Consider the following 68,338-nt stretch of genomic DNA (forward strand, 5'->3'; position numbering starts at 1 on the left):
GAATCTTAAGATAATTGACTGCACTTTAACTGACTCTTTTCAAACATGCACACATAAATGCATCAAGAGTTGTCTCCCCCTTGTGGTTGAAGTCAAGCCTTAGAGTTTTTTTCTTCCATATGTTATGTTTAAGAAAACCAATCTGTAAGTGATGACAGAATGTGATGTATTGAAGTACTTGTCATCCACTTACTGTTTGTCTGTGCATTTTTTTAACCCTTTAAAATAAAACAATTCTCCGTGCACAAGTATCTATGTTTCTGGATTTCATTTGTCAGAATCTACTTCAAGGCAGGTCCTGCAAAAAAGATTAAGCTATGATTAAATATACACAGCCTTATGGTGCCTTATAATCAGCATCAGTATGGTGCAGCCACTCAAAACTAAACCCTTAAAGGATTTAAATATGTAAAGATGATCAAAATTATTATTATTTTTTTTACATTTTAACCGATCCTACAAGTTTCTACATTTAAGGACATTGTTAAGGTATTTGTCTGATTAACCAATTGATCACAAATGAAACATCAGTGTGTTTCAGGTCAGAGACAGTTTTACAGTGAGCTGACCTTTGACCTCTTCATTTGCATGCAGCTATGAATAAGAAGAGGAGGCCTGCAGGTGCATCCTGAGGAGGAGGAGAGGGAGGAGCAGAGAGGTGATGCTTCACTGATGGAGGATGAAATCTCAGTTTCATTTGTTCATTTTATCTGATTATTCTAATAACACTTCCTATGCAAGAAACTAAAACTAGGCAAATATACAATAAACTGAAAAAGCTCTTTGTTGAGGCACAGGTTGACCTATTTAAAATAGAAGAATCTTCAAATACTGTTTTTTTATTTAAAGTAGACTGAATCAATGAAAATGTTTTTGTGTTGATTAATAACCTGTTGGTAAGACAAACATCAGTAATGAGGAAATAAACAGTTCAATCATTTTTTTTTGTTATTTTTATTCATGAGTTCAATTAAAGAAAATTCTTCATTAATCACATTTTATATTGCATAATTAATGAATTTGTAGCAAGTTGCAAAGCTGATCCATCACCTCCACCTAGAGGTCACAACATGTATTACAAGCATGCAGACATATACTGTAAGATGTGAACCTTGTAATGAGCAAACAGCACAAAGAGTCAAGAAGCAGATTAGAAATGGTCCCTCTGCTCCTCTACTGGTCTTCAGTGGAACAGTGGGACTTGTTGATGGTTTTCTCTGAAGTCTGGGAGCCCAAAGACACTCGACATGTGTAGACCTTGTCCATGTTCCAGTCTGACGTCTGGATGGACAGATAGCTGCTGATTTGGAAAGTCTGGTCTGGTTGCTGAACGGCCGTGCTGGTAGAGATCCCACTGCTCACTGGACTCCCAGCAGCAGACCAGCTCACATCTGCAAAAGGCACAGACTGAGTGGACAGACAGACCAGAGAGGCTTTGTTGGACTGGAGCTCAGCACTGGACGGAGGGAAGACTGTGAGGACAGGAGGAGAGAGGCTGGAGCCTGAAACACACACACACACACACACACACACACACACACACACACACACACACACACACACACACACACACACACAGGACATTGAACACATGAGTACAAGTGAAGTCATTCAATACAAAGTATGACAGAGACCATCAACTCATTTTTTATGACAGTAACAATATCATAAAGACACTTTGTGAAATATGAAACAACTGTCCTGAAATAACAATTCAATTCTTTTTTCTAACCAACTATCTAACACTTAGAAATGAGGAAATAATCCAGAGCATGTTTTTCATTTAAAAAACTAACTCATCAAAAACTTTAAACATTTGAAACATGAGAAGTTTAGAAGTTTGAATTCTTCATATCACATTGTAAGAAACATTTTAGAGATGATTCAACAAAGGTTTAGAAAGGATCAAACATGCCGTTTATATTTGGACATGAATTGTCACATTTTGTAATTTGATCTTAACTGTTCAACATTCCTCAAACATCAACATACTTCAGAATTGACAGAAACTATTTCATACAAATGTTGAAACCTTTTTGAAAGCTTTCCGTTTCATTCCAAGACATAGTCTGGTGTCAGAAAGAGAACTAAATATAAATGTCTGTTGTTGACACACAAATCTATCTGAACAATGAGTTAAATAACAAATGATGATTACTGATCAGTTTGAATAAGAATGATCAAATCTCTCTCATTTCATGATGAGTTTCAAAGTACTTACTCGTCACAATCAGCTTGGTGCCTTGTCCGAATACCACAGTGATTCAGTTTGTATACATGGCTGTACAAAAACCTCCTGACTCTCACTAATGAGGGGAGTGGAACTGAAACATCCTGTTGAGACCAACTTTCACTGTCAACATGTCATTCTTTCATCAGTCTGCTCACATTACAACAACACTGATGGACTTTTATCAAACTCTTTTCACCCTGAAGAACACTTTGTTTAGTATCCTTTCTTGTTTTGTTCAAGTTTCTTCATGATTGTACCAAAAAGAAACCTTTATAACACGATGTAAATGTGAATAGAGATCTATGAAGAGGTGCTCATTGATAATGAATCAATTTTGTTGCTGTGAAATTCACAACCTACAAACAGAAGCTTTTCAAGTCTGAATTGTATGTTGGACAGGGCCTCTCTGTTTGGAGATCTCTCCCGTGCATGTGTGGGCTCTCTCCAGGTACTCTGGATTCCTCCCACAGTCCAGACATGCTCGTTAGGTCAATTGGTGACTCTACATTGCCAGTAGTTTCCATCTGTCTTCATGGATAAAGGTAAAGTGCATTTTCATAAAATGGTATGTTGAGTACAAAAACGGGTTACTTTTCTTAAACACAACAAATCAAACAAGAGAAATGTATAAATAAATTCTTGTAAAGGTGGTTTATCGACTTACTTTCTACATGTGTTGGTGTCTCATATTCTGTGAAGTGTAAAATCTTCTCTGCATGAACACAAGACATAACGAAGAGACTGCTGCTACAGAAAATACAACACCATAGTAAAGAACACACAAACACACACAATGACAAGGTGAGAATGTGTGTGTGTTTGTGTGTATTAAATCAATTGTTTCCTAATCAATGTGAAACACTGTCACTAACCCAGTGATTGTATGCCTGTGAATTAGACAGAACATACAGAGAGAACATGTCAGTATCACAATTCCTCTCTTTGGACAGACAGTGACTGAAGACTGCAGCACATGTGAAGGTGGTAAAAATAAAAGCAAACTGTCTGCTGCTCCAGATCTCCTCTACTATAATACTTCAAATGAAACCTGGTATGTGATCCTGTGGTCCCAGCCTGACTCACACAGACCCTGTGTCAGGAGAACTGGTAGATGTCTAGACTCTGTGCAACATGCAACAAGCTGCAGTCTATACTGAGCAGTAAGCTGGATGTGAAGTATATTTTTTTCAAATAAATATACTGGACAAACTCCAGTCAGGTTGATGGACTGAAACTCCCCCTGATCTTATAAGACAGCAGACAGGACGGGTAAAAGGAAGAGATGACACCTCTTTAAAACAACATGTTCAGAAGGTGTTTGGTTCTCTTCATCAGTCTGCTCAGGCTCAATCTAAGATCACTAAATGGTATTACATTTTAATCAAGGCATATCATGCAACTGAAACTCTTTTCTTTGTGTTTCTGTTTCATGTAGATCTTCTCTGTGAGGTCAGCTGGTGGGGGGGGGGGGGGGGGGGCAGACAAGGTTACAGACAGTTTGTTTGTCAGATAAGAGAAGCACATTTGAGAAGTTCAGAAAAACACAGCAAGTGTTCCTTTGAATCTATCTGCTCAGGGAATGTAGACATGTTGTGTTTTTGCATCAGTTCTGGACCTGTTGATGAACGTGAGACAAGTAAGAGCTGACTCAAAGAACAGGAGACACAACATGATAATTCTTTTACCAGAGAATATTTAACCAACATTGAAAACAATCACACAAGATTAATAATAGTGTATTGAAATGTAGGCATTGTAATTGGTATTTTTGTGGCATCATTGTGGTCAAAGTTAAGTGCAGTGACAAAAAGCAGAAGTGTTCAGTGAGGAGGTTTTTGTCACGGTGTAAATCATTGTGATACGTACTCATTGACAGAGCTGTCCCATGTCTGACAGTAATAAACTGCTGAGTCTCTCTCCTCCACAGTGCTGATGATCAAACGATAATCTGATCGTGACTGATGAGTGGATGTGAACTTTGGAGAGGAGAAACCAGAGCCATAGCTTGGAGAGCTCCAGCTGTGATAGTTGCTCAGAATATACTGAGGAACTCCTCCTGGAATCTGTTTGTACCAACGAGCAGCACTACCAGTCACAGTCCCCAGGTTACAGTCCATGGTGGCTGTCTCTCCTCTCCTCAGAGTCACAACAGGAGGCTTCTGTGTCACCAGCGTCACAGCACTCACACCTGGAAACAACAAGATGACATGGAGTCAAGAGAAACACACAGACTGATGAATCCAACATGAGCTCAAAGCTGCAGTAAGTCAGCCTCCTTACATGTTAGAGCAGTGATGAGAGTGCACAGGGTCCCCAGCATGTTGTCAGTGTGTGCTGTAAACGTCCCTTACTGTCCAGCTGAGAGGTGAGCAGGGTTGGAGTGAGAGGAGAAGAGACACTGAAGCTTATAAAGACACTGAGGAGAGGAGAAGAGGAGGAGGAGGAGGAGGAGGAGGAGGAAGAGGAGGAGGAGGAGGAGGAGGAGGAGTTTACACACTCAGCACTGTTTTCATTCATTAATAACAGACAGGATTTATGTCTGTTTGTTCATGTTTGTCATGTTGTTGTTTTCTTTGGAGTTCTGATGATCTTCTTTGAATCTAGTAAATAACCTGAGGGTCCAACAAAAGTTTATGTATAAAACATAAAGTCCATCTCTGTTAGTTGAGCTGATTAAAAATGTTTCATAATCTTTTTTATGAGCTGTAAATCTGTCCTGTTATTTCTGTTATTAGTTATAAAAATCAACAGAAACTCATAATGAGACACAAACATGATCTTCTTCTACATCGTATTAAAGTTCCTTTAACTCTGTACACACTAATATCATATTCATGTCACATTCATTTGGAGGTGATAGTGTTTGTCATGATTTTAAAACACAAACATCACAAGATGGTTTGTTTTTCTTTTCTCTTCACTTGTGTGATTTATATTCTAAATACAAGCTCCTCTTGGTTTTCAATGTTTCCAGAGATAAAGAATGAATCTGTGTGTTTCTCTTTATTTATCAATCAGTGGGGTATTTCTGCACTGAGCTCAGTCCAACTGTTTATATCAACATGCAGAAAAGATGAACATAGACACTGACTAAAGTTTTTTCTTCTTATGTGTAGTAATAAATGAGATGAGGTTTCTGTCCTTTAAGAATACATTTAGGACACTTGTTGGATGTCATTACAAATTCTTGAGTAGAGCAGTTACAAGGAGCGTTAGACGTGAAAGAGAGTCAAAAAGCAGAAGTGTTCAGTGAGGAGGTTTTTGTCACGGTGTAAATCACTGTGATACGATCTCACTGACAGAGCTGTCATATGTCTGACAGTAATAAACTGCTGAGTCTCTCTCCTCCACAGTGCTGATGATCAAACGATAATCTGATTGTGACTGATGAGTGGATGTGAACTTTGGAGAGGAGAAACCAGAGCCATACTCTGGAGAGCTCCAGCTGTGATAGTTCCTGAGAATATACTGAGGAACTCCTCCTGGAATCTGTTTGTACCAACAAGCAGCACTACCAGTCACAGTCCCCAGGTTACAGTCCATGGTGGCTGTCTCTCCTCTCCTCAGAGTCACAACAGGAGGCTTCTGTGTCACCAGCGTCACAGCACTCACACCTGGAAACAACAAGATGACATGGAGTCAAGAGAAACACACAGACTGATGAATCCAACATGAGCTCAAAGCTGCAGTAAGTCAGCCTCCTTACATGTTAGAGCAGTGATGAGAGTGCACAGGGTCCCCAGCATGTTGTCAGTGTGTGCTGAGAATGGCCTTGGAACTTGAAAAGTGAGCTCACTGCTGACAGATCAGAGGCTTTGGAGGATGAGGAGAGGAGGTGCTGGAGGAGCCATTTAATACAGCACAGAGACTGAGAGTGAGTGACAGGAGGAGGAGCTTTGATTCAATCTAACTGTTTTTTTGTTCTGTCTCACTACAAAACTCAAATATATACAGTGTATTACTGCCAAGTTTACAATGAGAGTGAATCTGTATTGTCTCTTATAAATGTATATGTTCTATATTTAAAGGTAGTTTACCAATATATCTCTGAATCACTTGTGACATGTTAACATGCGGCCTGTAAATATGTACAATATTAAAAACCCAAACTTTTGAATTATTATTCATTAAAACATCAGCATGTTTCCAGTCAAGCATAAAGTAACAGAAAGGTCCTCAACCCCTAATTTACATGAGGTCAAATGAGGACACAAGGCTTGCAGGTGCATCCTGCAGATGAGAGAGGGAGACGTTACAGAATGAATACTCACTTCTGCTGAAGTCAAGACTTGCAAATCATGTGTGTGTGTGTGTGTGTGTGTGTGTGTGTGTGTCTGTGTGTGTGTGGGTGTGTGTCTATAAGAATAATCCACTGCTCACTCTGTCTTCCTATTATTAATCAAGTGCTACCCTCTAGTGTACTGTAGGCTATAAAGATAAAGATAAACTTTATTGATCCCCGTGGGGGAAATTTGTGCATTACAGCAGCTCCAGAAAACAGGGGACAGGAATATAATTATTAAAAATAAAAATAGAAGTTAAAATCAAATCAAACATATTTACATTCAGTTAAATAAAAAAAATACAATAATGTATAATTACACAGTAACTACACAGGAAAAGGGTTTTGTTCTGAAAAAAACACACACAGTGTGTAGCATGAGGTGGTGATGCTGTTAAAGAGTCTGATTAAACAGTCTGACTGCAGATGGGATGAACGACCTGCGGTAGCGCTCTGTCTTGCAGGGTGGGTGTCTCAGTCTGCTGCTGAAGGAGCTGCTCAGGGCCCCCACAGTGTCATGTAGGGGGTGAGAGGGGTTGTCCATGATGGATGTCAGCTTCACTAGCATCCTCCTCTCACCCACCTCCTCTACAGAGTCCAGAGGACAGTCCAAGACAGAACTGGCCCTCCTGACCAGTCTGTTCAGTCTCTTCCTGTCTCTCTCTGTGCTCCCTCCTCCCCAGCAGACCACTGCATAGAAAAGTGCAGACGCCACCACAGTGTCATAAAAAGTCCGTAGCAGAGTCCTGCACACTCCAAAGGACCTCAGTCGTCTCAGCAGGTGAAGTCGACATTGGCCCTTCTTGTACAGGACGTTGGTGTTGTGTATATTTCCCCATAGGGATTGTCATGAAGTTGTGCAGATTGACCACATAAAGACAATGTGTGCTGAGGATGACGTGGGAAAAGTTAAAGGAAAAAAATAATGGTAACTTGAGGGTTGGCCCGGTTCAAGTCCCTGTTGGATCAAAGGAATAGAGTTTGGTTGTTTTACTTTCCTCGACCAAAAAGGCACTGGACCCCAAAAACTGCTCAGTTGTGCTTTTGTTCAAACACTTCACTCTGGTATCTCTCCATCAGTGCATGTCGAGAGGTTCATGTTTGTGCATGTGTGTGTGTGTGTGTGTGTGTGTGTGTGTAATCCTGGTTTATGTATGTTCACCTTTAGTCTATCTACTTCTTCTAATTTATAATAAACTACTTTTGTCTTCAATGTGTGTGTATAAATCTTTGTTTTGACAATGTGTTAAAACGTTGGTTTTAATGCCATGGCATTGTTACTACCAGCTACCCACTTACATTTAATCAACCAACCAGTATGCTTAGTGACCTGTTATTAATTACATGTCAGTTCTCAGTCCACGGACTTTATCATGTCCTGAATAAGATCAAACAGAGAATATTGTATAAATTGTTTTCCACATGAACCAAAGTGTTTTGTTTTATTCTGACTGTGTCATGATTTGGTCTGGTTTAGTTTTGTATTTTGTGTATTTCAGAGTTTAGATTTATTTTTCTTGCTTTAGTTCTCATTCTTCTGGTGTTGCTTGTTTCCCTTGTGTGTTATCTTTATGTTTCCTACTTTAGTCTGTAGGTGTTTTTATTTTGTAATTTCTTATCCTTGTGTTTCTCTGTACTAGTATTGTTAAATTATAATCCTTCCTGACCGCCAGAGGCGGTGCTTTAAGCACTGAATGATACCATATCGCGCATGCGCAGGTCGAGTAGCTATACCAATAAAGTCTCATGTGACCCCTGATGACCCCGACAGGTCTATATCTTCCGGTGTCATCAGAGGATCTGTTCCTTTACATCTTCTCGCTCGCAGGTGGTCGGTAGCACTTTAGCTTGTCGCTTGTAGCCCTGTCGGAGTTGCGGTGCTTCAGTCGCCCTCCAAGGGCTGTGACGAGCTTGGCCTTTCGGCGTTTTTTCCTTGGATAGTGATCCCTAAGGTTTGTCGCCGACATAATTGTGAGTATCACAGATTTTTGTTGTTGCTGAAGTTCATGTGTTTTCGCCACATCCAGCGTACTTTAGTTTCTGTTTGTTACGGTTAGCAACGTTGTGTCCGACGGAGCTAACCGCTAACGGCGTGGGGTAGCAACTCGGTTGTGCCTGTGTTGTTTTGTTGACAGCACTTATTGTTTAACGATCACGTTTTCGCTTGTGTTAAATGTTAGTACCGGCAGCACCTGTTGTTGGTGCCTGCCCTTTTTTTTTGGTGTGGAGGTGGCGTTTGCACTCCTACCCCCCATTAAGTTTTGCCTCGTTGTTTAGTTGAAGCGCTTCTGCTTATAGACAACTAGTGGTGGCCACTGTGTTTCTCCCTGTTTATTCTGTCATATACCTTTTGTCAGTGAAGGCAGTGTGTTCGCTCCCTCTCCCGACATAGGTGTGTCCTGTTTGGTTGGCTGTTCATCAGATCACTTTGTTGGGGAGGCTGTGTTTCCGCGCTCACTCCAGCATAGGTGTAGTAACTTCTTCAGGCATAGTGTTCCTGCTAGTGCCTGCTCTCTGTATATCAACTGTTGGTTGGTGAAGGCAGTGTTTACTCTTCCCCGCTCCCAGCTCGTTGTTGTGTCCTCAGTCAGTGCTGGCTATGTTGGGCAATCACTGCTGTACTGCCTGTATGGCTACTATGCAGCCTGAGGACGGTCATGATCTCTGTCCCTCCTGCCTGGGCCTCGAACACCTGAGAGAGGGTCTGTCTGAGGATCCCTGCATAAACTGCAGCTACATGCCTCGGACCATGAGGGCTGTTCGACTGTCAGAGGTGGAGGAACTTCAAGAGGGTGCACCCTTTCAAGAGGGGGCTTCTCAGGCCTCAGTGGCTGTCTCCCGTTCCTCTGCCCTCAGCTCCGGACGGTGCTCGGTGGATGACTCCATGGGGGCCCTCATTCGTAGGGCCCTGGCTCGTCTGCAGCTGGACCCTCTTCAGCCAGAGCTTCCCCCGGTGAGTGCCTTTTTTAGGCGCAGTACAGCCCCAGCTACCTTCACGGTGCCACCCTCGGAGGAGTACCTGAGAGAGTTGCACGCGTACTGAAGAGATTCGAAAGCCCTCTCCCACGTTACCTCAGATGGCAGGGCTCTTGCAGCTGTGCAGGATGTGGCCAAGTTCGGGTTGGGCCACATGCCGGCAGTAGAGCCAGCCATTGTTTCTCCCGATGAGGCCCTTAGGCGGGATGCGCGGTGTCCCCGACCTCAATGCAGGGTGACAGATGACCTCCTGTCTAGGGCTTATGAGGCAGGAGCCCGTATGGGGAGGATAGGGAACTCGATGTCCCACCTTCTGCTTGCCCTGTCAGCCTCCCTACCGGAGATGGTACCTGATTCATCGGTGCATAGTCTTAGTGATGCGTCCCTTCAGGCATTCGCGTTGATGTCTAGGGAGTTGGGATGGGTGATGTCCACACTCATCCAGGCTCGCCGCCAGGTTTAGTTGGCGCAGTCGCCCCTCACTGATGCAAGCAGGAGGATCCTGCACAGTGTTCCAGTGGAGCCTGGGGAGCTGTTCGGATCAGCAGCTCTAGAGGCTCTTGAACGGTCTATTCAGGCTAGACAGACCAGGCAGCAGCTCTCTGGTCTCAGCAGGAGCTTGCCTCCCCATGATAGGCTTAGGAGTACTGTGGTCCCTCCTCAGCACCGGTTTCAGTCCCCAGCTGGTGCCAGTGGTCACCAGCAGCCTCAGCGCCCAGCACAGCATCCTGGCCGTCGTGCAGCCCAGGACTTTCGGGTCCCCGATCGCCTTCCCTCAAGCTTTGTCTGTTGATCCTGCGTGTCTGAGGCGGAGTCCAGATGACTCAGGGGTCACCTTGCGGCTGAGGGCCACGTTTATACCTAAGGTTCTTTCAAGATCAAGACAAGATCAGCCGATACTGCTGGCACGGTTCAACCCCCCACCAGGGGAAGATGACAGCAGGTCAGCGCTGCTCTGCCCAGTGCGGGCCTTACGAGCATATGTCAACTGTACTGCCGGTATGCGAAGATCAGACCAGTTATTTGTGTGTCATGGTGGTCCTTAGACAGGCTGTGTGAACAGTGGTTGTCCCATTGGATTGTGGATGTGATCAACCGGGCATATCAGGCAGCTGGTCGGCCTTTGCCCCATGGAGTGCGGTGCCATTCCAGGAGGGGTGTCTCCACATCGTGGGCAGCCCTGAGCCCACATTTGTGCCGCGACCTCTTGGGCATCGCCGAGCACCTTCACGAGGTTCTACAGAGTGAACATCCCTGACCCCCATCCACTGGGTGTGGTCCTGTTACGAGATTCATCAGCTTCAATGCAATGAGGTTGGTATGTGGGGATTCCTCGTGACTATGTTGGTATGAGTCATCCAGTGCTTAAAGCACCACCTCTGGCGGTCAGGAAGGCTGAAATAGAACAAAAGTTACGTATGTAACTACGGTTCTATGAATCCTGGATGACCGCCAGAGCTTCTGGTCACTCGGAATCATCGTGTCTCGCGAGAAGATTCTGAAGGAACAGATCCTGGGAACATGACACCGGAAGATATAGACCTGTCGGGGTCATCAGGGGTCACATGTGACTTTGTTGGTATAGCTAATCGACCTACGCATGCGCCATATGGTATCATTCAGTGCTTAAAGCACCGCCTCTGGCGGTCATCCAGGATTCATAGGACCGTAGTTACATATGTAACTTTCGTTTTCTGTGTCTTTAGTGTTTCCTGTTTTATTTTGTAGTTCTTGTCCCCAGTGGTTCTTGTCTTGTATTTCTTCTTGCCTCTGTGTGTGTTTCCCTCCAGTGCTGATTGCCCTCATTGTCTTCACCTGTGTGCTTTGTCTCACCTGTGTTTGATTACCCCTGTGTATTTAGTCTCAGTTTTCCTTCCTTCTTGTTGTCACTTCAATGTCAGATTTTCCCCTTGTCAGTGTACCAGATGTCTACGTGGCTTATTTTCTTCATTTAGATTTTTTTGTTAAGAAAATACGTTTTTGGTTTTTGGTTTTGGGAGTTTGATCTTTTGTTAATAAATATTGTTTTGGTTTTCTTCAATTGGGTTCCAGTTCCTTGTTTTTCATACGTGACAGACTGGCTGGAACAAGAAAAGGGAAATGGCAGAAACAGGGTTTCCTTAAATCTTTTATTTTCCTTAATCAATTTTGAAATTGAACCTATAAATAAGTAGAACTATGAGAATATAATTATTGATAAATTGGATTTTGTTTTCCAGCATTGCTGGTTTGACTCCCGTGTTGTCCTGTTCACATGTTGGACTGTGATTTTAACATTCTTTACACTCTTCAGCTCAAATGATTCCCACTGGTTGCCCACATGTGGTGCTTTACCTTAAATAACAGTGAGAGGTGTAGTTCATTATAGTGCACCATATACTTATTCATATGATTTGTTCATTAATCTGTTCAGAATGAAGTTGGGGAAACTCCCGTAAAACACCTGTCATAGTGTGATAAATGTATATATTGTAATAAAGCAGAGTTCTAGACCAGCTTTATAACCATTATGTTCCTTTATGTTTCTCACAACTCACAACAGCAGGATGAAGATTCAGGTGGTTTGATAAATGCTGCCACCTTGTGGCTAAAATTAACTTTGTATAAAAAGATAAATATTTGAAAGCTTTAAAACCATCATATTCATACACCATGCATATAGTACAAATAATATAAGCCAACATTTTCTGTAAAATATACAATCATATCATCTCATATTTTGATACATCAGCATTTCTGGACAAGAAGACTAAGGTGTCTGTGGCCCTCTCCTCCTCGGCCCCTTAATAATCCCCCGTACAGGAACTCTCATCTGTGCTCGCAGTGGAGCCCTGAGTCCAACGCTGGGGGGAAGCCTCTGCACCGGCCGCCGAGGCAGAGTGAATCTGTCGCTCCTTAGATCGTCCACAAAACCCTCCACACTGTCAAACTTTGCAGAGAGCCTCGCCAGCTCATCTTTTAGAGCGTTGAACTGCTTGTAGAGATCTCCCAGAGCATCTGACAGGGGCTGGATCCTTCACACAAGTAGAGATATGAAGGAAAGTACAAATGAGTAAATTATTTTAAATGACTGCATGACCTGTCAAAGAGCTTTGGTACTTTGATTTTCCATAAGCTCACATTAAATTGGAACATTGTTTACTGGCAGAAGACAAGGAGAGCCAAGTCAAGTTGGCAACTTGAAAGTCACGCCATGCTGTTAAGGAGGAACAGCCCCATCATCTGCAGGAAACATCAGGACAACAGACATAAAGCATGGTAGTCCCTTAAGAGAAGATGAAAGTTTATAAAGAGCACATTTTTGACCAAAATCTCAGAAAAGACACCTACGAGTGAGCCAAAAAGTGAAATATTTACTGACATAAACATTTGGCGCAGAGTTTTTTTGGTTTTTTTTAAAGATAGGTTCAATGACTTTGTGTTATGACGAGTTATATTTGCCAAAAACACTCATCAGAACACAAGGCTGAAACATTTTCCCGTAATTTACTGGCTCTGTCTCCTCAGTGAGGTCATTCACAAAGCAGAGTCGGCATTGCGCGGACCAGTGCAATCACTGATCACATTACTGGCTCTGACAGGTCACTGGTCATGTGCAGAGCAGCAGAGGTTACATAATCCCTCATTTCCCATGAGTGTGAGGATAGCAATAAAATGTTCACTGACATCACCGACTGTTGTTATTCACAGACTTTTCGCTCGTCTGTTGCACAACATGTTAACTTTCTTTTTATCCCCTTCTTGTTCTCACTTTAATAACCATCAGAGACAAGAGTAACACACACCTGTTGTATTCAGGGAGGACAGATGCGTGGTCATTAATCAGCAGGTCTTTCACTTGGGTTATAATGGCGAATTTCCAGTTGTCCAGGACCTGGGTCATGTTCGAACAAGTCTTGCCGTTGTTGTTTTCTGCTGGCATTAGATAATTGCATTAGAACAATACAGTATTTACCTTAAATTGTACAATTTAGGTTTTTTAAATGAAACGTATAGGACTGTGGTCGGCAACTAGTGACACATGTGACCCCCAGTTCTATCTCAATGTGGCCCGTGAGTCAGTCAAATTGTTGTAAACATGAAGAAAATGTGAATAGAATCTGCCATTAAAGGTCACACATTATTCAAAATACACTTGTTTTTCTAACATTATGTGTCCCTATCTTTCTTCAAACCCCCCTAATTATGTGAAAAGTCCATCCTCTCTGTCTTTTGCCTGCTCCAATTTTCAGAAAATGTGTCCTCATTTGGAGATTTTCCCTTTGTGACATCACTAAGGGCAATAACCCCTCCCCCATTGTGAGTGACACTCCCACAGCTAGGTGTTTGTTCTGCCCTCTGAGTCTGCCTTCTCACCGTAAAAAACTGAGCATGGCGCAAGAAAGCCAGAGCCACCCAAGCCCTTCAAGAGAGGGGGTGTGGTCAGACAACTCATTTGCATTTGAAGGTACAGACACAGAAACAGCCTGTTCTGAGCAGGGCTGAAATAGAGGGGTTTATAGACATGATCAAATACAGGATCAGAGTGGATTTATAGCAAGAAACTTCACAGACATGTTTTGGGGAACCCTTAGTCTTATTTACACTGGTTGAAAATTATAATAATATGTCACCTTTAAGTATTTCCACATTAGTTTCCAAATAACCCCATGCTCAAAGACCAAATGCATTAGTACATGAAAGATGGAAATATTTCAGGTATTTCTATCATTTCCATAATTGACTGTAATTGTTTCTGTATAGCTCTTTTATGAAGCAGTACTAAATGCATTTGAAATAAAGATATATGTAAATAAATTACCCATATATATCCTGTTCATTTGATTAAAAGGAGCTTAGATTGGCTTTAATTCTTCGTTTAGCTCATTCAATTAAGTCTTACTATTTAAATTTGAGTTTCAACATATTCAAGAAATCTGATATTTGTTCATTTTGTTGAATTATAAGTTATCCTAATTATCTAAATGAGGGGTTTACAGTTGGTAACAAGTTGGCACTGAGAATAACATTCATTTGGCCCTCAGTTGGCCCTCTTTGTTAACCAAAGTTGCTCATCCCTTGAACAGGATAACCATTGACAGATTGCAGGAAGTCAAGCATGACGACATATCATTCCTGACCTTTAGGGTCCCAACGTGATGTTTCCTGTTTCCATTTCTGAGCTCCACATGTGAGAATCATGGAGAGCAGAACCAGACAAATCTCCATTCTCATCTCCCTCTTCTTAAAAAAACAAAAAAACAAAACAGAAATAGAATATGCTGGTGCTGAGAGACACGTTAATAGATTAGTGAAGTCAGACAAATTTCTGTATTACAAGGTCAACAAAAGTATTAAGCTTTTACATGAAAATAGACTCTGAAGACATGATTTAGTCTTAATGTTAGAGAAAAAAAATAGTGTTTTTCCTTCCTTAGTAGCTAAATGGGGTCTTCTTTTTTTCTACCTTCAAACAAAACTATCCATGATCATATTTTTTCCTTTACTGTACCTGTAAGTGGAGTAGTGCCAGGGTTCTTTCGGTGTTACAGCAGCAGGACACGCTCTGCGGTACAATCGGTCAACAGTCACACACTAAGAAAACACACCGCTCTTATAACTGCCTCCTTTTTTTTTCTCCCCCACCTGCTCCCACCCATCTCAGTGATGCAGGCCTGTGTCACACTCTCCTCCTTCACAGCATCTGTGCGCACTTGCTGCCTGCAGGGTCACATAACGTGGCACAAAATGAGTCAAAGTTCCTCAAACACACGCACATACACACACGTTCTCCACGTCTGTCTCTTCTCAGATATGTCTTCCAGACTGCTGCATCTTCTGCAACAATAAATAACCCACACAACCTGAATGGGAGGTCCTGATAATCCTCTATCTAAAGCCCATCTATCTCCCACATGTTTTTTAGCTGCTGTGAGATGTGTAAGTGGACTGCACACTCCATGGGCCGTAATCCAGAGGAGGTGTTTGATGTAGCCGTATGGCTGCAGCGTAACATTCTTACTGCCTACTGTAATACAATCTGCTCAGCATCTGGGCTGCAACCCCATCCATCCAGAAATGGTCCCTTTAACTGGCAGAGGTGATCAACACTTCAACACAGCAGCCTGATGAAGCTACAAAATAAAGGGGATTAAGTCACACATTATTTACGTTTAGCGATTAACCAATTCTCCTAATATTTGTATTAACAACAGCCGGTAAATGGTGATGGGAAAAATATACATCCCCAAGAGAATCCCTCTCCCATAAACTGCTGAAATCCCTAACTCAAATAAGATGCTGCTGTCTGATTTATTCCACTATTCCCCATAGCTTCGACTTTAATCCACCTTTGATGACTGTAGATAATTTATAATTAATATGATTTATCATATCAGTGCTGATGGACGATGAAGAAACTAGTTTTCTTGAGGTTCAATGCTTAAACAGATTTCCTCAATGCATTATCTAGACAGTTTTGGGCAGGCGAATTCAGCTGGAAAATATATATATTTTACCAAATTACTTTTTCCCTCAAAGCTAAATACCAGGCAAAAGAAGCATTTTTCCTTGTCAGCTCTGAAAATGAAATGGCTTTTGTCACTGGAAATTCCAGGTCTGATCTATCCCAGATCAAGATGTCGTCTTCCATTTGAAAGATCACCAATTCTCCTGATCTGATGTCTGCCGACAGTACTGGAATCTGGCTCCAGCTTTTTTATCACAGCAGAAAAGGAATCTGTCCGGGCTATGGTCCATGCCATCTGCACCAAGTTTAAACCCAAAGACAACACACTGCATTGCACGTGTAAGTGGGGATGTACATTATGCAATCAGTAACCATATATCATCAGCGCTGACAAGCAAGACAGAGTGAGTTGGACTCCGTTCACAAAGTAGGAAGTAAATTATCTAAGGTAGCAAGAAAAGTGTAGTCAAGGAAACAGTGTGATGTGTGAGATTTGTTGAAAACCTGACACTCAGCTGGTAATTCAGTCATCTGCAACCAGTCAGTAAAGTATCTTTGGAAAGCAGGTATGATTCTAACCTCAGTTCCAGAGATTTAAAGTTAGACTTTGAGTAAAATGATTTCATCATATACAATCAATTACATACGGAAATGTGCAGTAGCAGTAAGAGAGGTTAGGTTTCTCATGTGCAGTATTAAAATTATAATAAAAAAACACATCAGGGTGGAAAAACTGAAGTTCAAGTCATCCCTTTTCAAAGTAAATTGAGTTCAAACTGAAAAAAATCAACAGGCAGGAAAGAGGACTATATGTAAAAGAATTCATTATTGGAAACAGCTTTTTTTTTATTTCGGTAATTGTTGCTGTTTATTCGCTGCATTTGATGCCCAAGCTGGCCATATAAAGGCTAAATGTATTTATTTTTTATATTATTGGTATTCTATCTATTAAGTGCATCTTAGTCTTGTCACTTGTTTTGCATTTTAATGCTTAATGCTCCAGGGTGGAGTGTTAAAACGCTCTATATATTTTCCACAACAAAGATTGATAAGTTTGACCATTGAAAGGAAGCAGGTTGAGATTTTTTTTTACAGGATTTGTCCATACAGGACAGAGAGCAGCAGAGATGTGATGCACTGCTTTGCCCACAAGGGGGCGCCAAAATTGACATGCACAAACTGACAGTTCCTAACAGGAGCTTTAAACTCCTCAATAGTGGATTACTATATTTTCATTTGAAATGACTTGGGGGGGCTGCAGTGGCACAGTCTGTAGGGACTTGTGTTGGGAACAGGAGGGTCACCAGTTCAAGTCCCGGTGCGGACCAAAAGTTGGTCTGATAGCTGGAGCGGTGCCAGGTCACTTCCTGAACACTGCCGAGGTGCTGATGAGCAATGGCACCCCGTTCATGTGCAGCCCCTTACTCTGACATCTCTCCATTAGTGTATGTCCATAGGGTCCTAAATTACAGTAATAAGAGGCATAAAGGATCATAACATAGAAATATTCAGGTGAAACATTATTGCTTATGTATGTAATTGTTTCATCATCTGAAGCTTAGTATGTAGCAGTAAGTATCTGATTAGTCTATACAACAACACAATCTTTAATCTGTCATGTCAGGAGTCTGAAAATGATTATGTAAATCAACAAAAAGGTCACTTAATTACACTCTTGTTGACTGTAAATTAACATAATTGAAACAGATGTATGGCAGCACTATTTAGACCTTATATAGCGTCATCTGAAGTCCACCGCCAGCAAGTGAACTGACTTCCTCCATCGAGCACAGATGCAGCACAGCCAGAGGAAAAAATGACAGCAGCACATGAGAGGAGCCAAAGAGTGGGATAGCCAGGCCTCTCTCTCTCTCTCTGTGTCTGTTACTTAACTCACATTTGTTCACTCACATGTTGCTTGTTATTGACTCCCTGCTCTTCATCACCTCATAATGGCTTTATCAGAGCAATTTAAATGGGACGGTTAAACTGAAATATATCTGCTCTTGTGTTTAAGCACTGATACCAAACAGAAGGAGCACCATGAGGATTCTCACTGACTCATATTACAGTCAGTGTTTATACGAGACAGAGGACTTAGAGGAAGCTGTCATCAGTTTTTATACTTTATCTACCGTCTAACAATTTTCCTACAAAAGTCTGGAACGAGAAATCATGATCAATAGAGTCAGAACTGACCGGAACAAAAGACCTACATGATCCATCAAGGTAAACATGTTGACTTGGACTGAACATACAGTACTGCAGAAGTACATACTGTGTGTGTGTGTGTGTGTGTGTGTGTGTGTGTGTGTGTGTGTGTGTGTGTGTGTGTGTGTGTGTGTGTGTGTGTGTGTGTGTGTGTGTGTGTGTACATGTCATGCTTGCACAATGATGTAACAAAATGTCAAAAAACATGCTGGGGCACCATTATATTTGTGGAAATGCAAAGGCGTAATGACGTCTGAATTCTGTTTCCACACTGTTGTGGGCACACAATGTAAGAATAATGTTAACATGCCGACTTCACCTCATAGCACTGCTATGCCTCAACACAGCCCCCCTGATAACGTGGCTTTTTCTCTGCTTTGCTGTTGATCGTCTTGATCTTAAAGATGTATCCTCACACCTAATGTGGTAACCTAAAACAAACTCAACAAGCTTAAATAAAAGCTGAAGGAACTCATTCATGAACTAAAAATGTGAACATGTGAACCGAATGAATCTTTTCTTTCACCCTTATGTTGTTTCATTATTTGATTCAGCTACAATCAGTCAGGCATCACATTCCTCTTTAACTATCCAATTTCTTTATTCGAGGGTATACAAATGGTTGCATACACTGACATTCAAGTGGTTTATTCGAGTTAACCTCACATCCAAACTTTCTTGTTCCAGACAGAGCCCCGCTCTGGTGTATCTGAGCCTCTCTTACATGCTCTGATAACCGTAATCTCCTCACTGTGACTCTCACATGATGAAGAAATCCCACGGCTCCCAGCAGCCACAGGCTAAACACTGCATTGTATCTCCACCTCAGCTCACATGCTCCTCTGTTCCCCCTGTAGTGAATGTTCCTCCTATGTTCCACTTTAATTTGTATCATTCTGAGCGGTTAAGAGCAAAGGGAGAATTGTCTCCCAGAAGTTGACGACATGAAACAATATTTGTGGATGAAGAGGATTTCTTTGCCATGGTCAAAAAAGGACACGACACTGGATGAATCCAGTCCTCTCATACCAAAGGTAAGGGGTAACATTTGACCTTCTGTTTTGTTGCTTTCAATCCTTGTTTAAAAATCGAGTACCGCTCTTTGTATTTAAAAGTTTGAAGTTGCATTAGTTCTAAAAGCTATGATTTGAAGTTGCATTCCTGTGTGTCCAAAGGCAGGCTCTGACATAGAGGATTCAGCAGATCTTTACCATTCCACCATAGACTGCTATGAAGCAGGGCCAAACTGTGGACAGGACCAGACCAGACCTGGTTTTGTCCGACCCCGCTATGGTTATACTTTCATCGACTATTTCCTAAAATATGCCCTGTTCCTATGCAATCTGCTGTTCACCGTTGTGGGCCTGATGGTTCTTGGTGTGGGGATGTGGGGCCTCGTCAGCAAAGAGTCATTTGCCCAGGAGAAGATCGGCAGTATTGGAAGCGATCCGATGCTGATCATTGTGGGAATGGGCCTTCTGCTGACTTTGCTCTGTCTGTCAGGCTGTGTTGGTGCCATACGAGAGAACTGCACCTTACTGAGGCTGTTCTCTGCCGCTGTGCTCGTGCTCATCACACTTCAAGTGCTGGCCACCATTGTGGCCTACAGTCTACAGGATCAGATTGGAGGCTATCTGCAGTCAGGGATGATAACAGCAATGGTGCGCTACCAGGATGATCTGGATCTGAGGTTCATCATGGACGAGATTCAGACAAATCTGCAGTGCTGTGGGGCGGACAACTATCGTGACTGGGAGATCAACTTGTAAGTGGAGGGTTACCTGGTTGTATCTAAAAAATACAGATGTTAGAATGTCTTGAAAAATAAACTCTGCCGCTTTTCTTTTTCTTTCCTCAGATATTACAACTGCTCAGCTCCAGGAGTTCTGGCCTGTGGCGTCCCTGCGACATGTTGCGTTGACCCTTTGGAGAACGGCACTGTGTGGAACTCTCAGTGTGGTGTAGGTGCCCAGATGCTGGATGAGTTTTCTGCCCAGAGTTTGATCTTCCTGGGCGGCTGTCTAGGGGGTATCTCTCGCTGGATCGAGCTGCACATGGGTCTGATAGGAACCATTGCAATCGCCTTACTGGGGATCCAAATTATGACTCTGTTTATCACCACCCGACTATTAGACAGCATCTACTGGCATAAACTTTACAGCTAACATGGGGTGATGACTATGTGTACTCGTATTTAATGAATGCACACTGATATTTACATCTCCATCTTGTTGGTTACCTGTGAGAAACATGCTATAATCATAAAAAATATTTACTTTTAGTAGGCTAATATTGAAAAAATTATATGTGCCATATTGTCTTGAGAAAACCGGCATCTTTGGGAAAATATATCGTACCTTTACATCTTAGCAAATGCGGTAACATAATATAACAAACAACATTCCCAAAAAGCTGCTTTGTATGTAAGCTAACCGTTTAACACTAAAACCTTGTTTTCTGCCCCCAATGAGCAAAGTAATAGTCCCTTGAATTGCAGAAAATGATTAAACCAGCATCATTTTACAAAAGATATTAGGCTAAATGCTAATCAGTGAGCTTTGTTAGCTTTCAAACTGAGTCTGGCCTTTTTAAAACATTGTGTTAAGTCTAGCTGACTGGTTGCTCGCTATCTTAATACTAAACCATAGCGAGCTAACTGGTTGCTTGCTAGCTAGCTTGCTAGCCTACAGCTTAAAATGTAGACATTTCCGAGAGCTGACTTTTGGCAAGTTAGCAGACGTATTGAAAAAGTCAAACTATTCCCCAAGTATTAGCAAAGTGTCTAGTGTTAGATGTACCATGAGTTCTAGGGAACAGACAAAGGTTTGATTGACTATGATTTACATTAAGAATAATCTGTTTTACACTACTCTTTTCTAAAAAAGGGAAAAATTAAGCTATTTGTTTGTGATCATGTAGTGTTTCAAACATACTAGCATGATTAAAAACACACCAAGTTTGAAGTTGTTTTTAAAAAAGTACAGGTTTTATTCAGTGATTGATTAAACATGACGCTTTCAATTTGTGCAAAATATACTTTCTCTTAAGAAAGATTCAGTAACCACTCCAACTTCAACCTCAGGCTTTGATGAAGGAACAATTTCACATCAGTGGGTTGTGGACACAGAAAAGGGCTCTCCTTGAGCGTTCTATATTTTTAAAAAATGATTCATAAAACGACTTAGGCAAAGCACAGCATCTGTATGGACATCTTTGGCCAGCTATATTGTTCTTTAGTTTGAGTTTTACTGATTTTTTAAAATCCAGTATTGATGATCCAGGTTGCTGATTGACTGCTCCGTCAGTTCCCCTACAGGAATAACTTCTCAGCTGAGACCATCAGATGATACCATACTGAGCTAGTTCATGTAACTCTAGATGGCTGTATGCTTCCCATGGGCAGATTACAGTGATGTCTGGACAGGAAAGGAGAAGTCATGAGTAACAAACAAGAACAGTAGTGTGATTTGTGTCCAATTTGTTCATCTGCAGTGTTCTAACTGTGGTACATCCTCTCTTACCTATGCCAAGCCCTTCCATTCCTGGGATGTCCTCTCCAAATCTGACGGGGGAAAAAAAGGAATTTATAGGTAGATTTTTTCTAAAAGACAAACTTCCTAGATTCAAACAAAGACATGCTTACCCAATGACACCCCTCTTGGGAGGTTTGCTCTTAAACTGGCGGTTGCTCCGCTGTTTGAACTTGGACGGGCCGGATGCTGGGCTGATGACTCTGAGGGGGGCTTTGCTGCCAGTTTTTACTTCAAGTTTGGCCACATCCAAATTCATTTTTTTTTTTGCTGCAATGGGACAGTCAATATGAAAACACTATGCTATTTTATGTAGATTCGCCAAATTTAAATGCATTTAATAAAGACAAACACACAGGTGTAGTGATGATAACAAAAAACAACATATTATCTGCAGAAAAAGACTTGTGTAGGGACAATTGAAGCTCTTCTAATCCCTCCATAATACCTTCATAGCACTCTCATAATCAGATTACTGAGAGGACATGCTGAATTGGCTTGAGCTCCCAACCTGACAGTACCTCATGAGACACTCAGACTGTCATCCACTGAAAAGACTTTTGCAACCTTTCAAAACTGCATAATAATTATTGTAAGGAAAATGTGCTAAAAATTACCAAGGTGTAATTAAATAACAATGACGTAGCCAGTGATTGCATTTTAAAGAAAGTGAATACAGACAGATTTTAGTGAATTTGTGTGAATAATTTAAGCAAATTTTAAATTGTGTTGTGTTACATTCAACCGCATGATAAATGTGTAAATTCAAAGATGTTCATCACTGAGATCGAGAAAGTTAAAGGGGGTAGTAATACTGCACTGTATTATTGTATTGACCTGTATTTCCAATTTTTGTTTGCATTACACTGGACTGTAGGTTTGCCCAATAAAGTATGGAGTGTGTCTCTTCTGAGTAACATGCAATGAAGGCCTTTTTAAACATTTTAGCCAGTATCATATACAATAATTCAATAACAGAATATTCACTCCAAGTTCTCATTCAATACTATTAAATTGAAATATCTACCATATTACTATAATGTGCTCTGATACTGATGTGAAATAATATATGGAACTCATATGGTGCATTGACATGTTCAACTTCTGAGGGCAGTGTGAGCACGATAAACTTTTTCTGTATTCCCTCGAATGCTCAAACTACATGTGCATAAACTGCAACTCTGTCAAGGCTCTTCAACCATTTGAATTGTGCACTGTGTGCTCTCTTTTAATGTCTACCCTTGCTATTTGCTGCTGTAACACTGTAAATTGCCCCGTTGTGGGATACATGAAGGTTTATCTTATCTTATCTAACCTGGTTTTTAAAATCTAAAATGAAAACAAAAACATCCCCTAAGCAAAGCACAACAAAAACCAACTACGTTTGCAGTAAAGATTATAGAAACATGCCAAAATACAATATGAAATTGCTTTGCAATGTTGCAAATATTTTACTACAAGTTATGAATACAATTAAAGCATTGAAATCAGCCTGCAGCTAAAATGCATCATCTAAGTTACTGCCTTAACTCACCTCCTTTGTTTCTGCGTTGTCAATGTCGGTCTTGTTGTAGAGATTTGTGACATGATGAGTTGTGTTTTTCAAAGCTCTCTTATACACCTGACACCCTGAGAAGATTATGACGCTTTCAATCATTAAACTCCTCAACCTTCATCACTTGTACTCACACGGTATATCACATATGGAATGGTAGACTCATTGGGGGAATGACTGACAGGCAGTTTTGGCCCTGTACTAAGAAGTGCAGATGCATGAGAGGTGGACACAATTGCAATTTATTTGGAACAACAAAGACATCTGCCAGGCTGTGCATCAACAATAATTTGCTTATGTACAGAAGCATTTATCCCCTTGGGTTTTATGCAGAATATGTTCCATGATCCTCAGTATCTCTCCACCAACTGTGTTATAATTCCATGTCTGCAGCCAAGAAAATAGCATGATCAAAGCATTTACCTTCCATCAGCAGTCTCTACAATTGGGTTATATTATGTCTCACTGGTAATCCCGATCTTAATCCCACACAAACACCCCCCATACAAATAAACAAATAATGAATCTGATTGTTTACTTCAGCTTCTCTCCATCTTCTTGTTCATTCGAACACATAAGATATGTTTGCACACAAACTCTACTACCTTTGAATGCATTTCAGTTAAGAACAATCTTGTCATATCGGAGCAATTAGGCCTTAGGCTACTATGTTGCACAGAGCTGACAGCAGGATAGTGTTGGTGCATTAACGGAAATAAGTCACATAAAGCTAATTTATTCCTTTAACTGAAAAATACAAATACAACAATACTACTTTGTAAAATCTTAAACACTTTAAGTGTGCATGTTTAAATGAACTGCACTTTTATTACACTTTAAGCAAAATACCATCAAAATGAGTTGAAACATTTCTAACTCTGTAGTTTTGGTTTGTCAAATAGACTTTAAATAATGTTTGACACCGTCGCCATCTCGTGGTTTCAGATAGAAACACCACTGCTCGTATTAGTCAATTAAAGTGACGTTTCCAGCAAAGATCGTCGGTTTTAACAGCCTATGACTCTGGGATTTTTATCTCCACCTGATAAAATGTCTGTATTATTGTAAAAAGACGATTGCGTATATTGGTTTTTGGCATTGTACCATTCAACTTCTTCTTTTTATTGAAAGAAAAAAAATCATTTGGTAAAACTACAGCAGAAGCGGTGCAGGACAACAGCAAGCCAACAAAAGCCGTCACGTTGCAACCTAGGCTACTTTGTGTGGTCTAGCTCAGAATTTGTTAAATGGAATATAACACGTGTGGGTTTTCCATTTTCTTTCACAGCTTTTGACCAGGCTCTGTCTTATCTTAAGGAGTTTTGAGCTATGGTTTTGAGGGTTAGGACTCATGAGTGCGGAGACTGACCCGGTACCCGGAAAAAGCTATAAGTGAGAGCTCGCTTCTTCCGCCTTCTCTTCCTATCCATTAAGGTTGAAGTTCGTAGGTGAAAGGGTACACACGCTGCATCCCATGTGTTATTGTTTTTGTTAAGATAACTTGATATGTGTTGAAGTGAACTGTAGTAACATGGGAAAGAATAAGAAGAACAAAACTGACGAGTCGGGGACAAAAGCAGTCAAAGCCGGACAACATGCAGGGTAACGCAAGGATGCAACTGTTAGCCAGCTGACTAGCTACATTAGCTAGCTGTATATGATATTCAAATTCGTGTGTTTATTAAAATGATTACACCTTTTTTCCACTTCTCTTAACTTCAGTGATAAGAAGCTCAAACGAAATGGAAAACCCAACACAGCCAAAGAAGAAGACCATTTCAAAGACATCCCGTTTAAGCTTCGAGAGATAATGAAGAGCAAGGAGAGAATGAAAGCGGGGCCGAAGAGGAGCAAAATGTTCAAACCCGGTGAGTAGTGCACACAGTGTAATAGTGCTTTTGTTGGCAGTCATGTCATTAACAGGAACTTGTCTTGTTTATTTATTAGCCATTCACTCTAAAGGTAAAGCAGGGGATTCCCAGGGTGGAGACATACCTGTCCCACACTTCAAGAGGGGAAAGAGGGAAAGTGAGAAAGCTTACTTAAGGCGCATGGAGAGTGAGACAAAACATGTCCTCTTCCTCACCAATAACCAAGTGGACAGAAAGCCCGAGCTGGAGGCAGACCAACAAGAGAGGCCAGCAGACAATGGAAAGTCTGACAAAAAGAAGGAGTGAGTACTCTTCTTATCAGCAAAGCAGCTTTTCTTGTCCCCCCCCCCCCCCCCCCCCCCACCGATGTTATGTGTTTTTGCTGATATGGGAAGACGAAGAAGTGTGAGGCCAACTGAGTCAGATAAACCCCTCTCGACTACTGAGGACCCTCCTTTGGGTTCAATGCTTAGAAAGAAATGTCCCATTTGTTGGTTTGTGACTGCTGTTTCTAATGTTTGACACAAGGTTTTTCTTCTGGCACATTACGGCTGCTCGATTTATAGCAATTCCTTATCACAGTTATCTTTATTGATATTGAGATCCCGATTATTAAACATGATTACTCTTTGATTTAACAACATCTGCATCACAGGCGTCCCATGTACGGAGGCTATAGTCCTCAAAGCAGACGGCCAGGGTTCAAATCTCACCTCTGGCTCCTTTCCCCACAGGTCATTACTTAATTTTGTATAGTATATTTTTTACATACTCTATTAATCCCGTAGGGATATTCTACACTCTGTTATTGAAAAACATGCTTCTCACACAGGCTCGAAATACACACATGCACAAACAGGACCTGTGGACATGCATTAGTGGAGAGATGTCAGAGGGGGGCAGCTACACACTGCCACGCAGGGTGCGTCTGAGCTGTTGGGGGGGGTGGGGTTTAGTACCTTGCTCAAGGACACCTGAGGAGTACTCAGGAAGTTACCTGACACCTCTCCAGCTACCAGAACAACTTTTGTGCTCAATTTGAACTGGCAACCCTCTGGTTCCCAACACAAGTCTCTACAGACTGAGCATGTGCCGCCCCCAAAAGACAAGTGCTGCCCGGGAATCAAACCCAGGTCGTAAGAATGGAAATCTTGCATGATACCACCACACCAGTGGGGCCTCTCTCCCCAATGTCTGACTCTATCCACTGTCATCTATCTAAAATAAAGGCTTAAAAACCTTTAAAAGAACTGATAGATATGTATTTATACACCAAAAAGTTATGTTAAAAATCGAGCCCAACATGTGGCACAGTAATCTCGAGTATCTTCTCGATTGATTGACCATCCCTACAGCACAGGATATGAAAACAATATCTGTTCTGAGTTCATGTACTGAGCTAAGTAATCATCTATAATTACAGTCTAGACAGAAACAAAATGTGTGCATTGGTTTATATTATACACATGGAGTGACAACCCCAACATGTAAATAAATAATGATGCCTGAACAGTAAATAGACGACAGTTAAACTCAGAAAGCTAGCTTCTGGATGAAACGTATAATATCATTTGGTCTAACTTCACTCTCTTGCACAGGTATGACAAAATGAAAATACAGAGGCTACAGCAGAAGAAGCTGGACAGAAGAGTGGCCATCATGGAAAAGGAGATGTTTATCGGTAAATAAAGCATTTTCTTATGATCACTGTAATCGATATAAAGGAGCGTTTGTAAGTCAGTTACGGCATGTGGCAGCCTAATTTAAGGTGGATTTAAAAAGGATATATTCTGAGTGGGCATTTCATAAGAACCTGACAGCCAACAGAACTGTCTTCCTTAACTCCAAGGGTTTTAAACTGTATTTCAGGCAAAGAATTCAGCTGACCTTTTGAGCTAAAGAGCTGTGATTTACCCACGAGTGTTACCTGCACAGAACCAAAAGGCTGGAGAGTTAAAATAAGTTACTAGTCGGTGAAGAAAGCTGAGCATGTAGTTGCTGGAGTGCCAGCTGTGTTCCTTAATGCATGGATAAAACAGAGCAAAGAACAACATACAAAACGTGGTTTTATACTGATATGTTTGATTTGTGTTTTGCAGATGATGTTCCTTTTGGGGAAGTTTCAATGGCCCCACCAACTCTGAGCGCCAAACCCAGGAAGGCTCCAGTCAGACCTCAGGTAATGCTGCTCTGCATCTCTTTATGTCTGTGACGCTCATGGTCGAATATGATGTTAACTTTCAGCTCTTGTCTCCATCATCCAACAGGCATCAAAGGGGCTGCTTCTCAACTCCCTCTTAGGCCAGAATCCAACCTCCACAGCCAAGCCCTCCATGGCCCGTCAGAGAATCATGGAGGAGGAGAGGCAGCGAGCCGTGGAGGCCTACCGTCATCTCAAGAAACAGAAACAGCTGCAGCACGAGGCCAGGACTGCCGGTCTTAAAAAGCTCAAGAATCCTCAATGATGTTTTAATATCAGAGTCACCGAGCTTCAGTCAGCCGTGAAGTAAAAAAGAAACTGAGAAGGACCTTCAGATAAATACCAGCTGACTGACTGGTTGTTTAAGAAACTCTAGAGCTGGAGTGTCTCAATGTAAAACAGCTTACTTCAGCAAAGGAGCAAACATTTGCATCCACAGGCCACAGTGTGGGAGCTGAGCAGTTGTCAAGAAATAGTTTGCTGTGGTTCCACTAGATGGCAGTCCTCCTGCAGAAAGCTGGTTTCAAAGTGTTTGCAGGCGGAACATTTGGGACTTTTAAAAAAGTAAAAATGTCATTTTGGTGGCACCTGTCGTCATACTAAATGTGTGAATGTATGACTGCAGCCTTTTTACCATATTCCCAGCTGTGGGGATAAAATGAGCATAACCTGTAACTGAAATATAAAGAATACATTCAAGTGAACTATCTCACCAAGGAGTCTTTTTGGAAGCTTTTCTGTTGAGCTTTGTTTGAATGATTACTGGCTTCAAAGATAGGTTTAAACAGCAGCTGATGAGGAGACGATCAGAACAGCAGGTCCATTATTAGCTGTCATTACGGTTTTTGCCTTCTACAAGATCTTCAGATGTTTTTCTTTTCTCAGTTGTGCTAACCAAAGTCAAGGCTGGACTTTTGACGATGGTTATTGGAGAACATTTAAACAACTATGATATAACTTGTAATGTTGTTTGTCTCTGTTGCTCCATGTGAGCATGAGCCCTGGGAGAAATAAATAACACCAGCCCTTTTTGAAATGCGGAGCACTTATAAGAGCCTGGCACAGCTAATTACTTTTGTAATCCTTAAAAGGTTTACCGCCATGAACGTGGCCTTTGTGTAAATACTGGCTCCTGGGACAAACTGTACAAATGCAGAGAGGTTCTGTTTTGTTTGACAGCTGCCTCTTTCTTAGCGTAATAGATCTAAAAGCAAAAAAATATATATTGATAACATCATTCATATGCTATAATCCGTAAATACTGAATCTCTGTCATCGTGTGTGTGTGTGTGTGTGTTTTTTCAGCTGTGTTTGTCCACAGAAGGTTGTCACAGTGACAATGAAATGCGTTAAGTGGGGACAGCTGCTTGTGATTGGTAGTGCTGACTCCCATGAGCGGAGCTGAACCACCACTGGTCATGTAACCACCTGTGTCCATGTGCACAAGACAGCTCTTCATATCACCAGGGGCTTTAAAGGTGCTGCCTGGCAGAGAGAGATTTGAACAGAGCTCTAGTCATTGATCAGGAATGAATGTCTTCTACAATGTAAACAAAGATGCTGCCAAGGTTTCATGTATTTAGAATGTCTCCTAAAAGGAGGGGGCGGGGTCACCTTATCCAGCTCCTCTGGGACAGCCTAAAGTTTTGACCATTAATCCAGAGCTTATCATATCAGTAATAAGGCAGTTGCTACCAAGTAGGAAGGGAATTGTTGTTGTTGGAAATCCTCAGAAAACATCATCTTGTGTCCGAAAGCCTCATTTTGTTTAAATTTGGATACATTTGTCCTTTTGTGTTCACTTGCAGGTTGTTTTTCGCAGCACTTTGCATCTGTTTTGTATCCAACAACAACAACAAAAGGGGAAAACAAAGGGTGTAGCCAAGAGGAGTAAAATCCTGACAATCTACACACATGATCTGTTGTATATTTCTAATCTGTGTGACTTCCAGTTTGTGAGCTACTTTTCTTTCCTGGCTGCTGACAGCAGAGGATGGTGGGAGTGATCGAGAGAGAGCCTACTCAGCCTGCTGCTAGGCAGCCTCCACTCACTCGGAAGCTCTGAAAATCTGTGTGTGTGTGCGACATCATTTGTTAATAATTGTTCCTGCTCTTGTAGAGGAAAGGAAGAACTCAAAGCAGTTGTTCACGCTAATTTGCTTAAACCTGCACTAATATTTCGAATACATGGTATTTTATTTTGAAAAACAAGCAATTTATAACTGTGTTAATATTTAAACTGCATTCAGGAATCATCTCTGTGCCTCCTTTTTAAAGTATTATGCCTTCTTCGCAGAGTAAGCCCATACACAGCAGTATGATAAGCTTTTATAGACGATCAAACAAGCATATGTAAATAACTGTGCAGCATAAAGTTCATGGTAATACCTGTGACACTTCCTCTTGCATCGCCCCATTATCTGCCTGACCTGCAAGTCTGCGACAACCCAAAGATCCATCAGATACACCAGGTTTTTTAGGAACCTTTACAGGTTTAATAAGTTAGAATTTGACAACTTTACATGATATTACATTTCTATAAGTCCAAGACACTACAAAGATGTATGGCTCTCAGAGTACGTCTTCATTACATGAGTGTGTTTAACTGCAAACAGATTACAAAATCAGCAGAAAAAAAACAATCACAGAGAACACAAAAACTAACCTGTAACAGTCAGATGTATAAACCTTTATCCGTGCCTAATCCTTGTCTATTGTGTCTCCAGCATCAACATACAGAAGGTTTAGTTCCAAAAAGTGAAGACATTTTTTCAGGGCCCGACCTATAAAACATTTTTTGAGCAGATACCGATATCGATATTAGGAAGAGAAAAAAATCAGCCGATATCTTTCTTTGATTTATGTTCGATGTTTAGATATAGATACCCACATTTATTGCATTTCTCCCTCAAATGCAGTTATCAAAACTTGTGGAAAAGATATATAATGAAGACAAGATGGTCACTCAACTGGAAAGTTACTGCACATGTACGTGCATCACCGCTCGACAAGCTTGTTGTAATCCATACAGCACACACTGCTGGTGATAGAGAACTGCTAGTTTATTACAATGAAACTCAAACGAAATGCTATTTGACTAGTAAATAAATCTAGTAACAGCTGCGATAAAATTAACCGATAGTCACTTGATACGCTAAAATCGGCCGATATTATCAACTGGCCGATTAATCAGTCGGGCTCTAATTACTTTACCATGAAGACCCATACATGTAGTGTTTTCTCCTGACATTTCGTCTTCTCCCATTGAGCAACTTGTGAAAAAGCTGGATTAACATTCAGTAGGAGGTAAGGGGTGTGCTCAGAGAGGTTAGAAATGAAATAGAGGAACTGAGGCACTACATTTCAAAATAAAATATTGAAGGCTGTACATATTTCGGTTGTCAGGACAACAGAAATGTAAACGCAGATATGATACTAGTGAAAATGAAACTATTAATAGCTGTTTTTGATACCACTTCAACAAAAGTAGAAATCCTAGGCACTCCATTTTGGGTAATTTCTTGTTTTTAATGACCAAAAAGTGCAAACATACTCCTGCACGCCTTCTATATTGCACAATGAAACATTGACAACATGATTGTGCAATTTAGACAGCGCTGTCTGTCTCTCTGTTGCTAACAGCAGCTTTTGTTTAAAAAAATGTCTGTAGATCTGTAGTTATTTTAAAGCTCCAGTACTCTATGATACAGCAGATTGTTAAACTAACGGACTTTGTAATGTTTGAAACATGTGGTAGGGAAAATCTTAACATGTATACAAACAGAGAATCTAGTTAGTGTGGGTGCAACAAAGCCCTAAGTGGAGCTTAATCTCATGGCTTTAAGTGTTGGTAGCTCTCTTTGAGACCTACTGCCTGCATGTGACAGTCCTTAAGAAGGTAGGGACACGTGTGAACGAGGCAGGGAGCCCACGCACCCCGGATTCAAAGACGGGGTTCTGGCTCGGGGGAGCATCGCTTCTTGGTTTATCTGTAGAAACACACACAAAGAAGTGATTGTTGCAGATGTGTTGGAAGAGATGTTTAATATGGTTAAATATGCTGTGAACACTTACTCACCCTTAAGCCCTTAGCCATTAGTGCTATTTCAGTGGGCTGGTACACACAACTTCGCATCTGGCCGTTATAAGAACCGTACGGAGACTCCGGCCTTATGGATACTGGTTGAAGGAAAGGCAGATTGAAAAATGGGAAAAGTTGGATGTAATTTGTTACACTAGACTTTACACTAAAAAGCAGCACAGAGAAAACACATTTAATGCATCTCATGTTGTTTGAATGGTAAGAGGACTTGAGCTTGTAAAGTGCTTTTCTAGTCTTCTGACTACTCAAAGTGCTTTTAACACTGCAGGTCACACCTGATGGCAGAGGCTGCTGTGTGAAGTGTCCATCAGTATTAGCTAATCGACTCAATCATACACCGCTGACGCATCTGCGGGAGCGATTTTTGGTTAAGTGTCTTGCCCAAGGTCACATCAGACTTGTGGCTTCGGGAGCTGGGGATGGAACCCCCGACCTTTCAGTTTGAGAGACGACCACTGATCCACAGCCGCCCCAAAAGAATACCTAGACATCAGTCCATTATGCAACTCAAACTTAAACAATATTGACACTTGTTTTAAAACCATGGCAACGCAAGTGAAAGTCCAAGACACCAAATACTAGTTAATTTCTGGTTTATAGTTTCAAAGGAAATGCAGGCAAGCCGAATTACCGAATTTCCCCCTGGGATTAATAAAGTATTTCTGATTCTGATTCTGATTTTGAAACTCCTGCACACTGTCTATATTGCACAGATGTTTCAATACCAAAATGTAGCCAACGTATTTGTGGAATCTAAAGAGTGCTCTCTCTCTTTTTCACTTCCTGCAGCTTTTGTGCAAAGGGTTTTAGCCTTTTTTCAAAGCTTTAGTTTTTTTCAGTGTCAATCATTAAGGGAACAGAGATTGTATTTAAAATACGTGGCATCGGTATCAAGGTATCAAACATTTGGACAATCTAAGTGTGTTGATTGTTGCTTGTGTGAGGCTATCTGCCTCCTAACTTTGGCAAAGAACACAACTTTCAAAAAGTATGTCAGACTTTTTTTTCAAAAAATAAAAGGGGTTAATGGATTCTGAATGGCACATTATTATTTTTATCCCATTAGTACATTCCCATGGGTTCTGCAGATGTGGTCAACATTACATTTAGCAGCTATTAAGTTGTCTGCTTGTTTTTTACAGACAGGAACATCCCACAGACAAAGTTTGCATGGCGGACGTCAAGTAATTAAATATGTTGAGCTATGATTGGTCAGTGCCCAATTAATAGTATTCATACACAAGTCCCTCCCATCATCTCTGACGCCTTAATTAGCTAGATACTGTTTCAGTTGACGTTCGATTACGCTACCCTTCACAGAAATTAAGCAGTTTGGCAAAGAATAGGTTCAATTCGTCCAATTATTTGTGATGCTGATATCTTTGTGAATATTTGCTTTTCATATCTGGAGTATTCTGTGTTCTATCCTCTGACACATTTCCTGCTGCTTCTTTGTTATTGCACCTGACAGAATTCAACAACCCTCCAATTGAATCGTCAAAAACCAGTAATTATCGTGTTTCACTGCTTCACTGTTTTCAGTTTGTGAGGGGATACAAACAAAGATGATTATAACCTACTGACTAATCATTACAGGAAACATTTAACCTGCTTGTAAGTTGTTATTCTAATGGATTTCATGGGTATTGGTGAGAAGCTCTGTGCTCAGGAAGACTAAACAATTTGCAGATTACCATTTCATATGAAAAAACAAGCTGCTTTTTGGCCGGTTTGTCAAAAATAGAAATAGTAATCCGCCAAACATTTCTCAATCTTTCCTTTTTTTCCTGTGCAGATTAAAGGAACCTCCCACTAGCTACTTTGTGAGCCTCGTTGTTTTATGTAGATCAGTTGTGCTTGTTTCATAATACTGTTCCAAAAGAAAATTGTTGTTCTTTTTCACATGTGAAAAATGTAAGGAGAAGCCGCCCTGAAAACTTGCCGATTAGTGTATGCACGTCACAGCGGGAGACTTTCGCTGTTGGCGGGAAGGGCGTCTATGGAGGCAGGGCATGAGGTCAAAAAGGATGACGCAGGAATAGTGGACAAAGAAATGGAGTTTGATGCTATAATAAGTTTCGGCCCTTATAACAATAATTGGACTTATTCACAGTATCAAAGAATGAGTGGTAAAGACCATACTTGCAGGTAGAAAAGTGTGTGAAGCTGCTTAACTACATACATGACGATCACACTGGTCACTCGCGGCTCGACTGATGAAACTGCATCACCCCACCTGCCTGCTGTGAAGTATTTCCTGCAGGATTTATACATTAGCTGTCCCCGACTTCTCACAGAAATGTTACGAGGATGTCCATTCCAGGTAAGGTCAGAGTGGAAAATGTAGCCTTTTGCATTTACACATACCGGAAATTTTGGAACATTTTCAGCAGTTTTGCATGTGTGTTAAAGCACCATAAAGCCATTTTTACATATGAACTCCTGAAAACTTCTAGAAAATTCAGGCAGGCTAGCCCTGAAACCTTCCTGAGTAAGTTTTCATACATACTCACCCAAAAGTTTCTGGAAATTTTCAGGAGTTTTTGTGCATGTGTGAAAACACCATATATTAATGCAAGACAATAATGTGTAGGCTACCTGTAGGCTCATCCATAGAGAAGGCTTTATTTTCTATGTACATGTTCTGCGGGCGTGTCTCCGGCTCCTTCAGGATGTTGTCATACACCAGGCTCCTGGTGGGATAAACATGATCTCCGTCATCCAGCGGCTCCTGGTCTGGGTCCTCCTTGGTCAGTAAGCTTATTTCTGGGATGCAGTAGAAGAAGAGGAACACCCAGGCATTTGAAACCAAAGCTATAGCCAGAGTGGGATCATCCCAGCTCGGAGTTCCGACCACTTGGTTACCATGGAGGTACATGACAATCCAAGTCACCCAGATGGCCAAGGTGAAGAGCCCCGTCACCAGAATGAAAGCTCCGTCTCGCCGCCACTGCTTCTGCTTGTGTGTCACCGTGGGCACAGACATCACTACTGCAGCGACCAGCAGCACCATGACGTAGATCAGCGCCATCACAAAGTCCAGGTTATCAAAGCTGCAAGAGAGGTCAGGGGCGGCTTCATCTCCGGGTGAGCTCCTGACCACAGTGGTGATGAGCCACTCAGTGTTGATGATCACCTCCACCATCCACAGACCAAGCGCACCCAGGCAGAACATCCAGCATCTGGGACCCCGGCCGCGCTGCAGCAGGGCCAGCCACAACGCGTGCATCATCAGGCAGGACAGACAGCCTGAGAACAGCACTCCAAAGAGGAACCTCCGAGCAGCACAGCTGGTGGAGTACCGACCCACGATGAAGGCAAAAGTGAGTCCAAAGAGTCCCAGAGTAAAGACCAGAATGCCCGCCTGCAGGGCCACCATAGCCTTTCTCTTCTTGTCCGTCACGAATGGTAAGCAGGCCATGAGGACAATGAAGAGAACGAAGGAGGTGATGACACCAGCAGTGGCTACGGCCTCCACCACGACCCCCCACACTGTAGTGAGGTCACACAGGTTGTAAAATATGGAGCTGATACTGGAACCACAGCCTTTGGGAGGGCTGGTCGATCCCATGGCTTCAATGCAGGTCTGAATTTGAAATCCTTTAAAAAAAAAAAAAGAAATACTCAGATTATTAAAATATATATGCAAATCTGTTGCAAAACTACAGCATTACATACATTGGATTAGCTGGAGGCTACTGCAAGGGCTAATGACTTTGCATGCACTTTGAAACGAATCATGTAACACCCTATTGTGTTGTGTGGAAGCATTAAAAAATATATCATTCACATACTGTACATATCACTTGGAGTCTAACTGTCTTATGCTGTTGCTAGTTGAAATAAATCCATTAAAGCCTCTGAAGAATCCTACAAATTGTCCTGTCTGTCTTTAATTACAACGTGATGTCGTGATGTAATCACAGCTCAGTCTAGCCTTGCTACAGCTTCTAATTTGCAGAGGCCTCATTATAAAACTCAACAGGAGACTTTACACTGCTTCAGACAAGTGAAGGCCCCCATCAGATATCTTGTTTTAGTGCTGTTATTGTAATTGATTATCCCATTACATCTGGAAAGTCTCTGATTGTGGATTTGAGCAAACTGCTAATGTTATGTCCTATGCAGAATCCTGAATATTAAACAGGCAGTACGGGATCACCTGGCCAGAGAAAGACATACAAGACAGCCTAAAAACTAAAGAAGAACTGAAGGAAGCCTTGTATAAGATGTGATTACTGAAGGAGACTTTAAGACAGTCTGCCCAAAAGAGTTCAAGATGCGCCAAGTGCAAACAAAGGTCACACTAAATACTACATGTTTGCCTGCAGAAGCAATTTGATCTGTTTTGTGTACATATTTTCTCATGCTTAATAGAGAGACTGAGAAATAAATATGATTAAAACGTTGCTGAAACAACAAAGATAGTGGTGGTCTAAAACCTGTGCACAAAACTGTAAATTATCTGCATCTCTGCTCATATTAGGCTACAGCTTGATATTTAAAGGAAAGGTTACTTTGAATAGGCTATTACTTTGATTCCAGTAATTTCACATAGTGGCATTACAAAGTTTTCCTGCATAGGTTAATACAAATACCAAATCCTCCCCAAAGAATACAAGGATTCATTTTTCTAAAACTGCAAAACAGGCGTTCATTTTTTTCATGGAAAAGTTAGAATTTTGTCGAATATTTTAGTATTATCTTAATTATCAATTTGATTTTAGAAAGACATATTGTTGAAACTATTAAAATAGCACAACTTTAAACAAACAGGCAAAACAATGAAAGCATTATAGTGGTATTAGAGTAATACGGCTCCATCAGGGACTTCTTACCTGGACTGGTGACCACTCCAACAGGTGAGAATTTACTCCCGGTGAGGATAATCCACCCCAGAAAGACAGGAGAAAAGCTTACCCGATATATTTTCACTCGAGTAGGCTTTTATCGACTTTTGAAGCTTGGTTCGATCTATTTCTGAGCGGGTTTTTTTTTTTTTTTTTTTTTTTAATCCAGCCTGTTTTTCCGGGTACGATCATGGACAGTCCTCCACCTGCCCACTCGTTTACTGCTGCTACTGAACCATGCTATAAAGGTCTCACTGGCAGAAGCTTCATAATGGCTTTCCTGTCATGCACAGTTGTTGTGATGATCTTGTGTGTGTGTGTGTGTGTGTGTGTGTGTGTGTGTGTGTGTGTGTGTGTGTGTGTGTGTGTGTGTGTGTGTGTAACTTTCTCTAAGGACCCAGCTCAAACCGCTCGGTGTCTTTATCCAGCCTCTCCACAGCTTTGCATATTCTGCGAGATTAGCAGCCAGCCTGCTTATTTGTTTCAGGCAGCTTACACCCAAACAAAGGACCCACTCACCTCTCGAGTGAGACATGTTCACTTGTGTTTGCAGGCCGTTGGACATGGTCTGGCCTGTTTGACATACAGAGACTTTGATTCCAAGCACATTGGTGATTAATAATTAACAGTTTTAGTTATTGGATCAACTGTTTGATTTGACTTAAAAAGGTGATGAATGATGTCTTACTTTTTGTGCTGACCTGTTTTTAATAATATAGGAGGAAAGGGTACACATGTAGCAATGCATTTTAAAGAAAATCCTCTTTCATTTCTGCCATTCATTCCTCCCAATTTATATGCAATTATTTGCACATAAAGAACAATCCTCTGATTTGGTTTTTATACTTTGGGTCTATTTCCTCTCTACAGAGCAGACATCACCAGAGGGGAAACTAAACTGTGCCTCCAGTTTGCAGAGCCACCTGGTGGAAAATGTTATTACAGGAGAGATGGAGTCGTGTGTTGTATAATCAAATCACACACAAAACAAAACAGGGCCTGTTATTGATCTGTTGTCACCATGCCATTTAACAACCATTTGATTAAAAGCAATATTGATTAAATCCATTGATTTTGAGCTTCTAAACTGTCATTAGTAACACTGAACAATGTGTTTTTTCCAATAAGCCCACACATCTGGAATTTGCTAAAACACTGTGAAAATGATGATATTGTACAGCGCCTATAAACAGTTAGATAAAATGTCATTGGTTGTTTTTTGCAGATTAGAGTGCTAAAAAACTCTGATGTACTTTAGTTTTCTGTCAGATTAGAACATATTGTAACTGAAATAGAGCAGAATTAAATCTCCAGAAGCAAACAGTCCTCACATTTGGTTTTATCACCTGATTTAGGAGTAGAAAAAACTGTTTGCAACACATTATTCAAATTGCCAGATTATTGGGGTTAAATAATCTGATCTGTCTCTCACCTTCAGAAAGAGAGAGCTGCAGCTAAGGCTCGAGACATTTCACAGAGTCCTCGACATCCTCGGTTTGGTGAGTTTGAGCTTCTGCCCTAAAGCAGGACATACACATTACCAAAAGCCAAGTCCAATAGGTTGAATAATTATTTTATAGATCAGGCCATCAAGCTTCTGAACTCTAATGATGACCCTGATGACTGATGATGTGTTTGGATTCTGGTTTTATGGACGCTTTTAAATATTCTCAGTTTCCTGCTGTTACCTGATAAACTGTTGTATTTATGTATTTCATGTTGTTCACGGTGTATGTTGTGTCTATTGTCTGAGTTTATGTACCTGTGTTTTCCGTTTATTGTCTTCAACTGGCTGCAAACCAAACTTCCCCTCGGGCACAATAAAGTTTAAAGTTGAATTTTAACAGAGGTATTTTTAGAGATACTGTATGAAGCAGTCCCCTTTGATCTGTCTCTCTCTTTCTGTCCGTCTGTTTGTCTAGAGTGGTTGAAAAGTTCCCAAAATGTTCTCATCATCTTGCTTCCTCATTTTGTTGATTTTAAGCAGTGTTATTTTAAAACGACAGATTTAAAAAATTGGAAATATTTGTTTGAAGATTATTTTACTTGATTTACTCCTTTTTTTCTTTCCAGAAATTCATCAGATATTTGATGCATTCAACATGTAAAACGCATATTTATATCAAAAGCCGACCAGATTCAAAGTGCATGCACCGGAGTAAGGTCATCCAGGACACCTTGCCGAAGCTAACTCTGGCATCCCGCCTGCACTAAACGCACTGTTTATGCTGCGGGATGGGCCCCCCCTGTGGTGCATCGATCCCTCAATGGATCTCATCCCGAGGGGTGCTCTCACGAACCCAGCAGCTCATCAATCCATCCCTTTGCATAGCAGATTCTTAATAGGGACCGATCTCAAAGGAGAAAACAATGTCACCTCCATGAAGGGCATTCTCCTTTTTGGAGGGGGGGCTATGGATACATTCTGCTTAGTATGTAGCGGAACAACAGATTTCAAAAGCTACAAACAGATGTAGGCCCAATACTGCATGTATGACATATTTTATCATGCAATTCCCATTATTTGCATCTATACAGGTTTATTGCATACACATCCATAAATCCCGTTTGTGTGCATCTCCTAAAGTCACAGAAATAGAAGATGCTACCATATACAGTAGGATCCGATGCCCTGACTGTGTTGTCTGGTCCAGTTTGTTGCAGCCGCCGTCATTAGGGCACCTCAGCAGCACCACTCTCCTCAGGGAACCTGTCAGGTTATTCATAGCAAGTTGCTCAAGTTGGGGTCTCAGCGCGTCTCTGCTCCTGCATTGTTACTGCAGCCTGGCAGGCCTGAGGCTCCAGCACAACCCAAATCTAAAATAATGTCTGTCCTTGTTTGTGTCTCTGTAGAGGCAGATGCTATTTTGAACACTTTTATCACATTGCAGCGTTTCAGTATAAATATCTCGATTGGACTAATGGCCTTGTTAGATGCATATATATATTTTTTTTAAATCAATCCGTACTGAGTTTATCTTTTTTAGAAAATTTAACAAAGATCTCCATATTGACTGACCCATCTCTGACTGACAGATCGATGCTATAGGCTCATATAAATGGCATTGTCAAAGTCTGTTTCAGCCCCAAGCATTATGTATGAGTATTTCATTGCTGCCGTTTTACATTGAATCAAATTTCTGCAGTACCACAGTTAATGCAGAGTGTATGCTTCCATTATGCCATGGGGCTGTTGAGCTCAATTTGAGTAGTTACAGCATTTTATATTGATTTCAACAGCATGATGCTTATTATGGCAGATCATTAGATCCATATGCAGCCTGAATGTTTTTCATACACACACTCGAACACAAACAAATAGTTGGATTTATACTTAATCATGCACAGAGATATTTAAAAAAAAAAGTGTATTTTGATCAGCTGGCTTAAACTTAATTAATTTTGATGCCAGCAATGTGACTTAACAAAATCCTGATTGGCAGCTGATTTTGATCAACGGAGCTACCCTTAAATTAAGGAGCAGATCAGGCACCATAGAAATTATCCTCCCATTAGTGCGATTAATGTGCCATCAGAGAGATAATTGCTCTCAGTTGAAAAAACTGTTCCACAAAATGAATAAAAATTTGATTGACTGCCGTTGGTCACACATACAAGAACCTCAATTACTCTCAGTCTGAATAGCAACCTACTGTAATTAATTGACTAATTAGATATAAACAAAATTTAGCAGTGCAGATATTTGCAGCTTTCTGAGTTCCATCAAAATATGAAATTGTGTTATTATTGATTGTTAATAGTGCCTAACTCGCCCCGGACTCTTAAACTTTAAAAAAAAAAAAAAGAAACAAAAACCATTAAGCTGAGTCCTCTGTTGGCCCTGTGCCACTGATCAATACCATGTAACATCCAAAAGGGAGAAATTCAAAATCAAAGCTGTCGCTATAGCAACGCCCCTGCCAGATTCCACCAATCAATGGAGCCCGTGGGGTTGCGAGATGCGCCAGGGAAAGGCCAGCGTCCTACATAAAGAGTGCGGGACAGGGAGCCGGGCGGCACACACAAGGGGGGCAACGTACCTTTTCAGCTCGCACGCGGCAAAGGCACACAGAAGCCAGAGGAAGAGTCAGGAGAAGAGTGGCACAGAGTGAGGAAGAGAGGCAGGAAAGAACTCAGAAGAAATGGTACGCTCTTTGGAACAAGGGATCCCTGCCTGGGTCTTTATGGGCACCCTGGTCCTCTTGATCAACTCTGTGACAGTCAGAGGAGGTAAGTTCACGCGTGTCTTCAGCACTTTGAATTGTTTGCTTTTAAAGACTTTTTTCACTTTTGCATGATTTTCTTTTAAAACCATACATTGTAGAAGAAGCTGTGTTGTTTTATTTCACTCCAGCCCTCAGAGGGAATTTTTGGAGGATAGTAGGGCACAGCATGAATGTGTGGCTCGTGCTCAGCCTCAGGGCAGAGGATGTGTATCATTTATCTATTCTACTCATCCTGTGCTCATCATGCTGGATGCAGGGAGAGACAGGCAGGTCCATTTGCTGCCTGGCTTTGTGCCGGCTCAGTGATACAGTACAGAAGAAGCACAGAGGGAAAGCTTTTCTTACTCTTGAAAGAAGATCTGACTATACCTGATTTGAAGGCGAAGCTATTGAAGGCCACATTCCTCTGCTGTCAGATTAATATTTTTATTAGTGAGCACAGACTCATCTGATCTTATATTTAGGGACTGTGTATAAACTGTTTTATTTTATGTTTTCAGCTCTTCTAAGCTGGTGTTAAAGAGACTGAAACATTCTCTATTCATAAGTTTATTTTGGTGTACTTTCATTTAAATCGCTCTGATTCTTTTTTTCTGACAGGATTTGGAAACATAGATAAATTATGTAACAGATACAACTGTTTCTCCAGTGATTATGAATTTGGTGACTTTCCAATTGGCTACACTGGTGCCAGAATCATCTGTCAAGATGCAAACCCCCCCATTCACACACACCACTATGCTGAGCTGGCTCAGGGTCTTGGCTCACTAATTGGAAAAAGGTTACTTTGAAGAGAGGGCTTCTTCGTTGTGGCTAAGATATGAAGCCTGTGAAGCTTTCCAGGGAGCCAGGAGTGCTCCCCCAGTGTCTCATTAAACCCCCAGTAACAGGCCAACAAGGCTGCTGACGGCTGTGGTGGAGCAGAATGGAAACAGTAACTTGTCACGCTGAGTCTTTCATGTGTGCTCCTCCAGTATGTGCCACTTGTACTTGCGCACGAGGGAGTGCATCGAAGCAGCCATCTGCATTTTGCGCTGCAAACTCAGGATCCTTTTTTGAGAACATGTTACGGGAGGTTTTTCTGAGTCAGCCACCTGTTCTGTTCTTCTCTTTCTCGAATAATTGAAACCAGAAAAAATTGAAGGATGTGCAAGTCAGATTTTTCCTTGACACAATTCTATCGGTTGTGGTTAAGTCAAAGAGTCTCTTTTCAAGTTCTTTTCCTGTGTCAAATCTGTGCACATGAATCCTGCTAGAAAGTAGAGTCAAGTTGATGAAAATGATGGTGATGAAAGTAGAAAATAAAAATGAATGTAGTTGCAGCTCCAAGGCAAATTTCTTCTGCACTGAAAAAGCTCTGATTGTGTTTGCGGTAAGTGCTTCTACTCCATCTTCTCGCTCTATTTTCTCCACAGCTGCCCTGAAGCAGGAGGCCGGGCTGGACAATGGGGCCACAGTGCTGAATCACTCCATGAGTTTGGTGCAGCGCATGGAGAACCTGCTGGCCATGGGGAACAGCAGTGATGTCACTCTCCGGGTGCAGACCATCAACACTGATGAAGTGAAGGTGATCCAGGCCCACAGCCTGGTTCTCACACTGCAGAGTGACGTGTTTGAGGAACTGCTGCTCACTCGCAATAACAGTCATATTGTGCTGAGGGAGACGGTCGACTGTGCAGCCGTCTTTGACAAGTTTGTCAGGTGAGGGTGACTGAGTGCACACATCAGGCTCAATAAAGTTGAACAAAACCCTGGAGCTAGTTGTAGATGCAACTGTATTTTCCACTTGTGTCACCTATAGATCTTCTCCAACAATTTGCCTCCATCCTTTGCAGAAATGAGAAGCTCCAGCTTTTTGAAGTATTCTAAAATTACATCTGCTGTTTTAGGATCACAGCTGAAAAACGGACGGTGTGGGTTTATTCCGTGACTCACATGTGAGAAGAGAACACATGTTTCAAATATAGCATGCTTTACTAAAGCAACCTTTTTCTTCCTGCAGGTATCTGTACTGCGGGGATATCTCAGTGCGGCTGGATCAGGCTATTTCTCTGCACAAGCTGGCCAGCAAGTACCGCGTGTGGAGTTTGCAACAGGGTCTAACCCAATACATGACCCAACATCTTTCAAGTGATTCCCCCACCGGCCATGTGATTGGCTGGTACAACTATGCTCAACAAATTGGGGACGTGACCCTGCAAGACAGCTGCCTGCAGTACCTGTCCTGGAACCTGTCATCCGTGCTCCAGAGCGGGGAATGGAGCTCCATCAGTGAAGACCTGCTCCTCTCTCTACTCCAGCGCTCTGACCTCATTCTGCAAAGTGAGCTGGAGCTCTATGAGGCCCTGGAGGCCTGGATTAACCAAAACCAGCCCATCAGTAAGACAGTAGAAACCGCCCTAAGAGCTGTTCGATACGGTATGATCCCCCCTCAACACCTGTTCCGTCTTCAGAAGCAATCTGCCCTCATGCAAAAGCACTACGAGTATATTAGAGATCTTCTCTATCTAGCTTTCCAGTTTCACTCCGCCTCACCCATCCAACTGGCCAAATACTTTGACGTCAACTGCAGTATTTTCACTCCCCGTAACTACCTCTCCTCCTCCTGGGGTTCCCCTTGGGTCATCAATAGCCCAACCCGTGACGACCGCAGCTTCAGCTTCCAGACCCAGCTCGGCCCCAGCGGCCACGACTCGAGCAAGAGGATAACCTGGAACGCCCTGTTCTCCCCTCGCTGGCTCCCACTCAGTGCCAGGTCAACTTATACTGAGCTGGGTGCCATGCAACCTACACGCACCGATGGAGGTCGACCTCGCATCATTGTGACCCCAGCCACGTCTAGTCCAGACTTTGCCGGTGTGAGTTTCCAGAAGACGGTGATTGTGATGGCACGACAGCAAGGCAAGGTTGTGGTTCGCCATGTTTACAACTTCCACCAGAGCACAGAGGAGGCTGGCGATTTCCTGCTGGATGCCGACCTGCAGCGCCGTGCATCAGAGTACCTGATTGACAGCTCCCTCTATCTGCACATTATAATAAAACCTCTTTACCATAGCCTCCTTGTTGCCAGGAAGTGATGGCAGGATTCCGGCGTGTCCTTACCATCGGTTATCCACTATTCTACTCGCACAATCACACACACACATATTCCAAAGTAAGCTCATATCACAGCACATGTTTATGCACCAGGTCTGCGGCACCTCCATTGTTGAATAGTTTGTGTATTTTACTGTCTTCAAACTATTCAGCAAGGAGGTGATTAGTTCAATAAAGGACTCACAATTCAACGGTTCAGCAGTGATAATCTCTATAACGATGGTGGGTTTTTCAGTATTTCTGGTTTACGAAAAAAAAACAAATAAACTTCAATGTACTGTATTTTTTTCAGGTATTTCATGCCCAGTAGTTTGTTCCTTGAATATGTAAATGTCTATCATGGTTAATGTGGTTTGCATAGTTAATGTAGAGCTCTTTTTTTTAGTCAAATGTAGGCCTAATTGTTCTCAATATTATTAATTTCAGAATTCACCAGTCAACTATAGATTTTAGTAGCTATATTTTTAGTTCATGACACTTATAGGCTTTATTCCATAAAACATGTGTTTTTTCTTTACAAACCAAGATGTGTACAATAAAGGTCAATCCCTTCAATGTTCCTTTGTAGTGGACCTTCAAGACAGTTATTGCTGCAGTAGTCATTTGGTAATACATTTTTTTTTGTCTTTACACAAGCATTTTGCTCTTAAAGACACTTATTAGGCTTATGTGATTTTTATCCTGAAAAACACAAGAATAACAATAAAAGACAATACTGTAACAGTCTTCCTTTGGTAGCCTTTGTTTGATTTACGAAATACGCGTGAAACAGTCAAAATCATCAGTTTTAAATGTTTTATTACATAAATTGTTGGCCCCCGTCTGTGGAATCAACTGCCTCCCTCCATCAGACAAATCAACTCGTTAAATCCATTCAAATCAAAACTCAAAACTCACCTCTTTTCCTTGGCATTTAAAACAAGTTGAAACAGACCCCAAATATTGAGCTTAGATATGTATCTGTATGTATGCATGTGCAGGTATGAGTGTATGTGTTTGTGATATGTATGTATGCTACATGTATATATGTATGTGCATATATATATATTTGTGTGTGTGTATTATGTGTATGTACGTGTATAAGTGTTTATATATGTATGTATGTGCATATGTATAGACTAATTTTTTTTTCTTGCTTTTACGCATTGCCTGTAAAGCACTTTGGTCGGATGAAGCTGTTTTTAAATGTGCTATACAAATAAACTACATTTGATTTGAGAAATTGTTGAAAAAAAGCACGGACCGCAATAAAACACTCCACCTCCCATGCTGCCTAGCGCGCTGCAGGAAATACGTCATTACGTCGTTGGAGCCTTCAGCTGTCAGACTTTGGCCACCCTAAAAGTGCAGGTTTTGTTAGCAAACTAACTCGAAGTGTACAACCCGCGCCGACTTTCTTTAAAGTTGTGCATTTATCTGCGGGTCGATCTTTGAACGCGTTAGCCGCCGAGTGAAGCGCAAAGATTGCACGAAGAAGAACCGTTTCGTTTTTATCGCTGCTAGTTTTTTTTTTTTTTGCACAAGCCAGCGATCCTGAGCGGGTGTACGGCTTGATGCAGGGAGGGAGGGAGTAGAAAAAGGCAAAAGTCTTTGTGCTTCCCTTCCCCCCCATCAAAGCAAAGGGGAAATGTCTCTGTCTAAAGGAGGTAAGTGTTTTTTTTATTCACTATGATTTTTACAACACCGTGCATACACTTTGAATACTGAGTTGCAGTTTGCGGGGAAGTTATTTAGCTAACCATGTTTGAGAAACGTGGAAAGCTGCATGTATGAGAAGAGGAAAGAGAAGCTAGCCAGCATGTCTTTCCTGCTTTCTATAATTATGCGAAGTCTCTAGACAACCCGGTGTCTAAAGGTGTTTAGCAGATAAATATTTAGTGTGTGCTAAATTAAAGTTTGTGCTAATTTTTTCAGCTAGTCGCACCGCTTCTTTTAAGTTCCCGTGTTGTGGTTAACATTAGCTTACACCACTCTCACGACAATACAGGACTTTTGCCAAGCTGTAATTATGAACCAAGTTGTCCCCTTCGCTGGAAATCACCGCCCTGGGATCAGTTTCTCGCTTTCGGGGAAAGTAACCCACACTGGGACCACAGGTGTTTGTATTTCTCGGCCTCCTGACTCATCACTGATCAATTGTGTCGGGACCCTTTTTGTAGCGCCTCGTCCTTTTTAAAGTTCATTTCATTACCCCCTCATTCTGCTTCTAATTAGGACATTGTGTTATTTTTTTTAAAACAGGCGGCAATGCAAAGAAGCCAGGGCGCTATCACATAGTCGGCTTCCGCCTGCCAGTGAGTCTGTGCTGTGTGATAATTACTGCACTGTGTTGAGTAAAATACACACCTTGGAAAAATCAAGGTCCTTCCTCTGCGTCACACACTCACATACGCGCACACACACACACACACACACACACACACACAGGATGGTGATGATGTCAATTTACATTTCAAGTTCACCGCTTGTGCTGTGTTACACAACCATACTAGCGTTACCATGGTCGGGAGTACACACTGTTTTGAGAGGGCTATGTAGATTGGCTGGGGTGCTGCTCACAGGCAATCACAGCCTTTGGCCTACCATGGCATGTTTTGACTTGCAGCACCAATACCTAGAGCAGCCTCTCTCTTTGTTGACAGTTCACTGGCTGCAAGCACAGGCTCTATAGCTGCTACACAGGTTCTGTGCTGTAATTATTGTGTGCACAGATGCAGGCCTGAGGTGTCCATGTAGGTTCCCCCCCCCCCCCCCCCCCCCCCCCTTTTTTTTTTTCTGGCCACTTTACAGAGTTGTACCTTGGGTGGTCAAGGGTGGAGTGGGCCTTAGTATAGTGCATTGCAGTGCTGCTGTGCATGGTATTGCTGAGGCATGTTTTAGAGACTGTGTTCTCCCTACTAGCATAGCTGATAGGGTGGTGCAGAAGATTATCTGTGCATGAGTCATCCTTTTCTGTATGGACCCACTCCGAGGCTGGAGCTTCCTGATGGTGACTCGCCACGCAGCTATTGACACTTTGATCCCTCGTGCACAATCCAGAAATTCTTGTTCACATGACGTATATGCAGTTATTCCACCCTGAATACTTTCCATGGAACATCTCTGGTTTTATAAGAATCGCTGCCTTTCCTGTGGAAGTGCACCGCTTCACTGTCCGTAGCAGCTGATACAGACTCTAATGAATCTAAATTCAGCATCAGCAAACTACTCGCTTGCAAACTACAACTGCAACATGCAACTTGTGTTGCATTTAGATATATGATTCGTTTTAATTGCATGCAACTATATAAATGAAAAAATGTCCACTTAAATTAAAAGTTAGCACTGGCATTGTATGCCTCCCTGTGTCCCTTTAAATGCTAACCACTTAAATTATTGGTGTCTGTACATGTATTTCTTTGTGTTGCCTATACTTTGATGACATAGGACTATTGTGTCCAATCAGCCCTGACTCGATGCAATGTAGCCCTTTTAGTAATAGGGTGCCATGTGAATCTGGCCTTAGTTGGCCCTACAGGGTAAGCAAGCAGTAAGCAGCAGGCAGTGTGAAGTGACATCATATTTCCCAATGGGTTCGTGACAGTTGTTGTTTTTTAAGCGGATGTGTGCAGTCTGACTGGCTGACTGTGAGTCACGTCCCACCCCACAGTTTGGACTACAGGGTTACTGCACAGCACACTGCTTACACCTTAAAGATATCTAATTATGCTTTACATACTCTCTAACAGCTTTAAAGCAGATGTGGCGTGCCAGATGTTTTTTTTTTTTTCGCTGCACCATCATGTCTGCTGCTGCCCTAATTGTGTTAACGCGAACAAAAGGTTGTCTCATTGGTCAGGCCATCGGAAGGCTTTGAGTGCTCTTGCTTTATCCCATGCAGAGGAAACACAAAGTCTATTTTTGACTGAGCATGTGTGAGTAAATCACACTTCAATCTCTCCCTACCACATGAGACTGCCGTAGTCTGTCCAGACACTGTGGCACTATTTTAGGGCTGCAGCACAGAATGGACCTGTCTGACATTTCAGATGTATGCAATAGAATCTAAAATCTTAGTAAAACTTTGACTTCCTTTCCAGCTCGATCTAGCAAGAAGGGGTTTACCCAATCGACTTCCTCCACACAGGAGTGGTGTAACTCACTAAACAGCAAATACAAGCCTCAATACTAAGTGCCAATCATACCAATGAGATGACCCATTGCAAACCTTTGCTCGAAAGAGCTGTTGCATTGGTTCCAGAATGAAAGTGACTTCCCTGCACATTAGACCAGTTTCTCTGAACTGGGGTAGAAAAATTCCACAGCCTGGCGTCAGCATGCATGCTGCAGGACAAGAACAGGAAATAACCAGCCAGGTCTAAACTGTTTCTCATCAACATATCCCAGTGGGCCAAACTGTGGCCAAGTCCTAGCACACACGGATATAGGTCAAGAAAAGTGCACTGTTTTTCCTGACCGACCTTGCAACAAGAGTGAACATGCTGAACATGAGTGTCCGTGTCGAGAGTTGTTTTTCCTGTGTTGCGGCTCGTAGGCCCGGTAGCTGTGTCATTCTGGCAGGGATTTGCAGCCCCTTGTGGGAAGTCCCAGAGCCTGCTGGTAAACTGTGTTTATGAATGGGGCTGCTGTCATTGATTTAACACAGAGAGTGTCCAGGGCTGCACAGTTTACAACACCTCACTCCAGATAATTAGAAAATGTTCAAGGCTCCAGAACATGACTTTAGAAAGAGAGTAACATAAACAAGTTGCCTTGGTAGCAGTGATTATTAACGTGAAAAAAAAAAAAATCATGACAGGAAGGAAAGCTTGGTTCATTCTACCACCACCCCCCTTCATTTTTGAGTCATCATACCAATGTCGGTTAGTCATTTAGTCCACCTTCCTTCTATTGCTGGGCCTCAGCTTTGAGCTTTGAGTACACCTAATCTCCACTTAGATAACAGATCATTTGCTACAGTTTGTGTCAGAGGCAGCTGCAAATTGATTCTAACCTTGAAAACACTCCTCACTTCTAGAACAAAAATAAAATCCCCTGTCACTAGGCAGATGTGGATGCATGATAAGAAGCAGAGTACTTCAAATTTGCATGAATGGTCTCATATAAAACCTGCAAACATCTGCTGTAGAGGTAGCACAAAATATTGATATGACATGTAGGCAATATCGGCGTCATATCCCATGTGATAGGATTGTTTAATCGCTGTGGCCAAATATGAATATTTTAATAAAATAGAAAAACAATGCCAAGATTTCCCTGCCCCTCTGACTCACCATGGCATGAACGACAGTTAATGGCCAAAGAAGAAGTGGACAGCTGTATTTAACATTAATCTTTTACCTTTTTGGGCCATTTCATAGTCTTCAGTCAATCAGTTATTGTGATGTCACACTCCCTTTTATGCTTGTCTAGCAAAGGGACGCTATTGGCCAGATGGTTGGTTTGCGCGCCCCATGATCAGAGGCTGTTGTCCTCAAGGCGTGCGGCCCGGGTTCGAGTCCCACCATGTGTGGCGCCTCTCTTGCGCGTCGTTCCCCACTCTCTCTCTCCCCCTGATTTCAGATTCTATCCACTCTATCCAAACATCATGTACTGCCAAATTGCTTCATCCTGATATTATTGATGTCCTGGGCCATATCGTGAGCTACCCAGCGATTCCAACCCCAATCTTCTCTAGACTTGTATGGAGAATGAGCGCCAACATAAAAACTGCTCATCATACTAGCTTGTTTTGATGCTTAACAAAGAGCTGTGATAATCATGTTTCATTTTTTCTGTCTCTCAGGGAAGAAAAAGAACCCTGGGCTGAAGCTGGCCAAAGAAGTGTTTGCACAGCCCGCACCAGCAGCAGCAGCGTAAGACTCTTTATTTTTTCCTCAATAGAAAAAGTGTCAGATCGTATGCTCAGAGAGGGTCCTAAAGTTGGGAGATAGAATACTTTAATGGGTCAATTTGTAATCTCTGTATTTATAGCTCCCCTTAAATAAACTGAGCGTTTTACAGATAGATATTAACCAATGGGTAACTAAAGCACAGAATGACATCCGTTTTTGGCACATAAGGAACTGTTGTCAAAGCATACCGACAAGATAGTTTTTTTTCCAACCGTGGAATGCACAGTTCACTACATTGGCACAGCTAATGTGGAGTTACTCTGTTACGAGCCATTGTGGCTTTAAAGTTCCCATGAAAGGACTTATGAAGCTATTCGATTCTGCAGAAATTCACAAGTTTCCTCAAAAAAACAGGAAGCCCTAGAGGGACTGGACACAGATATTAATTTGTTTTTACCATGGCTAATACTGTTTCACCTCATTCTATGTCCACGTCCGTCATATTTACTGGTTCAAATGGCGTCCAATCGCTTAATTGTATCCACCCCTAAACTCACCTGCGCGCTTTCATTGGCTGGGGGAAACATATCTACTCCCCACCAGGACCCAGACCAAAACAACACATAACAGTTAAATCCAGACAGGACAGGCTCTCTGCAGACACAGTCACCACCACACATGTATGGAGGCCCATTAGACTCAGCAGCATTAGTCTACATTTTATTTTTAGAATACTGACTCTTGAATACTTGAATTTATGTAACTTTAAGAGTGACCTCTTCTCTTTGATTTCTTTTTCTCTGCAGCCCCCCTCGAGATCTTGACTCTAAAGCTTGTGTTACTATTGGAGATCAGGTACATTTGTTTCTGTAATCCTTTGAAATCGACCCTCCTACCTTTTTTTTTTTTTTTCCTTTTACTCATGTTCAAGCAACATCTGCTTCCTTCTTCCAGAACTTTGTGGTGAAGGCCGATGACTTGGAGCAGATTGCAGAGCTGGGGAGGGGAGCGTACGGGGTGGTGGACAAGATGAGACATGTGCCCAGCGGGGTTATCATGGCTGTCAAGGTAGGCTTGGGGGGGGGCTGCTGCTCAGGTTACCTGATTTGGCATTCCTGTAAAGTAAATGCATCATGCTTTTTTTTTTAAAGCGTGCCATTTTGACTCTTAGATATGTTCAACGCATGAGCTCATGTAGTAAACATTTGGATCTATTTGACATGTTATATGTCAAGGGACACCAGTTGATTTTAAGCTATATCTGCCTGCTGATGACACCGAGAGCCCAATCTGTGATGTTTGTGCCCTCAGAGGATTCGTGCCACAGTCAACACTCTAGAGCAGAAGAGGCTCCTGATGGACTTGGACATTTCCATGAGGACAGTGGACTGCTTCTTCACCGTCACCTTCTATGGTGCCCTCTTTAGAGAGGTGAATAAACAAAGACATGCATGACTCGTATCCATGTTATATGGAGAGCGTGATGATCTTGTTTCATATTTTTTGGTTGACATCTTTTTTTTTTTTGTTCAGGGCGATGTCTGGATCTGCATGGAGCTGATGGACACGTCTCTGGATAAGTTCTACAAGAACGTTATTGAGAAGGGCAAAACCATCCCCGAGGACATCCTGGGAAAGATCACAGTAGCAGTATGTCCTCTCCCTTATTTGACAAATTAAGATTAAAGCCCAGTTATATGTGCATTATTGGACACTTCAACATTTCTGAAACATGCTCATGTAGTGTATGTTGACATGACTTTCTGGAGTGGTGTTATCTCTGTGAGGTAGCGTATGGATAAATTATGGTTCCCGAAAAAAAGAGTTGAATGATTAATCAGGAGGCACAGCAGTCAGCTGGTTGAGGACCAGAATCAGACGATTTTTAGCCGTGATCAGTGGCCAGCCGATCCTCTCAAATATATCAGATTCTGTGCATGCTTCATGCCATGTGCACAGCTACTTAAAGACTAGCCGGCTAGACTTGCCACAGTGTGGTTGTGAGGTGCCAATCAGCAGAGGCCACAAAGCGTCGACCTACTGGAGGGTCTCTCTCTCTGTCTCTCTCTCTCTCTCTCTGTCTGTCTCTATTTGATGGATCATTCATGATTCCTTCAGGAGTCACGAAGAATGCAGCTGTAGAGAGTGAAGCAGGTTTTACTTAACATAAGAATGACAGATATATCAAGAAAAAATAGAAATGCGTTAGAGATTGCAATTGGTGCATCTCTTAATCAAATTTAGCCTCAAACTACACATTTTAAGTTTCATATTTAAATACTCATATTTTCTATTTATGAATTTAAACTTTAAACTGTGAGCTGTAAGGATACTTCAAATGAGATAAAAAGTCACTATTCTCTTCTTTTATTTGGAAAAACCTCTGTGGACTGAGGATGTGCTTCCTTTTTACTTAAATCTGTGTTTTTAAAATCAAATAAGTGTGACTCCAGATACAAGACAACAACAAACATACCAATCAAAATGTAAATGTTACTATTATTTTGTTAATATCTTTTAATGACATGCATCTTAAATAGTCCTTATATTTTCTGATCAGCTGAAAACATTGAGCATATTTCCCTAAGTGTTCAACATTTCCCTTCACTTTCTCTCTTTACTCCACAGATTGTCAAGGCATTAGAGCATCTTCACAATAACCTGTCAGTGATTCACAGAGGTAATTAGATGATGTCATCATTTTGTACAGTTAACAGTTTCCTGTTGATGTTTGTCAGTCTGGTTTTTGATATCTTCTACCTCATCATATGTCCGTCAATGTCCTCTCTCCAGATGTGAAGCCCTCCAATGTTCTGATCAACACTGAGGGCCAAGTGAAAATGTGCGACTTCGGCATCAGCGGCCACCTGGTGGACTCGGTGGCCAAAACAATGGATGCAGGCTGCAAGCCCTACATGGCGGTAAGTGGGTAGAGCAGGGAGCAGGGTCTCCTGGTACCAGCTAGCTGAGCTTTCTGGAAGGATTCTCTGAATGGATTGTCCATGTCAGACACTCCTCCTTAGTCTACACGCTCCTTCTTAGGGTGGTTTCACACTAGGGACCTAGGCCCCGAACCAAGTGCACTAGATCCCAATGTCCAGTTTGATCTGAGTGAACACAAACGTACCGTTATCGGGTACTGTGCCCGAGTCTGCTTGAAGAGGTGGTCCTGGGGCACGATTCATGTGAACTTGAGTATGGTCCATGGGAGATGTGAATGCAACTGTGCTCAAACAAAGTGGACCACTATTTGACAAATTCTGAACAGTAACTTTTTTCGCTACAAAAAACCTTTTGTATCTGCGCAGCACGGGCCCATTTCATCCTCTGAGCTGCACGATAGATGTGGAAGTAGGAGGAGGGTTGTGTTTGGCGTCTCAGAAATACTAAAAACGTCCAAAGTTAGAAGGGTAGACTCAGCCCTCAAGTGGTTGCCATGGTTGCTTCTTCTTCTTTCTGCTTTTTGGCATATTTGTAAACCAACTATGTGCATATTGCCACCTGCTGTATCAGACTGTGTACATGCGCAAGTGTACTCGGGCACGTTACTAATGTGAACACAGACCAGCGGGGGAGGGGGGAGGAGGTCATGCCTAATGCGACAACATCCTTAGTCAGAGGAAAAGCAGAAATTGACATGCAAGGAGTATCATTTAGATCCTGCACTGAGGGTAATGAAGCCTCCATCAGAGCTTTGCACATAAACTTGCAAACATCTTGCCTGGAATGAAGTCACACATAGCCTATGTATTATTTAAAACTCCTAAAAAAATACATATTTTCTGATCGATTTCGGCTCCTTACATTGATTCACATTGTTAAATAAGGAACATTAATGCTTATATCAGATTACATTTTTTCTGTTTAGTCATTCTTTGTTACTATTTATGTTTGAAAATTGTTGTCATTGACTTAAACGTATTGTTCACATTATTTACTGATAGTTGCACTATTAGTTGCAGGGGTGCTTATCTGTGGTTTATCATTCTGTTTCAGCCCGAGCGGATCAACCCTGACCTCAACCAGAAAGGCTACAGTGTCAAGTCGGACATCTGGAGTCTTGGTATCACGATGGTGAGTGACATCATTGTTGCTGAGTGCAGCAGCTTGTGTCATTAGTGATTTGTTTTAGATGAATGCTAAATGTTATCGCTACCTTTCTGTTTGTTGCTGCATTTGAAAATTGTCTCCATTGCATCCTGAGTGGAGGATAGACGGGGGAGAAGATGGCGAAATGCTTGTTCCAGGAAATTTGGCTACAAGATGAGAAATACAGGGAATTATTGGCAGGGTAAATGACGATTACAAAGCGACTTTCTACGATATGCAGGAAACTTTTGTTCTTTGAACAATGGGCATCAAAGCTGTCGAGTCCCACAGGAAATCTGAAAACAACAACACTATCCAGTGAAATTTTTTTATTAAATTATATTTGTTTGGAGGTTGAAAAAGGTCTTAAAAAGTTTTCATTTAGATTATGAAAAGTGTGCATCAGCCCTGTTAAAAGTGACCTCCAGCCCTCCAAAAGAAATGGCCTTAAGTCATTATTTCATGGAATGAAATTAATTCATGTCCACTCTTTTTCTTTTAGCAGAGCATGAATGTCCTGTTCAGCCAATAGAGAAATACATTTTCACATCATTTCCGGTACAGTTTAGAATTTGTGATGTGCTGTAAACTGTGATGTTAAACTACAAGCTATACAAACAGGCACGTCTGTTACGTCGAGTCAATCGACTGCAATACTGAGCTGCATATGCCGAGCTCTGCGTGCTGCACGTTACAAACAGACGACACTCCTTTCTAAAAGTTAGTTCTCTAAGTTTTGTGATAAGCAGAGCGGGATGCTGTGTCTCTCAGTGTCAGATTACACACACAAAGATGGTATAAGCAAACAAGGACTCTCACTTGTGTTACAAAACAAAATCACTCACTCAAATGCTTACTAACTCTTGATTCATCATTTGGAATCAGGTTGTGTTTAGATATTTTAAATGTGGTGAAGAGTGGGGTGCCGGTGGCCGAGTGGTTAGTTTGCTTGGCCCGTGTACAGAGGCTGTTGTCCTCGGAGTGGGCGGCCCGGGTTCAAATCCGACCTGTGGCTACCTTCCCGCATGTCATTCCCCACTCTCTCTCTCTCTCTCCAAGATTCCCTACTCTGTCCACTCTCCTGTCTCTCCAATGGGGGCCCAAAAATAATCTTGGGGTTAAATAATGGTTAAGATTGTGCTTAAAACACTTCGTCAGACATAAATCATGTGATTAAAACGCGTGATTTTCATCGCCTCTTAAGTACTATTGACCTCGTGTTAGCAAAAGCCTAACATGCTGTGATGTTTTGTATTGTAAACTATGTAAAATATATTATGGTTACGTTTTTAGATTATTGAGTAACACAGGGGAAACACTGACTGAGTTAAATATGATAATTATGATCCCATTACAGGCAGCTTATATTTCATAACATGGTAGGAATGATGAAGTCACCTAGCTGTTGAAAATTCTGCCACGAGACATGCTCTTGATTCAAACTTTGCTCTATCATGTACAGTCCTTGCTTAATCAGCTCGTCTGTGTCTCACAGATTGAGCTGGCCATTTTGAAGTTCCCCTACGACTCCTGGGGGACCCCGTTCCAGCAGCTCAAGCAGGTGGTGGACGAGCCGTCCCCGCAGTTGCCAGCCGACCGATTCTCCCCAGAGTTTGTAGACTTCATCTCCCAGTGGTGAGTGTCTGCACTCGGTGATGATGTGTGTTTTTTTTTTTTTTGCCCCCAACTCGATGCTCCTCGCACACTTTAGTGCAGAGCAGCATAGAGGCCCAGCAGGGGGCGTTGTTCCCTTGATATTTACTGACAAGGATGGTTGTTATCTCTTATCTGTGCTGCTCGAATTCTTGTCAGAAGATAATTATGTCACTAGACTTTCTTAGATGTTTTGATTCATTATCAGTCTTATCAGCTTTTTTCTCACTCTTACATACATCTATTTTTTACAGCTTAAGAAAGAAACCAAATGAGAGACCAGCTTATACAGAATTAATGGTGAGTAGTTTTTTTTTATTTTTATTTTTTAAATGTTCTTCTCTTACCCCCCTAAACAATCTAAAAGATGATTCTGCTTTTCCATCCTCTCTCCTGCATACATCCCTGTTGTAATGTTCTGCGTGCTGTTGTTTATGCATTTGTCCACTAGAGGCCAGGCTTTCCCAATTAACCCCCAACATAGTGGTGTTGGTGCTTTACATGTAAACAACAACAAAAGCATCATTCAAATCATTATTTGTCCTTCTAACTCAAACTGTCTTTTTTGTCTTTCTTTCTTTTTTTCATAATGCAGCAACATCCATTTTTCACCCTGCATGACTCCAAAGACACAGACGTGGCCAGTTTTGTCAAGGTCATCCTGGATGACTGATGTGCTCCGACCTGGCTCCGCCTTCATCAGGGTAGGCGGGACTTCTCAGCAAAACAAACCAATGGCCTACCTATTTTTTTTTCCTTTTTTTTTTTTTAACTCACTGGAATGACAGACTCTCATGCACCCGCACACAACAGGGATGGGGTGGGGGGGGTGGGGGGGGATGACCCAAAGACTGACAGCAACAAGGCAGCACTGGAGCAGGGGTGTGGCGGTAATATGAACTTATACGGTAAAAAAACAAAACAACAACAACAACTGGAGAGGTTTTAATTTGCTCCTCTAAGCTTCCTATGTGCGCCATCATTCAACACGACAGATATGAACTGAACCCACTTTGTTTTTTTTTTGTCCTTTTCTTCTTCTGTTTTTGCCCCCCCTGCCCTATTTTTATCTCTTCTCTCTCTCTCTCTCTCTCTCTCTCTCTCTCTCTCTCTCTCTCTCTCTCTCTCTCTCTCTCTCTCCATAAAACGGACAGAGCCAGCCATTATTTCCTTCTGAAGCATATTGTATAAATACTTTGAATTTTTGAATTTCATCTGCAAAACCATCAGTTAATGTTTATGTTGTTGTGTATTGAAAGCTATATTTGCATAATGCGTTTGTATGTTTTTCTCATTATATGGAGTTTTTGATACTGTATCTCTAAGACAAGTGTGAATTTTACCGGACTAGGGCCTTATTTGTCACATTGCATCAGGTGAGCAGTCCGACCTGCTTCTGCTCTTCATCGATTCAGTCAGCGCTCAGGCTTCAGAACGAGCCTTTGGGAACTCCAGCAGAGACAAACGTGTAAGAAATGTCGAGAGGTCACATTCTGGACGGAAGAAGTCGCAAGTCATTCCTAGATCTCTCGGTCAGGAGAGGCAGGAATGCGAAGCGTCCAATGTCATCTGAATATTGATCCGAGCGGAGGCTCCTCATGCAGTGACCCTTTCTCACTCTTCTTCTGTCTTTTGGTATTTACAAGTCGGCGTCAGTACTAGCATCGTGGCACCCTGGAAGTATTCAGGGTCGTCTAATTGAGCTTACAGCTTCATCTTAATCTCTGTGCCATTCTTCAAATCGTTCTCATGAATTTCTGCATTAATTGTATTTTTTTCTCTTTACTTTTGGACTTTTTCTGTCCTGCAATTTGATTTGATTTCAGCAGCATTTAAATCTTTATTTTTTGTCTATTTTTCTCAGTTCTGGAGTCAGCATGGTCTTTTCATACGAGGCACTTACCTTTATGTGTTTTCCCCAGATACCTTTATTATTATGCATTACACAGACAGTATGTTAGGGAAATAATTTATGTGTTGAAGATGTAAATACTTTCTCCTTTTTTTTTCTTTTTTTTTATGTAACATGGCACTGCCTCAACCTAGCAGTGCTGCTGAGTGGTAGAGTGGTTGGTATTAGTTAGTTTTAATGCAGTGTGACACGTCATACACAAACACTTGGACTTGCAGGGCCAGCTGACTGTCATTCACCTATTTTGGACTGATGTGCTGTCAGGCGCCGCCGCTCAGGTTTCTTCGCTCCCCCTTTCGTGCGGAGACGACCTCATTTTATTTTTCCCTAGGTCATACTCTCCTTGAGTGCTGCACCGAGAGCCTCTTTTCAGTCCTTGGTGGGCAGCCATTATCTCTTCTGTGTGACCATACTATGCAGAGCCTCCTCGCCTTGGACACAAAGTGAGAGGTCTTTTGCCATGTGGCAGGTTTTTTTTTCCCGCTTCAAGTGTTCAGAGACTGTGATGATGATGGTGTTGAGGATAGTGATGATAACTGCCATGCATGCGTCTGTTCATGGCTAGCACTCATCACCTCTCTGGTTTACACTGTAGTGCGACCTTTATCAAAAGTCAGTGAGTCAGGAGTATTTATGATTGTGAATAATAAGGGAAAGCTAGCAACACCACAAAGAAGCTGCTGTACTTTCTTCTTTTTTTTTTGGTTTTGTTTTTATTTTCCCCTTCCTTTTTCCTTTTTTGTTTTAGTCGGCCTTCTTTGGATGGCCATTCCCTTGGTGTGTAAAAGTGAGTTTTTACGCTGATCACAATGAGAATGGAACACTTGCTCTACCTCTTACTCCTTCACTCTATTTTGCCACCTTTTCATTGGGTGGGACTGACAAACTTGAACTATGGAAAGACAAAAAAATAAAGGCTTTATTGTTCAGAATGTCCTGTTTGATAGCTTTCCTTTGAATGATTGCTGTGGGTTCAGCAATGAAAAACAAAAAAAGGTTCCTCCTCTCTGGACCTGGAATATCTGCAGCATATATCATCACAATCTATCTGATAGCTTCAAGACATTTCCACTATAAAACTTGAAACGATCAACCTCTTGGTGGGGCTAGAATAAAAGCAAAGCCATACCTAGAGTCATTGGGACTCTGGGGAACATGAAAGTCTGTACAAAGTTTCTTGGAAACTTTCTATCATATCCAAAATTATTGGATATCAACAATTTTGTTGGAAATGTTTTAACCTAGCAGGTTTTCTTATCTAGCGACCAAAATAATCAAATTTTAAGTATCTTATTTTTAAACTTTGTTCATTTGTTTAGGAAATCACATAAATGGAAAATCACTCTCTTCCTCACACACTTTTTGCAAAGATTGTATGTTTCAGGCAAAAGCTCCTCGACCCACTTTATTCCTACCTTCCTGTCACTTACAGTTCCACTTAAGACTCTTATTCCTGCAACCTAACGCTGTAATCGAGAAACAGGAGCCGACTGATCCAGCTGATAAAAGGAAGCCAGGTCTTTGGGTTTCAAGCTGCTGCGGTCTCTAACTCTCACTTTTCTCCTCACACACCTTTCAGCAAGCCATTTGTTTTTCAGGCTCATCTACCATACTGTAAGGAAGAGGTACCGATCAGCTATAACATTATGCTAACGGTGAAGTGACTAACATTGACTATCCCTTTTTAAAGGCACAGGTCAGTGGGTAGGGTATGCTAGGCAGCAAGTGAACATTTTGTCCTCAAAGTTGATGTGTTGGAAGCAGGAGAAATCGGTAAGGATGACAGGGACTTTGCCAAGGACAAAATTGTGATTGCTGGACAACTGGCTCAGAGCGTCTCCAAAACTGCCGCTCTTGTTGGGTGTTCCCCAGTCTGCAGTCGTCCACCAAAAGTGGTCCAAGGAAGGAAAAATGGTGAACCAGTGACTTGCTCATGGGCTGCAAAGGCAGTGTTTGTTATGTAAAGTGGCCATCAGAAGTAACTAACCCCATTTATACACCGCTGACAAAGCAGCAGGAGCATCTTGGGGTCAAGTGTCTTGCTCTAGGACACACCGGACATGTGGCTGCAGGAGCTTGGGATCGAACCTCCAACCTTCCAACCGACTCTACCAAGTGAGGCATAGTCGCCCGGTCAGATCCAATTGAAGAGCTACCAGAGCTCAACTGCTTAAAACATAATACTGCTTCTGCTAGAAGGGCGTCAGAACACACAGTTCATCAGACATTGCTGTATGTGAGCTGTGTAGCCACAGACTGAGACTGAGACAATGAGGACTAAGTCTTGGTGCTAGATGCCGCAGTACGCCTTCAAAGGTCTAGTGGAGTAGATGTCTCGTCAGGCCCTGTTCTGATGAGAGGGGCACTGACATAATTTTTGGCATGTGGTCATAATGTTACGGCTGATATGTGTATGATGTAATGAAGAGTGATTGAACCAACCACAGATTGAAATGGTGCACCTGGTGCTAACAGTTGCATACAAAGCCTGAATCGTTAGCTTAAACCTGCCTGTATGAGGCTCAACTCAAGTTACCCAAACACAATTAATTCAGAGACAATTCTATACCAACTATAATAATTACAGGGCCAAAGGTCTAACATGTTCCAGCACAGTCTTTCTTCTTATACGATTACAGTTGATATGTTTTTGATATCACATTATGCCTTTTGCTTGTAATCTCACGGTTTCTGTTCGTGTAAACATTCTTATATAAGCACACATAAGTCCACACACGCTACTTGACAAGTCGTGATAGCTCAGGATGTGTGATGAATAGACAGAAGACTCTCATCTCGATGGCTCTTTCTTGAGTGCTTTTCCCCCCCCCCCCGTGAATGTTAACAACAGAGGTTAACAAAAGCTCACTTTGAACAGGCTACTCTGCTCGAGTGTGTCCGTCAAAGACTTCATGGCAGGATGAGAAAACTCAATGCCAGGAGACTGCAGGCAGTGGTCCAGTGTTGTGCCAAAGACTCAAGAAGCAAATCAAAGACACTCTTTTTAGGAAGGAGGGCCTTTGATGAGGACTTGCATAATGCTGCTCAAAAGATTGTCATGTGAGGGCGAAAAATAGAAAAAAACATCTAGTTCAGTTGCTGTCACCATGCTGGATTCAGCGTGGACTGTGATGCAGAAGTGAATCACCAACCGTCCCGACGATAAATGGACATTTTAGGAAGTCAGCAGGACAACAGTGAAAATTAAATGTAAAGGCTTGTTAGCACCAAATAAGAGATTGTGTAAAAGCAAGCTGTTAGAAGAGCTGTGGAGTGTTTCTGAACAGTTAATTATTGGCATTAATGGAGAGATGTCGGAATGAGACACAGAGGGACTCGTCTGAGCTTTTGACAATTATGTGCCTTGCTAATGGGCTGGCATCTCTATAGCAACCATACCAATACTTTGGTCCGTACTAGGACTTGTACCAGCAACACTCCCGTTCTCAACCCAAGTCCCTTAGGACTAAGCTACTTCCGCCCCTAAGCACTGAGAGCTTATCACAGTCAGGACAGAACACTCAAAGCTTTCTTGGCAATTAAAGAAAAGCTTTAAAATCATCACTGTAAGTTACATTATGTGCTGGTACATAACAAGACAATATTATTAAAGCTCCTGTGAGGAGCTTTTGCTTCAGGTTGACTTTGGCGACACCTGCAGTAAGAGCTGGAATCTTATCTCTGTGCCTAAGTTGTGTTTATTTAAGCTCCTCAAAGCAGCTTTATATCGTGTAAACATAAATATAATTGCTGAATATCTGCTACATATCAATGACAACTTCTTTTCCAAAGTTCTATCCATGACTGGAGACTTGATGACTGTTTCCAGGAAAGTTATCATTTCATTGGTCGTTATACTTCAGTAATTTATATCATTTGTCAAGAGAGTACAGTGCGATACCAGCTGCTCCTGGTCTTTTTCAACAGGTGCATAAGCGACGGAGAGATGATACTGTGACTAGTCATCACACACTTCTGACTTTTAGCAGCTCCCTTGATTTATAGTAAGCTGCTAGTGAAGCAAGTTGCAGCCCTGTGCTATTTAGTTTCCACTTCCACACTCTGCTCAGCCTAACAAACAAGACCAAGTTATTAAATTCATGCCTATTTTTGCTGTTGCCCCAAGGGGACGTACTGATCGAGGAGCACCCAACTAGACATTGCATACTATGCAAGCTCCTTTTTGGAAGCATTTCCTAAATCTTCTGCCAGATCTCACGATCTCTTGACCCGTCCACGTCCTGGAAATGGAACTCCAGTGGCATAGTTTGCACGCCACCAAACTACTCATTATACACACACACACACTGATCTACACAATCATCTAGCCGCTCACTGGGGCGTGCCAATTAAAGTAATCACGCACTGTGTTTTTTAATGGACAGACTTTGTTGTGGGAGAACTCATCCCTTGTTGACCCTCCATGAATCTGTACCCCCCACCCACCGACCCCACCACCTCTCTCCTTCCTGCCAAGGAAAACGAGGACACAATCGTGCCCTTAGATGGCAGACCTTAAAGCAGCAGATGTTGTTGTATAAGTTTCTCTTCTCTAGACATGACGGGGGTCCTGTCGTCCCTTTTCTGAGGAGGGTAAAAGGAGGCTTTACGGAACCAGATCTTCTTAGACTCTGGGCTGACACTTCACAACCTTACGCAACATGCTTGACGGGCTCCTAGGATGGTGCTCCTATTGCACTGTAAGTCTAGGTCTGAATGGTGGGGAGGGACGGGTTGTGAGTGTTGACATGGACTTGGAAAGACAGTTGAGTAGCCTCGAGTAGTCTCATTACAGTCCAAACTAAAGGGTGTCTGATCTCTGCTCGTACGCGCCAACATGGACTTTTTGTTTGACCAACAAATGCTAACATTTTGTCTTAGAATCCCATACAACACTTTCCATAAATGCAAAAGGACTTCAAAAGAATGACACCACCTGCAATATAATTAGACCCAATTATTCCATTCTGCCTTTGAGATAACCCAGAAAATGTTTCTTGGCTAATTAATTTTGTGAATATATTTTTGTCACGAGAGTAATCAGAGAGCATGACAGAAAATGTATTGAACGCTCTTGTGAATAATTTTATAATGCTAATGCTAAAAATAAAGTATGTCTGAAATGTTGGTAAGTAAACTTCCTTCCTTCTACCGGAAACCTTAAGGGCAGTGCTGTGCTCTCTGGATTCAAAGGATTTGGTGACAAAGCAGGACCTAGTCCAGGAATACATCTCCTGCAGAAAAGAAAATGTCTTAGAAGGACTCAAACTGGAAGAGGCAATTACGTAATTACATTTTGTTGATGTCTTGGGAATTTAAAAAAAAAAAGGGGCCTAGGGGCTTGGGAATCTACTACTGTACTGTATAACATTAAACTTCCTGAGTTCTTAACCCAGTTGGCAAAGATATGATGACAGCTCTCACATGCCTCTCAGATATCAGATCTGCGTATCAAAAATAAGGCAAAGCTGGATTGAAGATTCAATTAACTTAACCTTGGTAACTTGAGAGGAAGAAGTGCTTCAAATGTATATCCCAAAACTGGAGCTACCTTTAGTAGTGCTGTGCAGAGTACGAGGAATTCACTGTAAATACAAGGCTGTGAACTTAATGTCCAATACGGCAGCTCAACTTTATTGGTTTGCCCTGAAACAACCCCTCCATTTAAAGTTAGCTATGATGTTGTGTTTTGTGTTGGTGTTTGTTGAGTCTGGATTAATCCATGTCGTGAGAAATCATGAAACACTGGTGCCAAGTGTCATCTCAAATAACAACACTAAAGCAAAGCCTATGAGGAGATCGGTCCGATCTTATGCTGTTTCACACCTGCAGACTAGGAGAGAGAGTGTGTGTGCATGTGCATGTTTGTGTGTGTCAGTAAGCAGATACCACCAAATTAAAGTCAATATTTGTGATAAGCACACGTCCAAAAAAGCAGATGATGGAATTAACAAAATGACCACTGGGGACTGATGTTCTGTGCACTATTTCCTGTCATAGATACAGTACAACTCTTAACAGAGAGGCTTCCTATTCAGTCATATTTCAGCCCTGTTTGGTGTATTGTTTCACTTTACGGCACTGGTAAACAAACCAACTCGCAAGATCCAAATTTAGAGAGTGAGTAGCAAGTTTGCACTGCTTAGCATTTAAAACCCTCCTTACTTATTTTGTCAAGTGATCAAGAAATGACTCATTGTGGGAATAAGATATACTTAAGCCTCCATATACAGTATGAAACATGAATAGAGACCATTAATACGTCTCAATAATAGCCTGCAAGGTGGCTGCTATTACAGTTTCAACATTCAGGAGATACTGCCGGCTGAACGAGCAGGGTGTGCGTTGTTTACTGCATGATTCGGAACATTTGGACTATTTTAAAACATGGGAAAGCCAAAGAAGGTGAAATGTAATATCTCCAACAGTCAATGCTGCAGAAGAATTGCTGTGGCTCCGTGTCAGTGAGAGCAACAGCTGCAGCCAAGTCACCCTCTACTGTCAAACCCCAGCATTGGGGCAGAGGCCTCGCCAACAGTATAGTCTGATATTACCACTGATGAATAAAGTACTCTGGACCAGACAGTTAGTTTGATTCTCACATCCTGGACATAAATGTATTCATTTTATGCTCCTTGTCTTGTTTTAGTTTTTTACAAAATCTAAAGAAGACCAGTGTTGTTTGTTTTTGTTGACCTCACATCTCCCTTTGCCTGATTACATAAATGTGTTTCCGTGCTTCCATTCATGACCTCCAGCATTAGCGACAAGCATCTATTGATCATGCTAGCTTTGTTGTGGTAGACAGCTCTGCAAATGAGCAGACAGAATTATTTAAATTAACGTGCAGAAGTTTTTCGAAGCTTGCATCTAGACTATAGCTTTTTTTTTTTTTTTTACATGTGATGAGTGCAATGGCAGACATAACCAAACTAGTGTTGGTCTTAATGTTGCAAAGTGGACATTTAACATGATTGCACATACACGGTTGCTCTCCCACTATGCTATGGAGTACGGAGGTAACATCTGCTTGACTCAACACTGATGACACAAACCCCGCTGCCAATGTTGGTGGTTTTTGACGAGACCCCGGTCGACTTGAAATGGTCATTTCAGAGGGATTTTAGAGGCATTGCAAAAATGTTTGCATGTTAAGGATATCCTTGTTGTCCCTGAGTGAGCTGCTTCGCCTCGACATTGAAGGACATACTGTACTGAGATTGCCTGTAAATGTTGTCACAAAAGGTGTTGTTGACTTGGCATGCTCATGACCGCCCAGTTAGTTTTCATGTGGACATAGTTGTTTTAGCGTGTGTGGATAGGATTTTTTTTTTTTATGGAGAAGGAAAACCTCTGTTTAGAAAAATACCCACCTACATGTGGACTAAGCCTGACTGTGACCTAAAGAGGTCTAATGCAAACAAAAAAAGTAATGTCAGTTGTTCGCAGTTGGCTAACTCTGGAACATTCTGCAGGACCACTTATATTAATTATAGAGAGTATTTCTACACCAGTATTATTGACTCTTGAGTGAGGTCAACCGATTAATGTTTCCTTAACTGCCATCACATGACTCCTGGTTTCTCATGGTTGGGAGGGAAGTTTGCAGCAGGGGACAGAAGAAGTAAAGCGAGAAGCCCCCTTAACCAGGTCTGTTTTTCCGAAGTAGAGTCGATGCATTTAGAGCCCAGCTGGTCGAATGGAAACATGCTCATCCCCAGTGAGGCTGAGTGTAGAGAGACACTTCTCATCAAGCCTGTTTCGCTGCAAGTCTGTGCCTGTTAATACAAAACAACCTGGCCTAAAAAAAGAACCAGACCACTGAGACTTCATTTTAAATATAATCCTCTTCTCGTCTTCTAACTGTGATGAAGCCTGATCTGGTCATGAAGCTATCCCGGCGGTGTCCCCCTGTGGATTGTGTCTTTTTATACAGCCACTATTACCATACCTTTGCATCATACTGTGGCAGAAGATGCTGAAAAGATCCTGTCAGGTCATATGGTCAACTACTTTGTTTTCAAAAACAAGAAAAGTTCAGCTTTTTAAAGCTTTGGGAAACTTTTTAAATTGGCCAGGAGGCAGGTGTTGCTGTAGGTGTACAGTTTGTTGAAGTGCCCAACTGTGAAAGTGGAAGGTCTTTCTTTCCAATCACAAGAATTCACTTGCAGGGAGAAAAAGCCAACCAAATACGTCTGCTCCCAAGGTCTTACAACATCCACTGGGGAGTAATCAGTCTCCATATCCACCAACCAGCCCCATTCACTTCTTTTAAATTAGTGATGGAAAGTAATCATCCCTCATGAATGGGATGATGTATGTTTCCTAAAAAAGACTTGGCAAATCGTTTGTCTTTTTTGTCAGGATTATTTCCAAGTCCACCAATACTTAAATATCACAAGTAATCCGGCTTCTGGGAAAGGGCTGATGTCATATGTTGCGTTTCAGAGTCATCAAAGTAATCTTTCAAGTTGGTGAAACAGTGGATCACATGCACAGAGAGCAGAGTGACAGGAGCACGGGTTAAACTGGGATATTGGCTCTACACCAACTTACATCAGCGCAATCCAACCCATCTTGACTTTTTAATTGTGAAGTCCACACACCGCTTGTTTGGATTGTAAGTATTAAAGAAAGTCAACAGATTGAAACACAACATTGATTACCTGAGCCGACAGGTGTAACATTGAGCCCCCTCTTTGGCCCAAAGACGTCTTTGAGTGGCGCACAGCTCTTCTCCTGTTACCTGTTCCTCTCATTGGACATGTAAAACTTGCCCTCTTTTCAATGCTCCGCTAGCGTAGAGATGGCTTCCATTACACTTGCGGTTCTTGTACATTGCATTAATTAAAACACTCAAGAAACCAGAACTTCCTCTGGCACCTCGCTTTTGGTTTTCCAAAAGTGTACAAAAATGAGTCTGTAGACTTTAGCAATTATTTACAATAATTGCTATAGTTTATGCAGATATTAAGTAGTGCATTGAAAAGCAATTTGGTTGACTCTAGTTTTTAGTTAATCAGGAGCGTCATCTTCTGCAGGGTTTCTGCTGCATTGTCTCCATACTTTGGACCTGTTTAAGCCGAGCATAAATCACCTCTGTAATCTCAGGACAGACGGGTCAGAAAAGAAAATTGTGTTGTGACGTAAGGAATAATCTTCCTGTTGGGGGAAAATGCAATCCAAGCAGAATTGTTATTTTTAGAACAGAGTTGCTGATTGCTTCATAACAATTAAATAGAGTCATTTGATAAAAATTTGCCCTTAAATGTCTACGTTTTAATAGTTTTTGTTTTTGTTTGTTTTTTAAACTACACTTTTCAATCTATGATATTCTATTATGAAATATAATCTAATATATCTGGTTAGTTTGCATCATGTAGTCAGCGTTCCTGTAAAGTGGGTCATATACTCAGCACAGGACATGATGTTATGTTCATTGCACCAAAATAAGACGTCATCTGCCTGTATGTTTTGGGGTTCAGGTAGCTTGACACCATGTGAAACTCAGCATCAGCATCCTGCAGCCGGATGGCAGAAAGGCCACTGCCACCGTGCCAAGGAGATAATCTCAACCAGAAAAGGGAGAAGTTGATATCGACCATCTGCTTCATCTGGAGGGGATTTGATTGGCTTGCCACAGCAGAGTGGAGCAGTGGGGATGATTAGGCCTCCCTGGTGTCCTATTCAACTGGGTGCCCGGCTCAATGTCACCACTGATTGGATCCTCTAATCTTGTTCTGGGTGAATTAAATCTGAAGTGAGGAGGAGGTTGATCGCATTCACTTTGTTTTGTGCTCAGATTCTGTGTGTGAGTGGGTGAGTGAGTGAGTGAGTGAGTGAGTGAGTGAGTGAGTGAGTGTGTGAGTGTGTGTTGCTGTAACTCTTACTTACTTCTCTTATAATTAACGGGTACAGTAGGAGATAGCTCTCCTGGCTCTGGACAGGGATCTGTATCTTACACCATTCGTACCTGACGTTAATCATCATCAAAAGAAATTGAACACATTTGTTCCAGTCACATTACAGAAATGCCAGTAAGCCAGAAGATAAATACTAAAGAAAAGTGCATGAATTCATGTATTACTACATTCTGGCAAGCATACACACAAACATACATGGCATCACATTTTACAAATCATGTTTTTATCAATACAGGGGTAGGCAGGAGTGAAAAAGTGGGTCTTTCTTTAGGACATTCCTTTAAGTACTTTCCCAATATTATAATATGCAATATTTTGTATGCAATATAATATTTACAATACTTTTTAATCCTCTAATTTGATTCGGTGAACAGTAAGATCACATCTGAATATTTGTTTTCATTGTAGAAAGTTGTTAGCCATCCCTGCTCTGATATTATCTTGCCATTTAGCCAAGGTAGTGGGACCAATCTGGTTATTGGGTTGAATCAAGAGATAAAAGTGAATGTCATCTGCCTAACATCGACATAAGATATTGTGATTCAGAATTGTTTTTCCTGGTCTAGAAGCATGTCAATGGAGATAAGAATGGGCCCAAGGACTGAGCCTTGAGGGACACCAGTGAGATATACAGGTATGTGCAGGTTGAGGGTGAATTGTTAACATTTAGAGAGTCCTGTGAGTAATACAAAAGTGGGGCCAGTCCGGAGCCAAAGAGAACCTCCAATTCAAAGACACACGTGATGAACAAGTATTGCATGACATCATTTACTGTTTCAAAAGCAACTCCAAGCTAAAATAACTAATACTTAGAGAGGGACCACTATCATCTGCAGCAAGGAGATCATTTGTAACCCTTAAAAGTGTGGGCTGTGGGTACACTGGGCTGTGGTGTACATCAGGATTGTATGTTTGGAAAAGTTGCTGTGCTTAAATTAAAATAAATCAATAGTTTTGTATTGCAAATATATAGCTTTTATTTTTACCCCCTTGCAATTTCTTTAAAAAAATGCCTAAAACTCCAAAGAATGGAATACCAAAAAAACCTTCCAACAGCCCAGGCCATCAGAACCGAACCGAAAAACCGGGACCAAAAAAACTGAATTAAACATTGAATTGCGGGCTGACTGTATTGATGCATCTCTAATATCAAGCAAAAAAATTATTTCCCATAACTCATTCATCTTCCTAATCTGTCATCAAGCACTGACAAAGCAACCGCAGTTAGGTTCCAAGTTTCTTTCTCTCTCTGCCTATCCTCTTGAGGGATCCTCACTAGAGCTGGTGTTGCTAGTTGCCAAGATATTGTCATAGTAACCCTGGCTGAAGGCCTTTCTTGGCTCTTTT

The 68,338-nt window shown here is 41.7% G+C and overlaps 8 protein-coding genes and 1 long non-coding RNA gene across 12 annotated transcripts; 5 read left to right on the forward strand and 4 right to left on the reverse strand.

The window, feature by feature from the left end:
• Positions 1-965: 965 nt before the first annotated feature.
• Positions 966-6,071, reverse strand: LOC132954160 (immunoglobulin lambda-1 light chain-like). Of its 2 annotated transcripts, none has more exons than XM_061026643.1 (4): positions 5,940-6,071; positions 5,518-5,847; positions 2,222-2,251; positions 966-1,502 (listed from the first exon to the last, which is right to left on the reverse strand). In XM_061026643.1, exons 1-4 carry the CDS (start codon positions 5,977-5,979, stop codon positions 1,174-1,176), a joined length of 729 nt encoding a protein of 242 aa, XP_060882626.1. In that variant the 5' UTR covers positions 5,980-6,071; the 3' UTR covers positions 966-1,173. The 2 variants fall into 2 exon arrangements, with proteins under 2 accessions (XP_060882626.1, XP_060882625.1); XM_061026642.1 differs by lacking the exons at positions 5,518-5,847; positions 5,940-6,071 and adding exons at positions 4,092-4,421; positions 4,514-4,656.
• Positions 2,407-3,304, forward strand: LOC132954164 (uncharacterized). Its single transcript, XR_009665718.1, has 3 exons — positions 2,407-2,521; positions 2,633-2,775; positions 3,184-3,304. It is a non-coding gene; the product is annotated as an uncharacterized LOC132954164 (long non-coding RNA).
• A 5,917-nt stretch (positions 6,072-11,988) lies between the features above and the next one.
• Positions 11,989-15,125, reverse strand: si:dkey-282h22.5 (uncharacterized protein LOC107988040 homolog). 2 transcript variants are annotated; one of them, XM_061027151.1, is made up of 4 exons: positions 14,983-15,125; positions 14,612-14,714; positions 13,277-13,403; positions 11,989-12,505 (listed from the first exon to the last, which is right to left on the reverse strand). In XM_061027151.1, exons 2-4 carry the CDS (start codon positions 14,703-14,705, stop codon positions 12,241-12,243), a joined length of 486 nt encoding a protein of 161 aa, XP_060883134.1. In that variant the 5' UTR covers positions 14,706-14,714; positions 14,983-15,125; the 3' UTR covers positions 11,989-12,240. The 2 variants fall into 2 exon arrangements, with proteins under 2 accessions (XP_060883134.1, XP_060883132.1); XM_061027149.1 differs by having other exon boundaries at positions 13,277-13,406.
• A 3,587-nt stretch (positions 15,126-18,712) lies between these two features.
• On the forward strand, positions 18,713-20,960 carry LOC132953873 (tetraspanin-10-like). The gene is made up of 3 exons (XM_061026225.1): positions 18,713-19,184; positions 19,326-19,915; positions 20,009-20,960. The coding sequence occupies exons 1-3, from the start codon at positions 19,095-19,097 to the stop codon at positions 20,313-20,315; spliced, it is 987 nt and encodes a 328-aa protein (XP_060882208.1). The 5' UTR covers positions 18,713-19,094; the 3' UTR covers positions 20,316-20,960.
• A 154-nt stretch (positions 20,961-21,114) lies between these two features.
• LOC132953876 (retinal rod rhodopsin-sensitive cGMP 3',5'-cyclic phosphodiesterase subunit gamma-like) lies at positions 21,115-23,865 on the reverse strand. The gene is made up of 4 exons (XM_061026227.1): positions 23,211-23,865; positions 21,794-21,950; positions 21,672-21,712; positions 21,115-21,566 (listed from the first exon to the last, which is right to left on the reverse strand). The coding sequence occupies exons 1-4, from the start codon at positions 23,335-23,337 to the stop codon at positions 21,490-21,492; spliced, it is 402 nt and encodes a 133-aa protein (XP_060882210.1). The 5' UTR covers positions 23,338-23,865; the 3' UTR covers positions 21,115-21,489.
• Positions 23,866-24,651: 786 nt separating this feature from the next.
• ccdc137 (coiled-coil domain containing 137) lies at positions 24,652-28,010 on the forward strand. Its single transcript, XM_061026226.1, has 6 exons — positions 24,652-24,837; positions 24,958-25,103; positions 25,183-25,408; positions 26,705-26,787; positions 27,206-27,285; positions 27,374-28,010. The coding sequence occupies exons 1-6, from the start codon at positions 24,767-24,769 to the stop codon at positions 27,569-27,571; spliced, it is 804 nt and encodes a 267-aa protein (XP_060882209.1). The 5' UTR covers positions 24,652-24,766; the 3' UTR covers positions 27,572-28,010.
• Positions 28,011-28,445: 435 nt separating this feature from the next.
• On the reverse strand, positions 28,446-36,647 carry LOC132953872 (G-protein coupled receptor family C group 5 member C-like). Of its 2 annotated transcripts, none has more exons than XM_061026224.1 (4): positions 36,329-36,647; positions 34,007-35,008; positions 31,385-31,485; positions 28,446-31,295 (listed from the first exon to the last, which is right to left on the reverse strand). In XM_061026224.1, exons 2-4 carry the CDS (start codon positions 34,977-34,979, stop codon positions 31,197-31,199), a joined length of 1,173 nt encoding a protein of 390 aa, XP_060882207.1. In that variant the 5' UTR covers positions 34,980-35,008; positions 36,329-36,647; the 3' UTR covers positions 28,446-31,196. The 2 variants fall into 2 exon arrangements, with proteins under 2 accessions (XP_060882207.1, XP_060882206.1); XM_061026223.1 differs by having other exon boundaries at positions 36,247-36,647.
• Positions 36,648-40,261: 3,614 nt separating this feature from the next.
• btbd17b (BTB (POZ) domain containing 17b) lies at positions 40,262-44,139 on the forward strand. The gene is made up of 3 exons (XM_061065286.1): positions 40,262-40,488; positions 41,900-42,185; positions 42,487-44,139. Exons 1-3 carry the CDS (start codon positions 40,401-40,403, stop codon positions 43,559-43,561), a joined length of 1,449 nt encoding a protein of 482 aa, XP_060921269.1. The 5' UTR covers positions 40,262-40,400; the 3' UTR covers positions 43,562-44,139.
• A 748-nt stretch (positions 44,140-44,887) lies between these two features.
• LOC132995349 (dual specificity mitogen-activated protein kinase kinase 6) lies at positions 44,888-58,000 on the forward strand. Its single transcript, XM_061065287.1, has 12 exons — positions 44,888-45,226; positions 49,366-49,435; positions 50,221-50,269; positions 50,369-50,482; positions 50,726-50,845; positions 50,948-51,064; positions 52,043-52,094; positions 52,208-52,335; positions 53,411-53,488; positions 54,999-55,138; positions 55,411-55,456; positions 55,752-58,000. The coding sequence occupies exons 1-12, from the start codon at positions 45,208-45,210 to the stop codon at positions 55,827-55,829; spliced, it is 1,011 nt and encodes a 336-aa protein (XP_060921270.1). The 5' UTR covers positions 44,888-45,207; the 3' UTR covers positions 55,830-58,000.
• Positions 58,001-68,338: the final 10,338 nt, after the last annotated feature.

The sequence above is a fragment of the Labrus mixtus genome, chromosome 20 (genome assembly GCF_963584025.1).
Source record: "Labrus mixtus chromosome 20, fLabMix1.1, whole genome shotgun sequence".
In the NCBI taxonomy this organism is placed as follows: Eukaryota; Metazoa; Chordata; class Actinopteri; order Labriformes; family Labridae; genus Labrus; species Labrus mixtus.

Coding starts and splice junctions, on each gene's coding strand:
- LOC132954160 (XM_061026643.1), bottom strand. CDS start 5,979: ATGCTGGGGACCCTGTGCACTCTCATCACTGCTCTAACAT. Junction 2,252..5,517: donor CTCTGTCAGTGAGATCGTAT/CACAGTGATTTA, acceptor TCACTGTGGTAT/TCGGACAAGGCACCAAGCTG. Junction 1,503..2,221: donor CACCAAGCTGATTGTGACGA/GTAAGTACTTTG, acceptor TGTGTGTTTCAG/GCTCCAGCCTCTCTCCTCCT.
- si:dkey-282h22.5 (XM_061027149.1), bottom strand. CDS start 14,705: ATGAGAATGGAGATTTGTCTGGTTCTGCTCTCCATGATTCTCACATGT. Junction 13,407..14,611: donor ATCACGTTGGGACCCTAAAG/GTCAGGAATGAT, acceptor ATCTAATGCCAG/CAGAAAACAACAACGGCAAG. Junction 12,506..13,276: donor GTCCTCCCTGAATACAACAG/GTGTGTGTTACT, acceptor ACTTGTGTGAAG/GATCCAGCCCCTGTCAGATG.
- LOC132953873 (XM_061026225.1), top strand. CDS start 19,095: ATGAAACAATATTTGTGGATGAAGAGGATTTCTTTGCCATGGTCAAAA. Junction 19,185..19,325: donor CCAGTCCTCTCATACCAAAG/GTAAGGGGTAAC, acceptor GTGTGTCCAAAG/GCAGGCTCTGACATAGAGGA. Junction 19,916..20,008: donor CGTGACTGGGAGATCAACTT/GTAAGTGGAGGG, acceptor TTCTTTCCTCAG/ATATTACAACTGCTCAGCTC.
- LOC132953876 (XM_061026227.1), bottom strand. CDS start 23,337: ATGATTGAAAGCGTCATAATCTTCTCAGGGTGTCAGGTGTATAAGAGA. Junction 21,713..21,793: donor CCCAAGAGGGGTGTCATTGG/GTAAGCATGTCT, acceptor TTCCCCCGTCAG/ATTTGGAGAGGACATCCCAG. Junction 21,567..21,671: donor AATGGAAGGGCTTGGCATAG/GTAAGAGAGGAT, acceptor TTTCCTGTCCAG/ACATCACTGTAATCTGCCCA.
- ccdc137 (XM_061026226.1), top strand. CDS start 24,767: ATGGGAAAGAATAAGAAGAACAAAACTGACGAGTCGGGGACAAAAGCA. Junction 25,104..25,182: donor GAGCAAAATGTTCAAACCCG/GTGAGTAGTGCA, acceptor TTTATTTATTAG/CCATTCACTCTAAAGGTAAA. Junction 26,788..27,205: donor GGAAAAGGAGATGTTTATCG/GTAAATAAAGCA, acceptor TGTGTTTTGCAG/ATGATGTTCCTTTTGGGGAA.
- LOC132953872 (XM_061026224.1), bottom strand. CDS start 34,979: ATGGGATCGACCAGCCCTCCCAAAGGCTGTGGTTCCAGTATCAGCTCC. Junction 31,486..34,006: donor CTCTATGGATGAGCCTACAG/GTAGCCTACACA, acceptor TCCTTCAACCAG/TATCCATAAGGCCGGAGTCT. Junction 31,296..31,384: donor TAATGGCTAAGGGCTTAAGG/GTGAGTAAGTGT, acceptor GTGTTTCTACAG/ATAAACCAAGAAGCGATGCT.
- btbd17b (XM_061065286.1), top strand. CDS start 40,401: ATGGTACGCTCTTTGGAACAAGGGATCCCTGCCTGGGTCTTTATGGGC. Junction 40,489..41,899: donor CTCTGTGACAGTCAGAGGAG/GTAAGTTCACGC, acceptor TTTTCTCCACAG/CTGCCCTGAAGCAGGAGGCC. Junction 42,186..42,486: donor GTCTTTGACAAGTTTGTCAG/GTGAGGGTGACT, acceptor TTCTTCCTGCAG/GTATCTGTACTGCGGGGATA.
- LOC132995349 (XM_061065287.1), top strand. Junction 49,436..50,220: donor CCCGCACCAGCAGCAGCAGC/GTAAGACTCTTT, acceptor TTTTCTCTGCAG/CCCCCCTCGAGATCTTGACT. Junction 50,270..50,368: donor GTGTTACTATTGGAGATCAG/GTACATTTGTTT, acceptor TCCTTCTTCCAG/AACTTTGTGGTGAAGGCCGA.